Genomic DNA, 71,106 nt, shown 5'->3' with positions numbered 1-71,106 from the left:
AGTGTTGGGCGCTGTAAGCAAAGGGATTAGTTGGCGGCGGTGCCGGGCCGGCTCCCTAAGGCTCTGGGGTGAGGGTAGGTAGGAAAAACAGACTTATTTCTCCCCCTCTCCCCCCCAATGTAGCAGAATTCAAAACACAGCACGTCTTGCGGAAAGCTTGAGATGACGTGAAAGGCCGGTGGTGACTTCTTTTCCGTTTAAAGGTTTTTATTGACAGAATCTCTGGTCCGGTTACTGCCTTTCCCCACCAGCCGGGACATGTCGGGTAGTGGTTTCTGATCGAGACTTTCAGGAAAGAACCGAACCCCCCCGCGGCTCCAGCCCGGGGGGCGGGCCCGTCTCCTCTCGTTTCCGGGCCCGACGCGACCCGCGGCTGAGTTGTTTGCCCCTCTGTTTGCAGACGAAGGGGACGTCCTCGTTCGGCAAGCGCCGCAACAAGACGCACACGCTGTGCCGCCGCTGCGGCTCCAAGGCCTACCACCTGCAGAAGTCCACGTGCGGCAAGTGCGGCTACCCCGCCAAGCGCAAGCGGAAGTGTGAGCGCGGGGCCGGGGCCGGCTGGGGGGCTGGGGGCCGGGGCGGCCTGGAGCCCGGGGCCGGCGGGGGGCGGGGGGGCCGGGGCGGCCTGGAGCTGGGCGAAGGTGAACGCCAATGGCGAGCCCGGGGCCGGGGGGAGCCCGCAGGCGCCTGACCCGCGTCTGTGTTGCAGATAACTGGAGTGCCAAGGCCAAGCGACGGAACACCACCGGGACGGGTCGCATGCGGCACCTGAAAATCGTGTACCGCAGGTTCAGGTACAGCTTCGTGGGCGGTGTGAGCGTGGAGGGGCCCGTCTCGTTCACGTCGGGGTGTAAAATAGGGGTGCTGTCCCGACGAGGGGGGAGGGGGTGTTGGAAGGTGTTTCCTGCCACTGTCGCCCTCGGACCCATTACATCCAGGTTTTATTAATCTTTCGGTGAACTGTAGTGTGAGTTGTAAATGTCTAGGGCCGTGGTTGGCAAACTGCGGCTCGCGAGCCACATGCGGCTCTTTGGCCCCTTGAGTGTGGCTCTTCCTAAGCCTTAGGAGTACCCTAAGTTAATAACAATGTACCTACCTATATAGTTTAAGTTTAAAAAAATTTGGCTCTCAAAAGAAATTTCCGTCGTTGTACTGTTGATATTTGGCTCTGTTGCCTAATGAGTTTGCCGACCACTGGTCTAGGGCGTGATTTGAGCTACAGTCTCAAAATGTGATGGTAGTTATTAGTGATGGCTACCTCTCACATTCTTGCCCAGACTCGTCATGGCAGTGGGTGTGTGAGTGAGGTCTGGGGTCCGGCCTGGGGTTTTGTGGCTTTGGGCACGTCCACTGCAGAGAACTTGTCAGTTGCTATTGCAGTTGTACAGAGAGAAATCTTCAGTCTTGTTACTGAAAGTCAGGCTTTAAAAGTTCGTTAGAAATGCAGGGATTTCGGCCCCAGCCTAGACTCATAAACTGCATTGTAATGGTAGGTGTTTAAGCCTTAACTGATCAAAAGTCTCAACTGAGGTGATTCCTTACATGCGCAGCTGCCCTGTGCAATGTAGGGTTTTAGCAGAATCCTTGGCTTTTCTGCCCACTCCGCTCCACATTTCCTAATTTCAAAGGATCAGGAAGCAGGGGCTCTGTAAGCAGTGCCCTTAGCTGTGTCCGTCCGTGTGCTGGGGTGATGTTTGTTGTGCACAGTGGAGTGGACTTCTTGTTGAGTGTCTGCTGGTGGCCCGCGATTCAGGGCTTAGAGCACGAACTGAACCAGACGTGACCCTTTCTGAGCCTCGATTCACAGTCTTCAAGGCAGTAACAGCACTGTCCTTAGAGGAGGTGCGAATAGTGAAGGAGTTAGAATGTGAAGCATTGTCCAGCGGTTTAGAAAATACCTGCATTTAATGTGCTCATTGCGCTTCCTTCACTAAGGAAAGGTGGTTAAAACTTCCTCTGCCTCAGCATAGGGATCCGCTTTCCCAAGTACCTTGGGTCTCTTAACAGGTGGTGGGGAAATACTAGTCCAGAGCTCAGCACAACCCAGTGCAGTGATGGCGAACCTTTTGAGCTCGGCGTGTCAGCATTTTGAAAAACCCTAACTTAACTCTGGTGCCGTGTCACATGTAGAAATTTTTTGATCTTTGCAATTATAGTAAAACAAAGGTTTATATTTTTGATATTTATTTTATATATTTAAATGCCATTTAACAAAGAAAAATCAACCAAAAAAATGAGTGTCATAGGTTCGCCATCACAGACCTAGCACATTGTTGAGTTTACTTTTCAAGTGTAGTTACCTATATCCCTGAAATAGATACCTGGAAGCAGAAGGACACAAATAAACTGTTGGAGCTTATCGGTGATGCTGTACAAATAAATGTCTGAACATATGAATTCAATATTGATTTCAACATATAACTGAGATAAGCTCATTAAAATCTGTTTTAGCAAAAAATAAGATGTATGTGTGGCGTTGCTGAGGTAACAGTTCTTGTTTTTAACTTGGTGCAGGCATGGATTCCGTGAAGGAACAACTCCTAAACCCAAGAGGGCAGCTGTTGCCGCATCCAGTTCATCTTAAGGATTTCAGTGATTAGTCGAGCAATAAATCTCGGTTTTCAAAAATATCTTGTGTGCTAAGGTATTTTTAATAGGCTTGTAGTGTTAACGAACTATATTTGGTGTGGGACAACTTACTATCAGATGTACTTGTTCAGTGGTGGCATGGGAGTGATAACTTTTGTGCTGGGTTTCGATGCTGCTTAAGAGGATGAGAGAGCCAAGTGGAATTCCAGGTTCCTTCAAGCAGACAACACTGGAAGATGTAAAGAATATAGTAAGCCCTAGCTGGATTGGCTCAGTGGATAGAGCGTGTGGACTGAAGGGTCCTGGGTTCAATTCCAGGTCGGGGCACATACAAAGAATAAAAAGAATGTAGTAAGCGGTCTGGCTGGCTTGTCACAGTGGTTGAGCATCGACCTATGAACCAGGAGGTCATGGTTGGATTACTGGTCAGGGCACATGGGTAGGTTTTGGGCTGGATCCCCACTGTGGGGCGTGCAGGAGGCAGCCAATCGATGAGACTCATGATAGATGTTCTATCTCTCCCTCTCTGAAATCAATAGAAATACATTTTTTTAAAAATAGTAAGGTAAAGTTATACAGTTTATGTGGCTTATGGATATTTAACATGTTAAGAGTAAATTAAAACAAATTTCTTTTGGCAACATTCATTTGCTATAGAGCAGTGGTTCTCAACCTTGGCTGCACATTAATTAGAGTGTGATTCCCAGGTGATTCTAATGTGCAGCCAAGGTTGAGAACCACTGCTATAGGGTAATGACTTTGGGGAGTGGTTGTCAATCTTATACAGTAGGGTTTAGAGCAGTGATGGTGAACCTTTTGAGCTTGGTGTGTCAGCATTCTGAAAAACCCTAACTTAACTCTGGTGCCGTGTCACATGTAGAAATTTTTTGATATTTGCAGCCATGGTAAAACAGATATTTTTGATATTTATTTTACATATTTAAATGCCATTTAACAAAGAAAAATCAACAAAAAAAAAATGAGTTCGTGTGTCACCTGACACACATGTCATAGGTTCGCCATCACTGGCTTAGAGTACCAGTGAGATATGAAGGTTAGGGGTCAAATGAATTTTTTAAATATGTTGTGGGTTTTTGGTTTGTTTTTAAAGAGTAAGGGAGAGGGGGAGAGATGACAGTATCCATGAGAGGAACATCATTGATCCACTGCCTCCTGCATGACCCTACTGGGGATTGGAGCCTGCACCCTGGGCATGTTCCCTGACCAAGAATAGAACCGGCTACCTCTTGTTTGCTAGGTCATTGCTCAACTGCTGAGCCACACCAGCCCGGCTAGGGGTCAAATGAATTCTATTTGAACTCATTCCAGTATCCAAAATGCTTTAACTCAATCCAGTACCTAACATTGTCAATGGGGTTTAAGTGAAAAACTAAAGCAACCTGCTAGGTGTGTGGAATTGGCCAGGGACATATGCAAATGCACTGGATTGAGTAGGAAAGGAACGCCAAGTATAAACTTACTGTAGACTAAAGGCAATGGTAGATTGATCCCTGGTAGAACTTTGTTAACCTTCAGCTGTGGGTGATCAAGGGTTTTTCTGTGTTAAAGTGCCCTGGGATATTGTGCCATGCTTCCCAGTTTGGTGGCTTATTGCCAGAGTTCGGAAATGAGACAGCTTTGTTGGACTGCTGAGTGAGGGCAGATTACACAGCACAAGGGTTGTTGGAACAGTCACCATAAAATAGTAAAGTGCTGAGCTGCTGTCTAACTTGTAGCTTCTCATTTTAGGGTAGCATCCGTAACCTGGCCTTCAATGGGTTCTGGCGATCTTCATTGCCTCACCAGTTTGGTCTTCACGGTGCTCTAGAATGGTGCTTTCCCGAGATACTAATTACTGCCCTCGCCCTGCTTTTCCCTCGGCTTATATTCACTTGTATAGAAGCCCCTGCTGATGGGAATCTCCACTGGGCTGCCTCCCAAATATATGAAATAGTATTGTGGCTTGCTGAACTGAAATCTGACTTGCTCTCCAGACCTTTCTGAAATTTCAGTATTACTAATGGCTGATGACTGAGTGCTAGAGGGCCATTAAGATAGGTAGCACTCAGCATGGAGTACATGATGGTAGTTCCCCCAGGCAAGAAAAGCCCTGTTCTAATAGTGTTAGACTTACATGGCTTTGCAAATAGATACCGAGCAAATGTAAAAAGTATTTGCTCTCCAAAATGTCTAGTGATTTGAACTCCTGAGTTATTATGTAGAGAAAATAAGTCCTTTAAGGGAAAGATCTTTAAAAAACTGATAAAACAGGGTATTGGAGAAAGGTCTAGCTTCCTCAAGTTGGGGCAGGTGGTAGAAGTGACTGAGGAGGTAGCAAATATACCAGGTGACAAATGGTATTTCAGAAACAGCCACCTTGGGCAAACTGGAGGAAGAAAGAGTTGGCTGTATATGGTTCAGCCCCCTCAGTAGAGAAGGTGAAGTCCCCGAAAACTGATTATGGTCCCTGTGTCCCAGGGGAGCAGCCCTCAGAAGTAAGCAGCTTCTCCAGGGAGGACAGGCAGGAAGCAGGAGGCCTCAGGGAAGTGCTGTCCAATTAGGGGTGGCTCTGGAGAGCTCTGGGAACAGCTCAAGAGGCGCAGCATGGCCCAGTGCTTATAGGGCTCAAGGGACTCCTGGTGGTGGAAGCAAACTCCTTTCCTTTGGAGAGGAGACAGCCAAGGCACAGGGTACCTGTTAAAGGTGTACATTTGCTGATAATAAAGATTCAGACAACAGTGAATGTTGTTGGAATGCATTCCTTTAATTAGGACCGTATGGTACAATGAAGAATTAGTTTCGTAGCAAATTTGTCTTCATAATAGAATCCTTACTCATCTATGGCCTGGACATGGAACCTTAGTGCTAATCATACCTTGCAATATATAGAGGTCAAGATACCACTCAAGCCCTAACCGGTTTGGCTCAGTGGATAGAGCGTCGGCCTGTGGACTGAAGGGTCCCAGGTTCAAGTCCGGTCAAGGGCATGTGCCTTCGTTGCGGGCACATCCCCAGTAGGGGGTGTGTGGGAGGCAGCTGATCGATGTTTCTCTCTCATCGATGATTCTGACTCTCTGTCCCTCTCCCTTCCTCTCTGTAAAAAATCAATAAAATATATTAAAAAAGATACTCAAATAATTTTATCACTGGATTAAATTTTTATGAGGTAATAGCAAGCCATTTTCCAGTCATATTGACCAGAGCAAATTTGCCCTTTCCTGATATCCTCCCTCAAAAAAAATCTATATGAGGACATATTATGGAATAAAGTCTTCAATAGTTTTACATTTTGAGAACAGTTTTAAATTTTGAATGAATTTTTTCATCAAAGAGACAACTCTTAGACTCTAAATAGATGAACTAATAGACTTAAAGGCAGTATCACATGCTGTCTCATGTTATTTATCATTGTCTTGAGTTTAGACCAGGGGTGGGGAAAGTCCGGCCCATTGGCTGTATAAGGCCTATAAAATCATTTGGTCTGGCCCTGCCTAGGCATTAGGGGGGAGTGAAACTCAAACTGCATAAATCTGACCTGGCCAATACAAGTTTCTGTAAAATGTGCCATACGAGCATTGTTTAACAAATACGTGAGCCACAAATGCAAACTGCTTATGTAGTTCTAAATATTCCAGTAGCCACATTTAAAAATGTAAAAAAGTGAAGCTAATTTTAATGTGCTATTTCAACAGTATTTCCAACATATCATTTACTGTGTAATCAGTATAAAGAAATTACTGAGATCTTTTACATTCTCTTTCATATCAGGTCTTCAATACACTGTATATTATACACTCAACACATCTCCATTCAAACTAGTCATACTTCAAATGCTCAGTAGCTATATGTGGCTAGTGGTTACTCTCCTGGCTAGCACAAGCCTACACAGGAACAAGTTTATTTTGGGGTTGAGTGGTCATATGGTAAAGTTGTCTTCATCACAAATAATGGTGAATTCACTAAGAATATAGGTACAATCAAAACACAAAAGTTACTAGCTTTTAGGTCAGTTATTGAAACCCAGTGTTTTACTTAAGAAATGGTTGTATCTACCTCAATGTTGATTGTGAAATGTTGCCCTGAGAACCAAATAAGATGGTGCATACAAAGTGCTCAGCATGGTTCCGGGCACTTGGTAAGAGTTTGATAAATATTAGCAATTATTATCCTATCTAATAAAAGAGAAACATGGTAATTAGCTGTACCTCTGCTACCCTTCCCATTGGCTAATCAGGGTGATATGCAAATTAACTGCCAGCCAAGATGGCGGATGGCAGCCAGGCAGCTTGAAGCGAACATGAGGCTTGCTTGCTTCAGTGACGGAGCCTGCTGCTGCCAGCCTCTGAGCTTGCAGTTTGAAACATTGTTACAAATATAGAAGCTAAATAAAACCCCAGAAACCTGCTTTCAGCCAGCCGGGATCTCAGAGCTGGAGTTGAAACAGTGTTTAAATTATAGAACCCAAACAAACCAGATACCTGGAGCCAAGCCTCAGAGCTAAAGCTGGCCCAGAAAAAAAAAAAAAAAAAAAAGGAGCAGTTGGGAGCTTCAGTCACCCACCAGCCTGAAAACAGCCCTCAGCCCCTCACCCAGACTGGCCAGGCACCCCAGTGGGGACCCCCACCCTGAAGGGTGTGTGACCAGCTGCAAACAGCCATCATCCCCTTACCCAGGCTGGCCAGGCACCCCAGTGGGGACCCCCACCCTGAAGGGTGTGTGACCAGCTGCAAACAGCCATCATCCCCTTACCCAGGCTGGCCAGGCACCCCAGTGGGGACCCCCACCCTGATCCAGGACACCCTTAAGGGCAAACCAGCCAGCACCCACCCGTGCACCAGGCCTCTATCCTATATAGTAAAAGTGTAATATGCCTCCCAGCAGCGGGATCAGTGGAGCCGCGAGGCCTCCCGTCACCGGAATCAGCGTGACAGAGGGCAGTACCCAAACCCCCTGATCGCCCTGCAGCTCTGTGTGTGACAGGGTGGGACCACAACCTCCCTATCCACCCTGCTCTGTTCGTGACGGGGGAAGGCGCCCCAACCCCCTGATCGGCCCTGCTCCATGCCTGATAGGGGGGAGCTCCCCAACCCCCTGATCGCCCTGCAGCTCTTGTGTGTGATGGTGTGGCGCCCCAACCCCCTGATCGGCCCTGCTCTGTGTGTGACAGGGTAGAGCCATAATCTCCCCATTGGCCCTGCCCTGAGTGTGACAGTCGTGGCGCCCCAACCCCGTGATCGGCCCTGCTCTGTGGCTGATAGAGGGTGGTGCCACAACCGCCCCCCCCCCCCCCACAGGCCCTGCTCTGTGTGTGATGGGGTAGAGCCATAACCTCCCCATCGGCCCTGCCCTGAGTGTGACAGGGTGCGGCGCCCCAACCCCCTGATCGCCCTGCTCTGGGTGTGACGGGGCGGTGCCCCAACTCCCCTATCGGCCCTACTCTGTGAGTGACAGGGGAGAGCTCCTCAACCCCTGATCGGCCCTGCTCTGTGCGTGACGGGGGGAGCTCCCCAACCCCCTGATCGACCCTGCTCTGTGCGTGACAGGGTACGGAGCCCCAACCCCCCTGATAGGCCCTGCTCTGTGCGTGACAGGGGGCAGCGCCCCAACCCCCTGATTTGCCCTGCTCTGTGCGTGACAGGGCGTGGCGCCGCAACCTCCCCATCGACCCTGCCTTGAGTGTGAGGGGGCGGTGCCCCAACCCCCCAGTCGGCCCTACCCTGAGCGTGACTGAGGGTGGCATCACAACCTCCCGATCCGCCCTGCTCTGTGCATGACAGGGGGCGGCGCCCCAACTCCCCAATCAGCCCTGCTCTGAGCCCGACCAGGGGCTGCAACTAGGGATTGGGCCTGCCCTCTGCCACCCGGGAGCAGGCCTAAGCCAGCAGGTCGTTATCTCCCGAGGGGTCCCAGACGGTGAGAGGGCACAGGCCGGGCTGAGGGACCCCCCCTCCCCGCACAGTGCATAAATCTTTGTGCACCGGGCCTCTAGTCTTATATAATAAAAGCCTAGTATGCAAATTGTCCCCTCGGGTGGTCATTCGACCAGTTCAGCTGCTCGCTAGGATGTGTGCTGACCAGCAGGGTGGCAGCAGAGGCACTGCCGGTCTCAGTGTGCCCCATGAGAGTGGACCAGCCGCGGAAGGAAGGCCTACTGTGTGAATCTTCGTGTAGCGGGCCTCTAGTGAAAAATAAGAATCGACATAAATCTGTGGGACATGATCGCATCCTGAAATAAACCCAAACACATACGATAGAGTGATTTTTAACAAAGATGCCAAGGTAATTCCATGGAGAGAGAAGTCTTTTCAACAAACGGTCCTGAAACAATTAGATAATAGTGTGGGCGTGTGTGTAGGAGGGTAGTGGGTGGTGGTAGTGGGGACCCCCACACACCAGTAAGCAATTCTCAGACATCAGCAGGGTGTCCTTTCATTCCCGTCAATTCCCCACTACCTGGAGACAGCATCAAACCCCACAGGTTCAGTTTACAAGATTGCCCTTACGCCCACATCACTTCAGAACCCGCTGCAAACCCACTAGTTATGACCCACTAGTTAAAAACAGAAGTTCTCACAATCCCCCTCCTGGGGGCTCTTTCCATGAACTTGATAGAATGGTTCACAGAACTCAGACCAAGATTTAGGAGTCACCTACACTAGTTAACAAGGGACAGTTACCCACAAACTAATTTTAATCACTGTCATTTCCTAGGGAGATTCTAATATAAATTGACTAAAGATATTCTCTAAGTCAGGGGTCCTCAAACTTTTTAAACAGGGGGCCAGTTCACTGTCCCTCAGACTGTTGGAGGGCCGGGCTATAGTTCAAAAAAAAAACTATGAACAAATTCCTATGCACACTGCACATATCTTATTTTGAAGTAAAAAAACAAATGTTTTCAGCGGGCCGCATGTGGCCCGCGGGCCGTAGTTTGAGGACCCCTGCTCTAAGTGTTCGGTCCTTGGAACCCTTAACTCTGCAAACTGGGGAAATGTCATCCATTATCATTGATCCACTTGTTTGGTGAGGATGCCCAATCTTTGGAGCAATAGACCTGTGTTACAGGCATATTCCTGGCTATCTTTACCTGAATGTCTCTTAGGTACCCCTTTTAGGGTATCTATCACAATCTAGCAAAGTGCCTAATACCTACCTAGTTATGTTTAATAAATATTGGGTATTATCATGTAAGTACGGCTCAGCTAAGGGAATATTAGGCTGCATTAACAGCAGTGGAGTGCTCAGAATGTGTAGTTCTGGTTGCCATGTTTAGAGGTGGACATTGAGGAGGTGTAATGTCCACCGGTCAGTGTCAGGTGCACTAACACCGAGACGTCCTTAGGAAGAAAAGGCTGAGTGCTCAGCTCCCTAGGAACCTCTGAGGGGCTACAGAGGAAGCAGCTGACAGTGCCTGCTGAGACCCGAGGTCTCCGCCAGCGTTGGGTCACTGGTATGTCTTCATCAGCGCCGATAATTTGCTTTGCTAGGGGCAGAGTTACAACTGAAGCGTCTGGAAACGGTAGAAGCCACAGTCTACCTTATCTTTGTCTCTACACCAGAAGATGCTGAACATGAGTATTATCTATTCTGGGGGGAGAGGGGGTTCAGAGAACTGCCATCCGAGATTAGGAGCTCCTCCAGAGCAGGGAACATGACCCTCATTCCCTGTCTATCCACAGTGTCTGTGGGCAGGTGTCAGGTGCCTGAAGAAAAGAGGAGAGCGAAGGTTTGGGGAACAGATCAATGGGAGAATGAAAGGAAGGGAGAGTAGAAGAAAACGTGACAATTTTTTTACAAAAAGGAATGAAGGAAAGAGAAAAGTAAATAAGGCTTATTACTTTCTTAGAAACTATAAATTGGATTCAGTTTTTAATGGGACAAAATAAAACAGCAGTAAAAGCTGCTTAGGCTAGACTGGGAGACTGGACAGGATGACTTCTAATCAATTCAATTATTTGATCTATGATTTTAGGTTTAATTTCTCCAACAATGCTTTTGAGTGCATAGTGGCATTTAATAAATACTTATTAAGTAGAATTATAGACCAAAATAACGCCAAAGGGCCCAGCCAGTGTGGCTCAGTGGATTGATCACTGTCCCATGCACGGAAAGGTTGCTGGTTCGATTCCCGGTCAGTGCACAAGCCAGGATTTTGAATTTCAGGGCTCAACCCCAGCCAGGGGCATGCATCGATGTTCCTTTCCTCTCTCCCTCTCCTCTCTCTCTAAAATAAATAAAAACATATTTTAAAATAACACCAAAGTGGAAGCAAACTGTTTCCACTAAAAATAAGTTTGTATTACTTTCCTTTTCCCCCCTGTAATTTTGTAACATACTTTAAAAAAAATAATTCTTTATTGTTGAAAGTATTACATATGTCCCCCTTTCCCCTCTTACTTTCTTAATTGGGTCTTTATAGTTTCAAGAAGAGACTGGCAGTGGGTTTGCAAAATTCCGCTTCGGTTTGTTCCCTGGTAAGATGCTCTGTGGCTTAGTTGGCACTGTACACAGCTGAGGTAACTTGTGATTTTTTTTTTTCTTTTAAAGAAATAAACTTGCTGGGCTAAATTCTAGACATGATACACATTTAAAGTATTTTAAGATGCTATTTCGGGGGTGGGGAGATTAAAGTGTTTTTCGTTTGTTCGTTTTTCCTCTAAGAGAATCTAGAGAGCTCTTTTTACTTAGTGGAGATCCAAAAAGCTTTGAGCTGCAGAAACAAGGCAAACCACGGAAGGTGAAGAAATCAGCAAAAATCACAACAGTAACCACTGCCCCGCCCCCCAATATCTCAGTAATCAAAGATTTCTCAACTTTTTGGCCCTTTAAAATAGGAGCAGTCCATAATAAAGCGGGAATGGGTGATCTCTCCAAGGCTAGCTGTACCTGCGCTCCGCTTAGCCGATGTAATTCTAAGCTCAAAGGCTTTTGTGCCCCCGCCGCTACCTTGCTGGAAACAAAACAGTGCTCCGCGCGTGCCACTCTGCTTTCCTAAACAAGGAGCATAGAAAAATCAGGACAGTTTGGTAACTTTCACCCAAAGAAAATAACATTTTTAGTCTTTTCCTTTTTAAATATTATTTTCATGAAGAGTCCAACTCTTTGCCCATTGACACTGGCCCAAATGCTATGACACTGCAAAACTGAGATCATATAAACAGTGTTGTTTTTTACACTTGATTTTGCCCAAGTTGGAGAAACATAGTTGAGTACTAGACGCACTTACCATTTTTTTTTTACAAATAATGTGTATTTATTAAAAATGAGTATACTTCCTCTACTTCCCCTGTGATATGGCATGATCCCATTTGTATAGGAAATAGTCTACATCTTACTCAAGTACAATAAATATCTGTCCGTCCCTGTTCTGCTTCCTGCTGGGACCTCTGAAGAGGACAGTCACCAGGCTGGTGGCCAGGATGTTGCACTCAGTGGTTCAGAGGCCCCCAGGCAGGCTACATACTGTGGCCAAAGGTGTGGGGTGTCTCTTCTGATCAGATAGGACCTGTCATAAAGTTACCAAGAATTCCAGAAAAAGTGTTCCACCCTTCACCTGCAGACCATGACACATATGGTGGGATCCTCTAAACTGCATAGCGTGGCCAGAATAAAAAGTACAAAAAGACGTCCATGTTGGGGAAAAGATGTAATAAAGATGCCTGGATTAGAAAGACTGCCTACTCCTCAGTTCCCAGGAACATCCCTCTGGCGAAGGCAACAGTGAAAGAGGTTACACATGAAGCACCAAGCCCCCCAGGTGGTCGCAAGGGGCAGGTCACGGCTCACCTGTCCCCCAGCACTGGGGAGTGAGTGCAGTGGCATGTGAGCCCCCCGGGCCAGGAAGCAATGCAGTCCTAACGCCACAGCTGTTTCCGACTAAAACGTGCACATCGTTTTTTGTTTAAGATGGTGAGAAAGTGTTCTCACTAAAACAGCATATTTTTTTAAAAATATATTTTATTGATTTTTTACAGAGAGGAAGGGAGAGAGATAGAGAGCTAAAAACATCGATGAGAGAGAAACATCGATCAGTTGCCTCCTGCACACTCCCCACTGGGGATGTGCCCGCAATCCAGGTACATGCCCTTGACCGGAACCGAACCTGGGACCCTTCAGTCCGCAGGCCGAGGCTCTATCCACTGAGCCAAACCGGTTTCGGCTAAAACAGCATATTTTAAATGCTAGTCATTTCTACTGACTGAAAACAAATTGTCGACTGATCTGATGCACGCCACCCTAAGTCTTGTTTTCCGTTCAGTGAAAGCCTACATTTGACGGGTCATCTAAAACATGAATTCCTAGACCTCAGAACGTCGGGGTGATAAACACCCAGGCCTGGAACACAAATAGAGCCCCTCATCCCCCTCCCCGCCTGGCCCTTCCCGCAGAGCGGCTTGCAGGAGGGACTGTCTGGAAGGGGCCCGGGGGGAGGCCGACCCACACGCTGCTCCCCGGGCTGTCGCGGTGCCCAGGCGCACTCCCTGGCCCAAAGTCAAACCCGAGCGGCGGGGGCGGGGGTGGAGTAACTCCCTCCGGGCAGCAAGTGACAAGCCCCGGGGGGCTCCGGGCTCCACCCGCGCGGGGAGCGTGCGAGGTGAGGAGGCGGCGTCCCAGCCGCGTTTCAGTTCAGACGGCGCTCCGACCGCGCGCGTGTGTGCGCTCCCGGGCGCGCTCGCACCGGACCGCCGTCCCCGCCGCCGGCGATCGCCCGGGGGCCCCGCGGCGGGCGCGGGCTCAGGCTCGGCGGGAGGGGGCCGCCCGCGAGAGGCCGCCCTGCCCCGCGGCCGGCGAGCCCTCCCGCGCGCAGGTGGGCGGCGCGGGCGGAGGGCGCGGGGCGCGGGGCGCGGGGCGCGGGGACGGCCCGGCCCGCCAGGGGGAGCGTCGGCGCCGACGGCGGCGGGGCGGCGGCGGGCGGCGCTGGGCGGTGGCTGCGGCGGGCTCCCTCCCGCGTCCCCACCCTCCTCCCGTCCGCCCGGGCTGCCCGCCCCCTCCGCCCCCTGCCGGCGCCATGCGCAGGCTCAGTTCCTGGAGAAAGATGGCGACAGCCGAGAAGCAGAAACACGACGGGAGGGTGAAGATCGGCCACTACATCCTGGGGGACACGCTGGGCGTGGGCACCTTCGGCAAAGTGAAGGGTGAGGACCCGGGGCGAGGCGGGGCCCGGGGCGGGACGGGCCGCCGGGCTGCTGGCTCCGCTGCATCCCCCGCCCCGCGATACCCGTCTCCGGCTCGCCGTGCGTCCGGCGGGCGCGGGGCCCGAGGCGGCGGGACTGCGGCGCGGCCAGCGGGCCGGGCGGGGCGGGTGGGGCCGGTCGCCATGGCGACGGCGCCGCGGCCGGGCGGGTGCGCGCGGGTGGCGGCGGTGCCCGGGTCCCCAGGGGGGCGCGGCCGCGGCGCGGGGTCCCGGCGCGGAGCCCGGGGAGGCGGCCCCGCTCTCCGGCCGCGCTCCCTGGGCTCGGGGCCAGCCCATCGCGCCGCGGGCAGCCCTCGGCATTGTCCGCATTTCCGTCCTCTCCGGGCGGCTGGCGACCTACCTGCTCTGGCCGGTTCCCAAGTGTGAGGCGTGTTCCTGCCTAAGTCGGGGTGCGTTGGGGGTGGCTTCCAGAATTGAGACAGACAGACAGGCCATCTGGTCGGAAAGGACGAGGAGCCAATGAATAATGAACTGGCCCTGCATTTGCGATGCACGGTTTCTGTTCTGAGTGCAGACTCCGTGCCTCCAGGGTTCCCGCAGGACCAGGTCCGCAGTCTCTGTGCCAAACCTGGTAGGTGGTGCGGGTGTGGCGTCCAGATCGGACTTGCTAGCTCATTCATGCAGCTCCTTTCCATTCATTTGCACGGCGCCTTGACATTTTAATAAGCAATTTAGTGCGCATCCTTAGAAAACAGTTTTTAAAGTGATAAGTGTGGACTCTCTTTCCCATGTCTTTCAGCACAGTGTTCTGGAAATAGGAACTTGCTCTCCAGCCCACCAGTTCTGGCACAAGAAGTTTAATTGCAAACTTTGTGAGGCAGAATTTCTTTCTTTTTTTTTTTTTTTCATTAAGACATTTGACTGTGTTATGAGGGATGCAGAGGGAAATAGTTTGAAACGGATACTAATTCCTGCATTGGCTTTGGATAAGTAATAGCCTATGACTTGCATATCAAGATTTGACTTGAAAGAAAGAAAAAGTTTGTGAAAGTCTGTAGAGCACATGAACTAACCACGTCTTGCTCTCCCAGAGCTAAATAAACATTTTCTGATTTTATCTAGGGATGGAAGAGGAGAACCCTTCCTTCTCTTGCCCTTTCTGAGTCATAGAACTGGAAAAGTGCTGTGTAGCCCACAGGGAACCAGCTGCCTAAACCTTCTTATGAGAATCAGCAAGGCCAACCATGTAAGAAAGTAAGAAGCAAATGCCAGGCTAGGGTGATAGCGGCCGGTAGGGTGGGTCTGCGTTCTGTCAGTGAGGCGGTTCTGTGCCCTTGACGTTATCTATATATTTTGGCTGTGCTGTCTCTTGTTAGCAATTGTAAACTGACTGGAGTTTACAAGTATGGCTCAGAAATGCTCATTAGTGACCCCCAAGTAGTGATGACAATAGGGTTGTCCTCACCTCCCCCACGTCCTGCTTGGGATGCTCATCATTCTCTTAATATACACCCGAGCAGTCAGGTGTCTCTCTCTCTCTCTCTCTCTCTCTCTCTCTCTCTCTCTCTCTCTCTCTCTGTTAATTTGCTAGGAGGCTTTGGCATGGCAGACAGGAAAGCCAGAGGAAATCTTTCGTTTTCCGGATTTGTTCTGTGATGTGGTTGTGTGCCATGAGCAACAGTGGCTGCTGTTCCTTAACCTTCACCCCTCCCCATGTGCCTCACACTGTCAAAGTCAACAGCATCCAATAAGTCAACAACGTCACCAAACATAGAAAGGCCACTATTAGCCAAGGGCACGTAGGTTTTAGAGGTATGGTTCAGTTTGTTCATAAATACAGTAGTCGATGTTGGTCAGAATCCTCAACCAGTGCATTTTTTTTTTTTTTTTTTAATCCTCACCAGAGGACATGTTTACTGATTTTATAGGGAGAGGAGGGGTGAGAGAGCGAGAGAAAGGAAAACAAACATTGGAGTGAGAAACATTCATCAGTTGCCTTTCGTAGGGCCCCCAATGGGGACCGAAACCACAACCTAGGTATGTACCCTGACCTGGAATTGAACCCATGACAGTGTTCTAACCAACTGAGCCCCCTCCCTGGCCAGGACTCAGCCGGTACATTTTAAAGTTGTTAAACAGTTGGGATGCTTTTTATCCCAAGTCATGGAAACTCCAACTCCACTTAGCCAAGGACATCTTTGCCTGTCGTGCTCTCTCCAGAGAAAGTGCTAGCATACCTGTCATGAATCTCGTTGGCTCATCCAGTCCCTCAGGCCAGGAATGCCATGTGCCAACTGGCTTAGGCTGTGTTCCTGAGTAGGCACTAGCAGGGGAGATGGAATTACCCTTGGAGGGAGATGGCCACTCTTGGATGTGTGTGTGTGTGTGTGTGTGTGTAGGGGTGGGGAGGGGAATCTTATGAAGTGCTTGGATAGTGTCGGGGAACAGGGAGATAGCTACACAGAAGTGGGTATTGGGAGAAAATGGGATATAGCTGCTCAGTGGGCAGGCAAAGATAGCTACTATAGAGGTGATGTTGGTAACTTACACCAGCTTTAATTTGGCAAGAATTCTTAGGAATAATATTAGCCATACATAGGGTGTCCCAAAAAATGTACACACACTCATTTCTGTAGATTCTTTTAAATTTTGAAAATGAACAGTATGTTAATAAACACTGACTTATAATCATTCAAAGTATATACATTTTTGGGGGACATCTTGTATTTCAGTGGAGACAATTTGGAGTAGATAGAGCTTTTATTTTTTTATTTTTTTTTTTAAATATATTTTATTGATTTTTTACAGAGAGGAAGAGAGAGAGATAGAGAGTCAGAAACATCGATGAGAGAGAAACATCGACCAGCCGCCTCCTGCACATCCCCCACTGGGGATGTGCCCGCAACCCAGGTACATGCCCTTGACCGGAATCGAACCTGGGACCTTTCAGTCCGCAGGCCGACGCTCTATCCACTGAGCCAAACCGGTTTCGGCTAGATAGAGCTTTTAAAGTTAGTTAAACACATTGGTAAATTTAACCTAGGAAAGGAACCTAATTTTTCTGATATGCAGAAAAATTTCCAATATCATATTCCATGCTTAGATGAAATTTAATTTTTGGGGAGGAGGGGACTGTAAATTTATAGTGATTATTTTGTTTCCTAATACAAGATAAAAAACTTCATGGTAACATTTTGAGGGGACAATTTAAACAGACAACAGGGTTAATTTGGAAGTATGCTTGAATTATCTTTTATTACTTCCAAGGTTTTTCTTTTTTTCCTGGCTGTTAAGGTGTTAGTCTAAGGTGTTAGTCTCCACTCCCTTGTTGGTCCACTCCCCTTCCCTCCCAGGTAGAATAATTATGAAAGCATGAATGAACGAAGAGTCATGTGACTGTTGCTTAATTAAACGGGCAGTTTTTGTTAGTTTTCCAAGAGAAGGCTGCCTTTTTAGTGGGCTGGGTGTGTCTTTGGCAAATGAGTTGTTTATACATAGAATCTATTAAGTTGGCAAGTATTTCTACATAAAACTGCAATTTCAGGTTAATAGGTGACTATTCTCTTTGTGAATGAATCATAGTGGAACTTATTTAAACATTTCTTTAAGTGAAAAATCTTATGTATGAACAAGAGCTATATATATTAGCATGGATGAGTCACAAATATGTAAGACTAGGTCACTAAAGCAGAAGTAGAAGGAGATGTGCACTCATTTATATAAACTTTAAAATTAAATTCTAGAAATTTATCCTATAGTTGCACTCATGTGTGAAATAATGAGTTATTTACTGCCATATTTTTTGTAAATGCAAAAGATTGGAAGTAAGTTCTAATAGGACAAAAGTTATGGTTTATCCATACAGTGATATGCCTTGCAAACATGAAAAAAAAAAAAGCAAGAGCTTTTTTTATGCAATTTAGGGAACAATTTTCAAGGTGCAGTTTTAAGAGGAAAAATAAGGGGATAGTAGAACAATGTGTATAATATACCTACCATCTATCTATCTATATAAAAGCCTAAGCAACCGTCTGACTGGTAGCTATGACACGCAGTGACCACCAGGGAGCAGATGCTCAACGCAGGAGCTGCTGAACTACAGTGACTTGGCAGCTGCAGTTCTCGGGTGACGCACCCGGAATCAGAGAGGAGGGAGCCCAATTCTGGGGTGTGTCACCCAAGAACCACCCTTTTGCAATCCAGGATCCCTCAGGGGATGTCGAAGAGCCCGTTTCGGCCCCATCCCTGCAGGCCAGGCCTAGGGACCCCACCGGTGCCTGAATCTGTGCACTGGGCCTCTACTCCTAATGTATAAAGAGCCAGGGTCCATCATGACCTAAACGTCCGGATGGACAACCAAACACCAGGCCAGGGTCTTGGCCTGTGCAGTGGAAGTCAGTCCTGGGTCCTGGCCACTCGCGGCGTGGTGGCGGGAGGGAGCTGTGGGAACAGAGCCATGCTGTGATCAGACTGGCCTCTTGGTCCCTCCCCCGCAGCCCGCAGATGCTGGGGAACCAGAGCCATGCTGCAATGGGGTCCCGGATTGTGAGAGCATGCAGGCTGAGCTGAGAGAACACACCCCCCCCCCCGCCCCCCGCCCCTGAGTGCACGAATTTTTATGCACCGGGCCTCTAGTTTATATATGGGTGTCCGAAAATTCACACAAGATTTGAATTTTGCGTGAGCATTAACAACAATAACAACAAAAAATAAAAGCCTAATTTTACTTGGTTTATTGAATCAGATTCTAATATCTGTTGCCCTTTGATTTCAATCCCTTCAATTTGATAAGCATTACCAAGTAGCAATTATGGCCCAGGAGCAGGGACAATGAAGACCACGGCTTTGCGTATGTGCCAGCAAAGCCGTGGAGGCCATTTACCTGATGTGCTATTCCATACATAACCCTATACTGTATACTTTATGAATCAATAAAAAATTTACACTTTTTAACTATAAACCTGTATTTTCTATCAAAATTATTCCTTGCGTGAATTTTGGGACACCCTATATGAAAAGCAGGGCAAGTATTTGCTTATGTATAAAGTATCTTTTAAAGATGCACATGAAACTGCTACATTAGTTACCCAGGGAGGGGAACTAGGTGGTAGCAGACATTTCACGGTGTATCCTTTTGTACTTTTGAATTGTGCGCTGTAGGTGTTGTGTGTTCAAAACATTATTCAAAATTAAATTTGCAAGGTAAGCATAGGAAGACAATGCTGCTATATTGTCTATGGATTCATACTTGTGGGAAAGACAAACACCACATTCAAGATAGTGGTTATCTCTGGGGAGAGAGGAAGGAGAAAGATCTGTGAGGAGTCGTACTGGACTTCACTGGCACTGTTGTACTGCTTAAGCTTGTGGTGGGTGAGACATGGATATGTGGTATGCCTCTTGGGATGTCTGAAGTGTTTTATTAAAAGGTAGCTTTCTCACCCTGGCTGGGTGGCTCAGTTGGTTAGAACATCAACCATACACCAAGAAGGCTGCGGGTTCGAGGTTGGGGCACATACGGGAGGCAACTAATCAACGTTTCTCACATCGGTGTTTCTCTCTCTCTCTCTTTCCCTCTCTCTCTTTCTCTCTCTCTCTCTCTCTCTCTCTCTCAAATCAGTGAACATATCCTCAGGTGAGTATTGAAAAAATAAAGGTAGCTACCCTGGCTGGTTTGGCTCAGTGGATAGAGCGTCGGCCTGTGGACTGAAGGGTCCCAGGTTCGATTCCGCCCAAGGGCACATGCCTGAGTTGCGGGCTCGATCCCCAGTAGGGGGCGTGCAGGAGGCAGCCGATCAGTGATTCTCTCTCATCATTGATGTTTCTATCTCTCCTCCCTTCCTCTCTGAAATCAATAACGAAATATATTTTTAAAAAGTTAAAAAAAAATAAAGATAGCTTTCTGAAATTTTCACCTATAGCTTTTAAAGTTTACCCCTCTCCAGGATTTTTATTTTTTGATAATATTTTTAGAAGTGAGATTTTTTATTCTTTTAATTTTAGAGTGGGGATGAAATCGTTAGGTGATTAGAATATCTTCAGTAGATATTTCTAACTTTGTGGGTGGTATCTCTTTCCTAGTTAAAATCCTCTCTTTCAAAGTATGATCCTGTGTCACTTCAGAATTACATATCTGATTAGAAGAGCATTTGTTGCAATGCTCCACAGTTAGACAAAGTTCCCTTAGAGAGCAAGAACAGGTTGTTAGCTCATATTTAGTTGACTAATCTCCTGTTCTGTGAGGAAGATGTGAATTCTGGTAACGTTAGCTGTGAATGATATGCAAGTCTTCCATTTTTTTCAAAAGCAACACCTCAGCGCTACTGCAAAACGGTGAGAGTCTGAAGAGTAGCATTTTGCGCTTTGGAAAAGGAGGACATCTCTTAGTAACACATACCCCGACGAGGCCCATGTATGACATTCATCGATTTTGGAGCAGCAGTTAAGCAACTGAGCTTAGTCAGTGGAGAATCTTTAGACGACTCTGGAGAAAACTAGGTTTCTTGTGAGGCTAAATGTGACAATGTGTGTTTCCTAAGCTATAGGACACTCTAGTTTTAGAAGTATTATGCTACTGGCATTCTAATATTGAAGTATTTTGGTAACTGGGTTCAAGGCAAATACTTCTGTTCCTATATGTAAGGAAAATACACAGGTAGTCATCTCACGGCCTTAAATTGCCAAGATTTGCTGGGAGGAGAAGGATGGTTAGTGGGGACACTGCCTTCTCTGATAGAGGAAATACTTTAGAGTCATAAGTGTTGGGACATTATTTGAAAACCTCGGAAGGAAAAACCCATGTCCAGTTAAGACTGGGAAATGCCAAGTTAAACACACTTCATAGGTTTCTTTACTAAAGGGCTTTTCAGAGCCTTTGCATTGTTAATATGCATAATGAGTTTCTTTTTTAAAAAATTCTTTATTAGTTAAGGTATTACAAATGTGTCCTCATCTCCCCCATTAAACCCCCCGTCCCCCACACTCATGCTCTCACCCCCCTGTTGTCCATGTCCATTGGTTAGGCTTATAGACATGCATACAAGTCCTTTGGTTGATCTCTTCCCCTTGCCCCCTCCCTCCCCTACTTTCCCTCTGGGGGAGTTTCTTTTTTTTTTTAAAATCATATGAGAACATCTGATTTTTAAAAAAAGATTTATTGATTGATTTTAGAGAGAGAGAGAGGGCGGGAGGGAAAGAGAACATCAATTGGTTGTTCCACTTACTTGTGCATTCATTGGTTGCTGCTTGAATGTGCCCTGACCAGAGACTGAACCTGCAACCTTGGCATATCGAGATGATGTGCTAACCACCTGAGCTACCGGAGAGAGTTTTGAAAAGGGAGAATAGACTTCCTGGAGTATGAAATCTTTTTCTGTGGAGAGTTTCCAGTCCTAGTGTTTTGTAGAGCATATTTTATAACATCTGTTATACTGATTTTAGTTTTATGATTTTTCCAGTCCATAGAAAATTAGAATCCCTTAATTAGAGCATTGGAAGGGGGCTGTAAGAGCTGGCTCTTGATAGTCTGTGAAGGATGAGACACGACTTCAAAAAGCAGAAAACCTCAGGAGCTGGAACATCCAGTCTAGGAGTAAGAAGGCCTGTCCTTTGAACAGCATGGAGGGACCTGGAGAGCATTGTGCTAAGTGAAATAAGCCAGTCAGAGGACGACAGGTACCCTATGATTTCACTCAGATGTGGAATCTAATGAACACACTGAACTACCAAGCTAAATAGAGACAGACTCATAGATAGAGGGCAGGCAGACGGCTCTGGTTGGGGGTGTTGAGGGTGTCGGAGGGACTGAGAAAAAAAAAAAAGAGAGAGAGAGCTCATGGACATGGACAACAGGGTGGTGAGTGTGGGGTGGAGGGGGCTGGGTGAGGTGGTAGAGGGCATAGAGGGGATAAAAGGTGATGGGGAAAAAAGTCCTATCTGGCCAGGTAACTCCTGCGGACGTCACTGAGGGCGCAGGGAGTGGCTGATGTCCTCACACGCCGACTGTCTGTCTGGTTCCTAGACCTGTACAGGGCGCTCCACTGAAGAGTACGGAAGCACGTGCAGTAGCTCAGGAAACCTGTTTTCAAAAGAGATTACTTCTGTTAGCTTGTTCATGTTATTGGTGAATATCATTCTAGAAAATTGACTTATAAACTGATAAACTTATTGTATCAGTTTCCCAGGGCTGTAGTGACAACGTGCCACAAACCGGGCAGCTTAAAACAACAAAGGTATAAGGTATTCTTCACAGTTCCTGAGGCCAGAAGCCCAGAAGCAAGGGGTAGGAGGGCCACAGCTCTTTTGAAAGTGGGGTGGGGGGCGGGGGTGGGAGGGTGAAGGGGGGGCTTGTCCCTTGCCTCCTCCAGCTTCTGGTGGCTGCTGGCCTTCCTCGGCAGCAAGGCTACAATCGCTGCCTCACATGGCCGCCACCTGTATGTGTGAGTTGGTGTGTTGTTTCTTTCTGAGTCCTTTTCTTATAAGGACACCAGATACTAGATCTAGAGTTCATTAATTACATCTGCAAAGACTCTATTTCCAAATAAGATGACTTGCTGAGGTTCCAGGTGGACTTGAATTTGGGGAGGAGGAATACTGTTTAACCCACTACAACTACACTTGCATTATATTTTATGTGCCTATAGTTTTATGCCCTTCATTTGTCCTTAATGATACCGTAATTTTTTTTAATGACTTTTAAATTGGTGTGATAGAATAAATAAAATATCTTCTTGGCATCTTGTCTTAAAACATTGAAATTGACATAAGACAGGTTTTTGGTAGACTGGATTCATTTTTCTATACAGGAAAAGGTCACAGTAGCAGTGCCTGGCATATGGTAGTTGCAGGCATTCATTAACTATTTTTTTTTCTTTTTTTTTAATATATAGTTTATTGATTTTTTACAGAGAGGAAGGGAGAGGGATAGAGAGTTAGAAACTTCGATGGGAGAGAAACATCGATCAGCTGCCTCCTGCACACCTCCTACTGGGGATGTGCCCGCAACCAAGGTACATGCCCTTGACCGGAATCGAACCTGGGACCCTCCAGTCCGCAGGCCAATGCTCTATCCACTGAGCCAAACCGGTTAGGGCTCATTAACTGTTTCTTAAATGAACAAATGAATGTTTAGAATAATTATTACTCAGTCTATTCTTTTTAAAACTATAAGACTATAAATTAAGGAGTCCTCTGATATCTTAATTTCTACTATTTGTGTTTTATTAAAAGGGTATGTATATATTATTATACCAAGTAATGTCCATTTGAGGATTTTTTTTAAAATTTATCACTTTTCACTTAGCATTTTTGGAAAACGCACAACATTTTGATACACACCTGGGTTCATGCTTTGGTTTTGCAAGCCAGTAGCTGTGTCATATCATCTTCCTGTGCTGCGTTAGCTGTGAAGTGTTGCTAATAACACAGATTGTCCAGGGTTGGTGAAGTGTCAGTATATCCGGGTACAAAGTGGGGATGCCATGAATATTAGCTAGTAAATTGTATACCTAAATTACTTTACATATTAAGTCGATTTATATTTTTAAACATAGTGTCCATTTACAGAATCCGATTTACCCTGAAGCCAGATGAGCCTGTTTTTTTGCCTCCGTGCTCTTCTGTGACGGAGCCAGGGTTCCTGTCGTTTTCAGGTGGTGGGCGAAGTCCCCGTTAGGGACATGGTGCTATGCGAATACAGTAAACCCTCAACTTAATGGACAAAATTTCCGGTCCATATGTCATATGTGAAAATTAACACCCTCTTAATTTTAAAACGCTTTTAACCAAGATTTGCTTCCAATTAAATTAACAGGTGCAGTGATACTCCCCAGTTACTCATGAGTTGAATTTTACTTGGTTCCCTAGTCCCTTCCCTCTAATTATTGCTAATTTCTTTCTTATTTTCTGGTGTGTGTTACATAAATGTTTCTGTTAACATTTCTGCTACAACTTACTGCTTTCGAAATGTTTTTTTTTTCCTGTGGCAAGAGCCGTCTTGCTCTGCTCTTATTTCATAACGTCTGCATTCTCTTAACTATCGCTCTGAAATAGTTAATGATTTGTCCATTTCTGGGGTGATCTTCATGTGTATTCTCCTCTCCCCCCACCCTTTATCCTTTTGCACTCTAATTTTTTTAATTTATTTCTTTACCTTGCCGTTACTTTGGTCGCCTTCAGCGGCGAGGACGGTCCCAGGAGCCCAGGTCGCTTTGGGTCAGGACTTTTCCCTGGCGCACTGGCTGGCACCGGTGGCTGCTCCGTGCGTGATGCCAGCGGAAGGAGTTTGAGGTGCTTTGGATGTCCTCTTGCAGCGCCTTGTTTACTGACAGAAACCTGAGTGTGGGTTTGGGATAAGCCCGGCTGTTTCCTTAAGCGACATTGAGCAGGGGGTGATGTAAGAGACGGGTTGACTTGTGATCAGGGTCAGACTGAAGCGGATTCTGCTTTAATGTCCTTCCCAGCTCGCAGTCGGCCAGTATTCCCAGCGTTGTGCCTGTTCCCAGTCTGTGTCAGCTGTGCAGTTACTGGAGAAGGTTCCTGGTCAGCAGGGGAGGGGGGTGGGGAGTCTGTAGCTGAGACAGATGAGATTCCTTCTTCAGGTATCAATTGAACGCTTCCCGAGAGCCGTATCAGAAATGAGAATGTGCTGGACTTGGGGGTTCCTTTCAGCTGTGACTGTCGGGTTTCTTCCTCGCTCACTCGGCATGTTTTCATGAGGTTTTGGTGGAAGCATAGCCAGTGCGGCCTGTGACCGCCGTCTTTCAGGAGCTGCTGTCACTCCATAGCCAGGGGTGGCTCTGAGATTAGTTGGGCTATATAAAGGGTGGTTAAATTTAGAGATTCCTTTTGCATTGTGGTGATTCTAAAATGGCATTTTACCTCCTGATCCCGTGCTAATCCTCTGGGTGACAGTGGGCTGCGCTCCTCGCACGGCGGCTCCTTGCTGGGAGGGTTTCACTGTAGAGGTTTTGTGAAGGCTACAGGGTCGGGCAGCATGGAAGTTGAACTCGGGTGGGCTTTTTCTCCCTTGTGAAATATCAGTATAACCTGACCTGCGTTTTATATTAGTAATGAAAACATTTAAGCAGACAGCTTTAACATTTCAATACACTGAGGACTGCCCATCCCTTGTTCTGGCCTCCCAATTGCAGGGGCTGTGGGGGCGGTCTGGGTTAGCCTGGTGGGGACGATGCCGACCTGTAGAAAACCATTGGACCCCGTGATCTGTAAGGTTCTCACTCGTGGGTTTGTTTGTTTTTTAATCCTCACCCGAGGAGATGTTTCATTGATTTGAGAGAGAGGAAGGGAGAGAGAGAGACAGACAGACAGACAGACATCGATGTGAGAGAGAAACATTGGTTGCCTTCTCATAAGAGCCCAACCAGGGATCAAACCCGAAACCTTTCGGTGTGTCGGACGAGAGGACGGTCCAACCAACTGATCCGCACCAACAGGCTCCCTCTTGTTTCTATACATGTGTATGTACAGTTGGTTTCAGAGGGGAAGGGAAGGGGAGAAAGAGAAAACATCAGTGATGAAAGTCATTGCTTGGCTACTTCCTGCACACCCCCTACTGGGGATCGAGCCCCAAACTGGGCATGTGCCCTGGCTGGGAATTGAACTGTGGCTTCCTGGTTCATAGGTGGGCCCTTGGGGGTTTTTAAAGGATAATGAGGCTCAGCTTTATCCCAGATCCCATTGTATTAATCTGCTTGGGCTGCCATAACAAAATACTGCTGACTGGTCTGGCTTTAACAACAGAAATTTGTTTTCTTGCTGCCTGGAAGCTAGCGCCTGAGGGCAAGGTTTCCGAAGGTTTCTTCTGAGGCCTCTCTCCCAGATGGCTGCCTTCTCCCCTGTGCTCACGCGGCTTCCTGTGTGTGCCCTGCGGTCTCTGTGTCCACATTTCCTCTCATAGGGACACCAGTCAGGTGGGATGAGGGCCAACCTGTACTGTCTCTTTTTAACGTAGTCACCTCTCTGAAGGCCCTGTCCCCAAGTTTACTGTCATATTCTAGGGGACTAGGGGTTAGGGCAGCCATGGGCAAACTACGGCCCGCGGGCCAGATTCGGCCCGTTTGAAATGAATAAAACTAAAAAAAAAAAAGACCGTACCCTTTTATGTAATGATGTTTACTTTGAATTTATATTAGTTCACACAAACACTCCATCCATGCTTTTGTTCCGGCCCTCCGGTCCAGTTTAAGAACCCATTGTGGCCCTCGAGTCAAAAAGTTTGCCCACCCCTGGGTTAGGGCCTCAATATATAAAATTTTGGGGGACATAATTCAGCCCATAGCAAGTACCAACAACTTAGAAGGGATTTCCTGTTACCATGAGCCTTGATTTCAGCTGCTGACGATCACTGTCGGCAGGGACAGCTCTCTGATAGCGTCTTACAAACTGTTGAGAGGAGACCGTTTTCCTCCTGTAAAGCTAAAACCTAAATTACTTACTTAACATTTTTTTGGGGTAAAGTAATACATGTATATTTTAAAAGGTCCCCACTAGTGGTCAGAGGTATATTTATAAAACAGAATTCCCCATCTCCACTTCCGACTCTTATCTGTTTCTTTTTGTATTTATCTTTTTTTAAAACCTCCACATGTCTAGTGGATAGATGCATGCATGTAAGCGTTCTTTTACTTCCTGTGGACAGGCTTCTTTGGCTGACTGTCTATTATGGTAGATGAGGGTATGAGTTCTCTTGTACCTTTTCCTCTATACCTTCATTCTCCTAATAAAATTATATGCTCTTTAAAAATTCATATGTGGTGTTTTCATAATTGTGACTGTATAAAAACTCTTTGGTAAGTCAATACTGTGACAGAATTGTCTTACTTTTAATTTTCCTTGAGTTTTTAACTCATTTTTTTTCATTTGCTTTGTTCTCTTTGGACCTAAGTTTAAATTCTCCACATCTTCAAATGTCTTTGTAAAATATGTTAGTACAATATTCTATTCTCTCAAACCTGGAAGACAATTTACTGTCTTTCTTTCCCCACAGAAATAACCCTCTTGGATCCCGTGTAGCACTTCTGTCGGGAGTTGTTGCCTTCTGGGCCTCCACACACCTGTTACGTAGGGCTGTCCTTCATTCTCTGTCGGGGTCACCCTTAGCTTTCTCCTGTATTGGATGCCATCTTCTTGGTTTCCCTGCTGATTTTGATGGACTGTGTATTCTCCAGTAGATTCTTGAGAAAGGGTGGACATTTTGGAGATTTTGTCTCTATAAACATGTCTAAATTCTGTCGCCATTGAATATCAGGGCATTGCATTCAAAACTAAAAACAGTCACTTAATTTTTTTCTTATTTTTAAAAATAGATATGACATTCTCATGAACCAAATTTTATTTTATTTTTATTTATTTTTTTTAAAATATATTTTATTGATTTTTTACAGAGAGGAAGGGAGAGAGATAGAGAGTTAGAAACATCGATGAGAGAGAAACATCGATCAGCTGCCTCCAGCACATCTCCTACTGGGGATGTGCCCGCAACCCAGGTACATGCCCTTGACCGGAATCGAACCCGGGACCCTTCAGTTCGCAGGCTGACGCTCTATCCACTGAGCCAAACCGGTTTTGGCATGAACCAAATTTTAAAAGATTCTGGGAGTTACAGAGAGGGGGAGTTTGTAGCATGAGGGAGTTCTTGGGGATGGTGAAAACTGTTCTGCATCTGATTATGATGGTGGTTACACCAGTTTCTACCCATGTTAAAACCTGTAGAGCTGTGCACCAAAAGAAAACGTTCAGTTTGAATGTCTGGTAGTTTAATAAAATGAATAACAAATGAAGAGAATTTAAAAGTGCAAAAAGGAAGTCTCTTTTCTTTCTCTTTCCCTAGCCTTCCAGCCTTCCTTTGTGGAAGGAACCACTGTTATCATTCAATTATGTATTCTCCCACTTAGTCACTCATACAGACATTCACGGGTAAATCAGGCAGAATGGCAGGAAGTTAAATTTGCTCAAGTATTTCCTGAGACTGCTAAGATTAGTGCTCTTAGAATATGTGTAAGTATGTAGTTAATCAAGCCAGGCACTAATCCATTGCAATGGTTTCTCCTACAGTTGGCAAACACGAATTGACTGGGCATAAAGTTGCTGTGAAGATACTCAATCGACAGAAGATTCGAAGCCTTGATGTGGTAGGAAAAATCCGCCGAGAAATTCAGAACCTCAAGCTTTTCAGGCATCCTCACATTATTAAACTGTAAGATCTGCTTCTGTTCCTAATATAATCCTGCCACTGTTTCGTCATTGTTGTTAACCTGATTAACACGCGGAGGGAGAAAGATGACTGACATTTCTTTGGTCTGTTCCTGAGGGGTTTGAAGTGTCTTCCTGTTCCTACGTTAACCTAGCCTCATTCAAGGTCACTTAAGCCTGTGTTCCTCTATTGCCCTTGTGCTTATCAGCAGTTACCTTCCTCATTCTTTCTTGTCTTCTGGATCAGTGCCCTTCGGATAGAATGTTCAGGGCCCTACTTGCTGCAGGACCAGCAATGAAATAATTTGCTAGTCCAAAACCTTAACCCCCAAATTTCCACGTGTCAGCCTCACTAGAGACATGCAGCAAATAGGGCTTCCCCCCCAATGCTGCTTACTTCTGATAAAACAAATGACAGAGAATAGAATATCAGGAACCCACTATTGCGAAAGGGCAGTAATGTGACCGCTGTTTTACAGTTGCCACTTGTAGGGGTGTTGGATCATTTGTTTACTGCTCAGCTCCATCCTACAGGCTGTAAGTTAAAGCTGCTTAGGCTTTTGTACTGAACTAGCTGACTCCAAATTGGTTTCCCTCTCACCTCTTCTCATTTGATGAGGCGCCCTGGGGTTCAGTGCTGTGCATATGCTGATGACCCCTAAACATCCCGTTCTGAAGCCTCTCCCAGACTCATGCCCACTGCCTGCTCTCCATCTCCATGTGGATATCCGAGCAGCCTGCGACACTCCCCGCGGCTGAAACAGAACTCGCTATCACTCTCCCCAACTTGTTCTTCCCACAGTTGTCCCCATCTCAGTGAATACCCAGTTCCTCCCGGTAGGAACTGTGGAGGTATCCTTCACCTCCCCCTTGCTCTCACTTCCTCCCATCCATCCCATTGCTTCCTTCCCAGCTCCTTCATCGCCATCAACCTGGGCTGTGCGCCCTTCATCTCGCTCATGGTCTGTGGCAGCAGCTCCTGCCTCCATTTCTACTGCGCACGGTCACTTCTTCACGTTGCTGCCACTGGTAACCTGTGAATAGGCCAGATCACATGACTACTCTGCTTGAAACTTTTGTCTTGGAGTAAATACCAAAGCTCTATCACGGCTTGTAAGGTTCTGTGTCCTCGGGCTTCCACTCACCTCTGTGACTCCATCCCATTTCTCTCTCCCAGCTCACTGTGCTCTCCTCCTGAGACATACTCCATCACCATCCTTGAACATGCCAGGCAGACTTCCACATAGGGGCCCTTTGCACTTGTTGCCCCCTCTGCCTGGTTCACCTCCTTCCTAGACAGTGGCACACTTCATCCCTCACTTCCATTAGGCTCTGCTCACATACTGCTTTCTCAGAGAGGCCTTCCTTGAACACTCCATATGAAAGGGTCCCCTCAGTTCGTTTTTTTCTTTCTCTTCAGAGCCTGTTCCACCACCTGAGATAATTAATGCTCATTTAGTTCATGCTTGTTGCCTGACTCCTAGGACATGAACCCCCCAGGAGGGCAGAGAAGTTTCGTTCCCTATAGTTTTCTCAGCTCCTAGCACAGTACCTGGACTATTATAGGTGCTTAATAACTATTGATTGAATGAATGAATATACATGTTTTAATATTGGTAGATAATGTTTTCTCTCACCAGGTACCAGGTCATCAGTACACCATCTGATATTTTCATGGTGATGGAGTATGTCTCAGGAGGAGAGCTATTTGATTATATCTGTAAAAATGGAAGGGTAAGCAGTTCTGATTTAATCATGTACCTGTTTGTAACTCTCCTTACCCCTTACCAGCTTCAGGACACTGTGTGGGAAGCGATTTTGTTAAGAGGTCTGTTTAATACCCATTTCCCTTAGTCATTTGTTTGTCCAGAATCAGATAGTGTTTAGAGCTAGTAAGGACCTTACGGACGGGTTTCTCAGCCTACTTACACAGATGTGGAAACTGAGACTCAGTTTATGTATTTGCTCAAGGTCACATGACTTATTAATGACAGAACTGGAAGGAGACCACAGAACTCATGATTCTCAGACAATGCTTTGGGGGCATACAGATACTTTTAATATATGTCGTAAAGTATTAATCCTTACAAAATATATTATTAAATCTAGGCCTTGCTAGTAAACCTAGCCATATTTAAATTGCATTCACTTTTCTGTTTCCGAAATCTGATGTGCCTGAAGTAGTAAGAACAGCTGCATGAAGGACTTAAGTAGACTTAGAGAATTTAGAGTTGGAAGGAGCTCCAGAAGACATTTTGAATAGTATCTTCAGTTACAGTTACAAAAACTGAACTCTGACCCCCTGCCCATACTTTTTCTCACATCCAGGTTGTTGGCATGCAAAAGTCTCTACTATAGGAGCCATATCTAGCACCGAGCATCCATTCCCCCCTCCTAATCTAAAGTTCTTTATGTCATTCACTTGTTCTCTATAGCACATGTTTATTTTCATCACACTCAACTCATTAACCAAGTTAATTTTCATTTGCCATTTCTTAACATGGTTCATGTAAATTTGAGGCATTCCACTTCTCTGTTCACTGTATCTCCCCACACCCCCTTTTCTGCCTACAATTATGGAAGTTGAATTGGCATCTTGTTTGCTTTTCTATTTCTTTGTCAGTTTGCTTAACATTATCGGAGTTTTCTTCTGTGTTTATCTGTTGCATATTAACATTTCAGTTGTCATCGTTTCTATTTCAAAGGTATTCCTTGTTTTCTGCAATTTTCTTTTCTATGAGTAGCCTTTTTCTTTCTCCACAGATGTAATACTCTTATCTGAAGATGACAAGTAGTTAAATTTTTTTCTTGTGTTCCCTGCATTGTTTCTGGACAGTCTGTGCGCCCTGCTCCCTGGTTTTTTAAAATTCACTTTATTGGTCTTTCTTTGTCTCTTGTGCATTGGCCCTTCCTTACTGGATGTCCACTCACTGAGAGTGAGGTACTAAAGGCCTGGCTTATGTGGGTGGAACTGACTGATGGGTGGGCCTCCGCACAGGTTGGTTAGGTAGGGACTTACCATTTTATTGGGGTTCACCAAAGGTCAGTAACAGCAAACAGCTTTCTTTGGATCAGATAGTCGCTCCAGAAAAACCTGCCCGTTTTCCCGAGGGCATCAGCTCAGCTGCCAGCACCTGGAAGCTGAAAGGGGAAGAGGCTGCAGGTGACACGAGTCAGTGTGTTGACTTTCACGTACTCCCCATGTTTTCCGTCTGGGGCCTCCGCCCTGCCTTGCTGTCCTTGAGGACAGAGCTGGGTCAGCCGTACTGAGAAGCAAATGGTGGGTCTGACTCCCTAGCAGAGGAGTTTAGGACTCCATTCTTCAGCCAATTGCTCTGTTTTTAGCCCACCTCTCACCTCCACCTTCAAAATTTCCCAGGACTCCCCGTTTCTGAGCCTTTCAGAGTCCTCTGTACAGACAAGTTATTGCTGGCTGCCGTGCCTACAGGCGTGGTTTCGGCCTCCTCTGGCTGGCGAAGCCTTTCTCACTTTCATCCACTCTCCAGCTGGGTGGCGCCTCTCCATTCCTGCTGTCTCTCCTCTGGTTCTCTTTGTCTTTATATGCAAATGTCCTTTCAGTAATATCTCAGGGAGCGGAGACCGAAGGTTCAGGCTGCCATGTGTGACTGGAAATATGCTTTGACCTTTCTGATCTTCCTTTGTAAATTTCCCCTCCTTCATCCTTTGTGCTGTATTTATTATTAATATAGTGTAATCTTCATTTTTTTGTAGCCTATCTAGTTATTTTACCTCTTATATTTTGTTTAATCAATTAAGTTTTCTTCTCTTTCACATTTAGAACACATTCTTTTTTCATTTAGTATATTTGATATGATTGCTTAAAAAAAACAAACCTACATTTCTTCTAGAAATAAAGGTGTTAGATGGCTAAACCATTAGCATTGTTTTTAGAGGGAAGGGTATCTCATAGTACTTTGAGAACTTCTTTAAAAAATATTTTTTTATTGATTTTAGAGGAATGGAGAGGGATAGAGAGATGGATGAGAGAGAAACATTGACTAGCTGTCTCCTGTATGCCCCACACTGGGGATTGAGCCCCAAACCTGGGCATTTACCCTGACCAGGAATCGAACCCTGACCTCCTGGTTCATAGGTCAACAATCAAGGACTGAGCCACACAGTCCAGTCATACTTGATAGTTTTAATTTTGCTTTCAAAAATATTATTATTTCATCTTTTCTCCCAGATAATCTATGCCATTTAAGGTATAAAAATCTCATTTTTAGAATGCTAATTTGTGACCTGTGTTAGAGAATTGCATATTAGAGTGCTTCACCTTAAGTATTAATAGCTTATTAGTTAAATACCCCATCTTGGGAGCAAGCATGTCAAAGTAATGATTATGAAAAAAAAACCAAAATAAGAAAATATGGAAAAATGGAAAGAGAATCTTTAAAAGAATATTTAAAAAAACATAGTTGCAGCAAAAGATAATCTTTTCAGTAAGTAAAGATAAATGCTTTTATATTTTATAAAATAAATGGAATTAAAGGTTTTCTTCTGTTAAAACGAAAACGTCTTTTATTTCAGGACATAAAGTGAGGTGATTGCTGGTTAATTCATTGACAATGCTGTAAATGTCACTCCCTCACATAGTCTGACATAGTATCCCCGTCACAGCATAACTGTGTCCTTGTCCTGCTTCATTTTTCTTCAAAGCACTATCACTCGTTTATTTTACTGTCTATTTTCTCAACTGTATTAGTCCCTCTGTTGCTACATAGCATTCAACAGTCATGAGGTTTTCAATAAATATTTGTTAAAGGAATGAAAGATGAAACGTTTTGAATTTATAGGAGAAAACATATCTAGTTTTTTTTTTTTTTAAATATATTTTATTGATTTTTTACAGAGAGGAAGGGAGAGAGAGAGTTAGAAACATCGATGAGAGAGAAACATCGATCAGCTCCCTCCTGCACATCTCCTACTGGGGATGTGCCCGCAACCCAGGTACATGCCCTTGACCGGAATCGAACCTGGGACCTTTCAGTCTGCAGGCCGACGCTCTATCCACTGAGCCAAACCGGTTTCGGCAAAACATATCTAGTTTTAGGCAGAAGTTGAAACTGTCTGAAATAGCTCATGAGATATAAAGGAAAGCAAGCTATAGCAATGGAGTTTTGAAAGTGGTCACTTTAGAAAGTTGAGTTATTGATTTGGGTTCCAAGATCCTCCTCGAATTTTTGTTTGTGCTGCATAGCTCTCCTCTGCATTTCAAAAGTATCTTATAAGTGAGGTCCATGCATTCATACAGTTATATAGATTGGAGAATTAATTTCTGTTGAAAGACACACCTTTAAGATGCCTCTCTACTCTTCTTAGCTGGATGAAAAAGAAAGCCGACGTCTGTTCCAACAAATCCTTTCTGGAGTGGACTATTGCCACAGGCACATGGTGGTCCACAGAGACCTGAAACCGGAAAACGTCCTGCTGGATGCACACATGAATGCCAAGATAGCTGATTTTGGTAAGGAGATTTTTACAGTTTCACGTTCATCACGTTCAATGAACATGGGTAGCATTCTTCAGATAACTCTTACTTTTATGTCCTCGACTGAGTATTCCAAAGTCATATATCTTCACCATTTTGTTCATGAGTATGCAAAAAGGAGGAGAGATCTAGGAATTTTCTTTTCTTAGCTTTATGTCTTTAAAATTGAGTTTTGTGACAGTAGGTAAGCAGTGGTAGTAGAGACATCATTTGAAGGAACCCATTATGTGTAAAGGAGAAGTTAGTGACATATTTCCCGTGTATTCCTTTAACCAATTATGGAGCAAGAGGTCGGAGACCGGGATGCAGTTGTTTAAACTTTGGAAGCCAGAAGATGGACTATATGAACAAAATTATTTAGGGGAAAAAAAGAGAAGATGTTTTAAATGACAGAAAAACAGTTTCAACTTGAGAAAAATGTAATTTCAGCCAGAAAATACAAATTTTGACAGATTATCAAAAATGAATTTAAGTTTCTTTTATTTCCTATAGAAATTGCTATTACCATTGTTAAGTCTAACAGAAAAATGAATCGAATACATTTTTGAGAAGATAGAGGGTCTTTCTGTAGTAAAACTATGAGGGAACTTCGATTTTCAAAATTATTATATTTTATTAAAGAATCAGAACAGGGATTAAAAGAAACTTTCAATTTTAATTCTTCTCTGTTCTACATTTTTTCTAGTAATTTCTGTACTAATAAAATTTAAACATGCCAAGTTTATTTTAGTAAGCACAGTGACTAATAGCTTAATACATGCTCATTAAATTGAAAAAATGCACTAACTTTAAATGTTAAAATAGATCACAAATTTTAGGGCATAGTGGCAAAATATTTGGGAATAGTAAAGACTAGGATTTTGTTGGAGTAAAGAATAAAATGGTGTATTACTTTAATGCAAACTCAATGGTATTGTTTAATGGAGTTTAGCTTTTATTTTTATCCTTGGGAAATCTTGAGTAGTGGATTTTGTGCATTTTCAGGTCTTTCAAACATGATGTCAGATGGTGAATTCTTAAGAACAAGTTGTGGCTCACCCAACTATGCTGCACCAGAAGTAATTTCAGGAAGGTAGTATTTGACGCTCCCTGCCCTCACTACATCTGTAATTGTCTTTTTCTCCTAGATTTTGTTAGTCTGTACGTAGTGCCTATAGTGTTTAATTTAGTGAAAGGATCGGAACTTAAGGCTTACTCTTTTCTTATCCAGAAAGTGTTCTGTTTTAAGAATAAAACATTGTAATTAAGGCCTCCATTTATAGAGGAGAATGTTGGTATGCAAAGTCAATGTTACATTAAAGTAATTAGATGAGAGTACTTAACATTTTTACTTCCTGGTGGTAGAAATTGGAGGTTTAAAACTAGTGAGTTTTAAAGGTAGGTAAGACCTTAAAAACTTGCTTAATACACAAATATCTAGTAGTTACAAGTGGCTTACTGTTTACTTAGATCAGGGGTGGGGAACCGTTTTTCTGCCAATGGCCATTTGGATAGTTATGATTCACATAATAGAAATTTATGTTGCTATGAAAAAAGCTCCTAGATTTATTGAACTTCAAGTCCGCCTGCAGTTGCCCTGGCAGGGGCAGCCCAAATGATTTCATGGGCCTTATAAGGTCTGTGGGCTGGATGTTTCCCACCCCTGATTTAGATGAAGAATTAAAATTGTAATGTGTAGCTTTAATTTTCCAAATAGATAGTATTTTGTAGTAGCTTAAGGTTTTATGATAAAGTGTCTTGGAGAATTGGACTCAAGTATTAATAAAATCTTCAGATTTCATTTATTTTGAATTGTCATAAAAAGTTTTTTAGAGACTGCAGTACTGTAAGAATGCTAACCTCTCAAATTACTAAGTTAATGTTTGAAACAATGGGAATCTTTGTAAGGTGCACCTTTTTGAATAGTTTAGATGACAGGGAAGTTTAATTTTTTTAAAAAGAGTAATTGTTCTTCACTGTATCACTGAAATTCAAAACAGAAGGTTGATTTTGTTTACTAGTTTTTATAGTTAACTTTTAAAAAATATATTTTTTTATTGATTTCAGAAAGGAAGGGAGAGAGAGAGAAACATCAGTGATGAGAAAGAATCATTGACTGGCTGCCTCCTGCATGCCCCACACTGGGGATTGAGCCTGCAGCCAGGGCACATGCCCTGACCAGGAATTGAACTGTGACCTCCTAGTTCATAGGTTGATACTCAATCACTGAGCCATGCTGGCTGGGCTATAGTTAACTTTTAAGAACTTTTATTCAAACCACTTGTCTTTGTTTGAATGTTTCAGATCCTGATTAATTTGTAATGCAGAAATATTGTAGTACTTTCTTCCTATTTTCATAGGATTGCTTGCCTAACCTGTTCAGAGAAATTATTTCTATAAAGTCATGGCTATGAATAAGGCATAAGTATCCTAATTTTAGATTTAGCAAGTTTTATCATTTTATATTAACTTAGTGTCCAAAATTCTTTAAAAAATTTCATTTGTGCTATCTAAATTCTTTTGGGAAGAAAATTTAGCATCTAGATACTGGGGGCAGGGTTAAATAAATACAAATAAATGTATTGTAATTATGCATATATGCAATGGGCCATGACTGAAGTCTGATTTTCCTAGTTTGCATAAGGGCTTTCTGTGAGATCTGGATGAATGGAAACTTTTACTTTCAAAACAGTGTTTATAGTGGGAAGAGATCAACCAAAGAACTTGTATGCATATATGCATAACCCATGAACACAGACAATAGGGTGGTGAAGGCCTGGGGTAGGGGCGTAGGGGCGGCTAGGAGAGGTCAGTGGGGGGGGGGGGGGGGGGGAAGGGGACATATGTAATACTTTCAACAATAAAGATTTAAAAAACAAAAACAGTGTTTACTGATCAGTTCAACAATTTCTTTGACCGATTTAAAGAAATCCTTTCTCCGAAGCCAGACTTTGCATGGGGCATCTGACCAGTCTGCAGCGAGGCTGGTCAGCTGGCCACAGTGCACTGCAAACAGAATCGTCTGTGAACCAGTTAGCGTGGCTTCCTTCCAGGCTCAGGCCCCTTTACCTTGAGGAGGTCTTGGGTTACTGGGGAGACTGGATGTAGAGTCCGTCACTAGAGAATATTCTCAGTTGATGCAAGATCATTTCCTCTTTCCTCTGTAACCAATTAACAGTGGTTTTAAATTCACTGATGATATATTTGCTCAAGGTTTGGGACTATTGGTTGAATCTCATGAGGGCCATAGATGGTAGTAAGAACAGAATTTTAGCTCTAGTCTGTAAATTAAAAAACAAACTTCTGACTTTTGTTTTCAAAGAAAGTATGGATAGAATTAGTACAAAATCTTAATATGTAGTATACAGCACTGATTACACAAACTATAATAATAAAAGCATAATATGCTAATTAGACCGGACAGCCAAACGACTTTCCCGACAACCTTCTGGATGAAGCTGGGGCTGCAAGGGCCAAACCCCTTGTGCGAATTTCGTGCGTTGGGCCTCTAGTCTATAATAATAAAAGCGTAATATGCTAATTAAACTGGACAGCCAAACGACCTGGACGAAGCTGTAGTGGTGGGGGCCTCGGCAAAGGAGGTTAGGGGCAAATAGGCCGGCAGGCAGTTAGGGGTGATTAGGCAGGCAGGCAGGCAGAATAGTTAGGAGCGATTAGGCAATTGGTTAGGGGTGATCAGGCAGGCAGGCAGGCAGAGTGGTTAGGGGCAATCAGGCAGGCAGGTGAGTGGTTAGGGGCATCAGACAGGCAGGAGAGTGGTTTGGGGTGATCAGGCAGGCAGGCGAGTGGTTAGGGGCGATGAGGCAGGGAGGTAGAGTAGTTAGGGGTGATCAGGCAAGCAGGCAGGTGAGTGGTTAGGGGCGAAGAGGCAGGAAGGCAGAGTAGTTAGGGGCGATCAGACAAGCAGGCAGGTGAGTGGTTAGGAGTCAGCGGTCCCGGATTGCGAGAGGGATGTCCAACTGCCAGTTTAAACCAGCAGTCAGACATCCCCTGAGGGGTCCTGAATTATGAGAGGGTGCAGGCTGGGCTTAGGGACCCCCTTCCTTCCTGCCCCCCCTGCACAAATTTCACGCACCAGGCCTCTAGTATTCTAATAATTATTTATGAACTATCCATACTTAACATTTTAAAAATATATATATATATTTTTATTGATTTCAGAGAGGAAGGGAGAGGGAGATAGAAACATCAACGATGAGAGAGAATCACTGATAGGCTGCCTCCTGCCCGCCTCATACTGGGGATCGAACTGTGATATCCTGGTTCATAGGTGGACACTCAACCACTGAGCCACGCCAGCTGGGCCGTACTTAACATTTTTGGTTAAATGACTGACTCTTAAGTTACTAACCCAGTGGGTGTTTCCTGTTGCAGACTGTATGCAGGTCCGGAGGTAGACATATGGAGCAGTGGGGTTATTCTCTATGCTTTGTTATGTGGAACCCTTCCATTCGACGATGACCACGTGCCAACCCTTTTTAAGAAGATATGTGATGGAATCTTTTATACCCCTCAGTATTTAAATCCTTCTGTGATCAGCCTATTGAAACATATGCTGCAGGTGGATCCCATGAAGAGGGCCACAATCAAAGATATCAGGTAATAAAGCAACTTGCACATTATCAGGTCTAATAGTGTCAATGATGTAAGGTAAGTGAAAGGAAAAGTTGCAGGACAATATTTACTGTTTTTATGTTAAAAAATAGCATATAGACACATTAATTTATTGTGTTACTTAAAAATACTGTGAGATTGGTAAGAGGGAGGATTTTCACTTTTTTAAAAATATATTTTTTATTGATATTTTACAGATAGGAAGGGAGAGGGATAGAGAGCTAGAAACATCGAAGAGAGAGAAACATTGATCAGCTGCCTCCTGCACATCCCCCACTGGGGATGTGCCCGCAACCAAGGTACATGCCCTCGGTTGGAATCGAACCTGGGACCCTTCAGTCCACAGGCTGATGCTCTATCCACTGAGCCAAACCAGTCAGGGCTATATTACTTTTTAAATAAAAAAAATAGCTAATGAAAAATAAAAGGACCCTAATAGGGTCCTTTTTGTAGTGCTTCTATGAGATTTTTCTATAGTATGCTTCATATTTGACATTTAAGTATTCTTATTAGGATTAAAACTTTTTAGTAGTTAATTTATGTGTAGTTATTTGAGTTCTGATCTCATGAATTATTCTTTTTCCTTTTGTTCATCTCAAGGAATAGAAACATTTTAGTATAATCCATGACATACTTTTTGAAGTGGTAGGTATTGAATCACATATGAAGTTACTATTTTGTAAGCACATAATCCATCAATATTGCCAGTTTCTTACAGTTTAACCTAATAGTTTAAGTAAGACAAAGGTGATGAGAGAGAAACATCCATGAGCTGCCTTCTGCACACCCCCTACTGGGGCTGTGCCTACAATGAAGGTACATGCCCTTGACTGGAATCGAACCTGGGACCCTTCAGTTCGACGCTCTATCCACTGAGCCAAACCAGTTAGGGCAATTTTCCTTGATAGATAGAATGAAAGGTGAGCCAGAAGAGGAAAATCTCAGTTTAAAAAAAAAAATGCTACAGTATAATATATATAAATGAATTTATATCCTAAATTCCCCAACTGTTACTTTCAGTCTCATCTCTACTAAAAATCCCTTCTCCTGGCCCTGCCTTTTTTCTCTCAGGGAACATGAATGGTTTAAACAGGACCTTCCAAAATATCTCTTTCCCGAGGATCCGTCATATAGTTCAACCATGATTGATGATGAAGCCCTGAAAGAAGTATGTGAGAAATTCGAATGCTCCGAAGAGGAGGTTCTCAGCTGCCTTTACAGCAGAAACCACCAGGACCCGCTGGCAGTCGCCTACCACCTCATCATCGATAACAGGAGGATAATGAATGAGGCCAAAGATTTCTACCTGGCGACGAGCCCACCAGACTCCTTTCTCGACGACCACCATCTGAGTCGGCCCCACCCTGAGAGAGTGCCCTTCTTGGTTGCTGAAACTCCAAGGGCACGCCACACCCTCGATGAATTAAACCCACAGAAATCCAAACACCAAGGTGTAAGGAAAGCAAAATGGCACTTGGGAATTAGAAGTCAAAGTCGGCCAAGTGACATCATGGCAGAAGTTTGTAGAGCAATTAAACAGCTGGATTATGAATGGAAGGTAGGAAAGGAAGAGCATTCTGATTATTGGCACATTTGGCAAACCTGTAGTGTTTCATAGACGAACTGCTTGTGACTTTGTTTTTGTCCATACCGTACGCCAGGTTGTGAACCCATATTATTTGCGCGTTCGAAGGAAGAATCCTGTGACAAGTACATACTCCAAAATGAGTCTACAGTTATACCAAGTGGATAGTAGAACGTATTTATTGGATTTCCGAAGTATTGATGGTATGTACATCCCAAAACACCATAGATGAAGTATTAGACCTATTACCTAACTTGGCTTTTTTGTCTTTGATTCTTTTGATGCGTCTTGAATTGTTCCTCGTAACTCAATAGAAAAAAAAAGTAATATGAGATTTTGTGCTTTTGTGATGTCAACATTTGTAAATCTTGGTATTCTTGTAGTCTTAGACTATATTGTCCTTTTAAGATTATGTTGTAGAATTCTTAAAGCCAGACGCAGTCTCATCCTAAAGCAATAGCTTCTGCCACATTTCTGTTTTTTGAAGTGGCTCATTTTGGTAAGATATTTTATTTAGAAATAATTGTTGACTTTTCTGTAAGTTTTATTAAATAATTTCTTACCTGATACTTAATAAAATTTTTACTTTTCACTTGAAGATTAGATAGTTCGTAGCTTTTAGAGTTGAGTGACAAGGCACTGTGAATAGATTTGATGAGTAGCTCCAGAGAACAAGGCATTATTGGCTGGGTCAGGTTTCTTGCAGGGCCCTTTAGAAATGTTTTGTAGGGATTTCTGGTTATTTTTCTCCTCGGAACCAGCCTTTTCCTCCATGCTTGACGCTACAGACATAATCAGAGATAGGCATCTTTTGTCATTTTTGTGAGAGTTACATGTTTCCAGTATCATTTACTTTTCAATAAGTGTGCTTAAATAATAGGTCACTTTTGTGTGAAATGCACTGTAGACGGATTCCTGAGACTAAAGCATTTTATGTCCATGGTAACTATCACAGTTAGCGAACAGTGACATTAACCTTCTACCTAGACTGTTGAACATTTCTAGTTACCAGCTATTATAAACAGTCACTGACAACCTGATAATCAAATCACTGAAATATTTAGAATTTTAGATTAGGTCTTTTAGTCGGTCATTAAATTAATGATCCTATTGCCCTGTAAGATCTTAAAGTACCTTCTTTAATTTTATTAAAGAAACGTTAATTATGTTGAGTATTGTTTTACTGTTTTAATAGTTTGAAAATGAAAATCTCTACTTAGAAAACACATCTCTGATTACCATTATGTATGGTTTGCCAGAATATCTCCTTTTCAAATATTTAGATTAGTTAACTTGAAGAAAATTGCAGAAAGCACATACTTGTTTTTTGTTGTTGGTTTTATTTTTAAATGGGAAAAAAATGTCTTAAATGCCAAGGTATATCTATGATGACTATAATACTATAGTAAATGTACAATAATCTTGACGTTGTTTGAAATTTACATTAACTCATATTTCCCAAGTGTATATGCTATTAAAACTAATTTACCTTATCTATTAAAAAACCTGTTGGAACACATTTGACTCATAATTCAGGTAAATATTCTTTCTCTACTCCATCATTATAAAATGGTATAGCTGTATATATAAAAATTCTCTCATAAACAAAGCCTATAATTAGGTAAATGTTTATGGCAATTCTTTATTTGCCAAATTAATTAAGATGTGTTGCTATTTTTCTTCATCTAAGATTGTATGGAATATAGTCAGGTGAGACAACTCACCTCTGAATTCTTTTGTCTTTAAACACTCATAGAGATAGTGTCTACATAGTATCAGAAAGACACAGATTTGAGCTGTGATATGCTGTCCAAGCTTTTCTGCTTATCTTTATGTCCAAAGAGTGCTTATCTGTTAACACTAAATCAGTCAGAGATATGGAGTGGGTTTTACTTTTCTCACTGTTTTTGGATCAAATTCTCAACTTTTGCACCTGGTTTACCAATGCACTGACCATTTATTGTTTTTGTATTGTGTTCCCAACTTCGTTTTTTTCCTGCTTTTGTTCATTGTTGCTCTTTTATGAGATCTTAGATCAGATATGAAGAGAAAATGGGTGAGTGGAAAACACTGAGATGAGAGTTAGGAGACCTGGATTCTAGATTTACTTCCCTGTTCATTGGTTACCAGTGGCAAGTCAGTTAACTTCTGGGGGTTTGTTTTCATATTGATGAAACAAAGAGTTGGATGAGATATCTTCCAAAAGTACATTATTCTATGATTTCATTATGGAGGGATTAAGTTCTGTTGCTAAGGAATGATATTCATTAAGCCTCAAGTTATTAGTTTATTGGGCTCTTATTCTTGGATTGCAAGATTTGATGAGTAGCTACATACTGTACCTAATCTTTTTTTTCTTTCATTTTATTTAATTTTTTTTATTTATTTACTTACTTACTTATTTTGTGCCCAATCTTGATGAGCCATCAGGAGAATGCATGCTATGTGTAAAAAAGGTGAGTAATTTAATACGGATGCTTTGCTTCTGTTTGAGAAGGGATTCAAAATAGACATGCTCTTGATAGCTGGTCAATGATTGCACTCAAAAAAGAGAGTGAAATACTATTGAAATGTGGGTGTGTGCAATGGATTCTAATAAGTTGAATTGTATTTTGCCCAGATGAAATTATGGAAGCCAAATCAGGGACTGCGACGCCACAGAGATCGGGGTCAGTTAGCAACTATCGATCTTGCCAAAGGAGTGATTCGGATGCGGAGGCTCAAGGAAAATGCGCAGAAGCTTCTCTTACCTCATCTGTGACCTCACTTGACTCTTCTCCTGTTGACTTAACTCCAAGACCTGGAAGTCACACAATAGAATTTTTTGAGATGTGTGCGAATTTAATTAAAATTCTTGCACAATAAACCTAAAACTTTGCTTATTTCTCTGATAGCAATAAGCATGCATAATAAATTATAGCCAAATGCTTCCATTTATAATCAAGTTATACATAATTATAACTGAGGATTAGCCTTTTGGAATGCATTTTGCACAGGGATTGGAACCTGATTTAGTTTAAAAGCCTAATGTGCAAAATTGAATTAAGGTAATTTTGTTCCCTGTTTCAGTAGGCATATAGCATCATAAAATATACACAATGAATTATAGGTCTCTCAGGCTCACTTGATTTTTGGCTCTTTTATATTTAGTGTACACAGGGCTTTGTAGAATATTAATTTACCATAAAGGCCTTCATTTGTTATTACATGTTGTGTTATATATTTGCTTCATAAATTTATTCAATAAATACTTGCCTAGAATCCCCAGAGAACTTTATGGGTGATTTTGTTTTCTGGGCTCCTGAACTTCTTAGGTAGCAAGTATCTTCCAACAGTAGGGAGAGCATGGAGGACTCTTCCATATTCCCGCCCCCCCCCCCCCCTTAATATTCTATAGTATTTGGTGAGTCACATCAAAGATTAGACACATGCAAGTTTTCTCTTTAGTTTGGTTAAGTCCAGAAACACATACAGAACTAACATTTAAATTTCTAGGCACCGAGTTTAATTTTAACAATTTGTCCCTATATTCTGTACATAAATTGCTCTTTTTGTCGCAAGAGCTGAGTTGCATATACTGTGAATACATCATGTTGTTTTTGCCAATCTTACCTGTTCCTTTGCTCCTCCTGTCAGTATTGAATGTATGCAAACACTTCTTGTTGTTCGATCATATATCTTTTAAATTGATTCACTGCACAGAAAGAACACCTCTTACAAACTATTTAAAGGTTCAGATGTGACTTTTGCTTCCAGATTGCATTATAAACATTTATACATGTGTGTCTACCACTTGGATTCAACACTTGTTAACATGTTGCCATATTTGCTTTATACTTGTGTACATGGATATAGTTATACATATATTTTTGTATATATGATATGCTCTTCCCTGAACCATTTGGATATTGTAGACCTACCCATTACCCCTCAACACTTCAAGCATGTTCTAAAAATATTTAAAAAATATTTTAAACCATAATCCTGTTACAAAAACAATTCCCTAATGTAATTTAATCATGCATATTTAGATTTTCCCAGTTCTCCAAATTTCTTTTATAGCTGGTTATTTCAAACCAGATCCAATTAAAGTTTACACATTGCATTTGGTAATGTCCTCTTAGGTATAACACTATTTTAGTAAAATACGGAAATAATTGGATACTTCTAAATGGTCACATTTGATTTGCTTTTTAATTACTTTTAAAAAGGTAGTATTATGGGAACCGCCTAAAGATGCTTAATCTTCCTAAGATTTCTGATTTATAGTCTTTTTCTTGCTCTTAGCAATAGCTTTACATTACAAGTATAAATGAAGATTTAAAGTCACCTCAGATAAAATTGCTATCATGTGTATGCTAATAAAAAATAAAAGTATTACTCATATTCGCCTTATACAATTTTAACTTCAAGAAATGGATATTTTTTTGCTGTTAATCATTTTTCCATTGTAAAAGCTCTCCCCCCACCCCCTCGTTTAAGACTGTTAATGTAGGGTTTGTTGTTTTGTGTGTGTGTGTTTTTTTGCAAATACAGTGAGCACCTGTGTAATTGGACAGTAACGTACTCAGATGTCATGGTAGCTTGCATAGTACTGTCGTTGATTTGCCTCCAGCACCCCTAGAAACATGCACTGAATCCAAAAGAAAAATCTGGGCTTCTTCTTGTCCAGGGCTTGTTCTATTCAATTTAGAATCTGAAAGCTGTATAAAATAGTAGGAGTTCCATTTAGGTATAAGTTCAAAACTATATTTTAAATTGTACGTGGCCCTCTGTTTAGAAGATACTGATTTACTATGTAGGCTCTCTAAATGCAGCATTGTTCCTGATGTTAAGAACAGAGACTATTTTTAAAGTTACACATCTGTATATAGAACTAAGACATTGCTGTAATGTCTCTGTAAGCTGTTATGGGGCAGGGGAGGTGGGGGAAACAAAAGGAGGAACCAATTAAATAGGACCTTCTAAAAGTTGTTACTTTTGTAAACTTTGCTTCTTTTTAAGTTATTGTGATTCCTTTTAGTTACTGAGTTTTATTTTGAAGATATTTAAATCTTGCACTTGTACAAATAGTATGATAAATGCATAGACTATTGCAGTAAGTTCTTTTTTAAGCTGGGACATTTGAAATGACAGCTTTTCGTTGAGTATGTAAAGGTTGCATCAGAATTTTCACGAATTTATTGTAGTTTGCAAATTCTTACTAATTGAAAATGTAAAAGAGTCAATGCAAATTATTTTTTATCTTTTTTTATCTTCAGCAATTTATATTTTTTTGTGATTTTATGCAACCATATTTTTACTTTGTTTTGACAACTGAAAGATGTATAAGGTTTTTTGCCAGAAATGTACTATATACATAGTTTTAAATATAACAGATTTTACTGATATGTAAAAATTTTGCCATTAAAATAAATGATTTCTCACCGAGAGGAACTTTTCTACCACGTCGGGGGATATGGGAGCTTAATGTATCATATCTAATTTAAAATAATTTCACTGAAATAAAATTCATTGCTTTTACTTTGATTATATATTCTCTTGAGATGCTTTTATAGTTTTTTTCACAGTTTTAAATGATTTTATACAAAAAGTCCTGCCCTCTCTTACCCCTGCCCCACCCTTTTGGACCTTGTAGTGATAACATTCACATTGAATACCTGCTTGCTGGACTGTGGCCATGCGTAGAACTTTATGCATTTATGCTGACTGGCACCTCTGGAATGAAAGAAAAATATGCATTATTTAAATTTTTTCCCCTTAAACTCCTATTGCCCACCTCCACAGTAGAAATCTCTTTTTCATTGTGAGTTCTGGCCAGGTGAATGAAATTCCACACACAACATAATAGTAGTACAGTATACATCAGTCTTCATGGTGCAATATTCTGAGACACGTTCATGTTTGTTTTGAATGGAGTATATTTAAGTATAAAATTTAAAATGCTTTGATTTAGAAATGGGTAATAAAAACCCATCGTTTTTCATGTTTTACAATGTGTTTAACTTTTATAGCCTCTGGGAAAACGAAATGGGGAAAAACCCACTTTTTTTTTTTTTATATAGCTGACCATCTGCACCTCCCTTTTAAAAACAATGTACCTAAATATAATTGCAGTGCTTGGACAAACATTAACTTTTGTCTCAACTCTAGAGAGATGTCAGGGCATAAGTCCAGGCGGGTTTGAGAGAACATTGATTAAAGCCGGGAACGGTGACACAGGAAGGAATTAGGGTAGAAGCAGCAACAGGGGGAAAGTTACAGGGAAGAAGCTAGCCGAGAGGGGCTGCTGTGAGCTCTCCAGGAAGTGGGAGAAAAAGGGGGCATTGGAGACAGCACCAGGGGGTGAGCTTGGAATGAGCTTCCGCTGCCCACTGCTCCCCTGGTTGCAAGTCTCCTGGGGACCCCTAGAGTTTCTCTCTAGAAAGAAATTAAAAGTTCATGCCCTGGGAGGGGCGGGGGTGTGCTTCTATAGCGAGTGAGCCCTCACTGAGCCTTTGTCCCGAGGGCTTTTATTCCCCCCCCCCCTTTTCTTTTCTGCAGGTGAAAATCTCAGGGGAGGGTTTCAGTAAAATAGTCATCCGGCTTCCAGGTGCGTTTTAAATATGATGATGGATCAAAATGAGTGTGCACTGGAGTTATTCTTTGGTCTGTCTTACTTTTACCTTAGGTCTGTCTGGCTTTAACGGGGTTTTTGTTCTGTGTTCCCTGACTTCACCTGTCTCTGGGGTAGGGGGTCCAGATGGCGTGAATCGGGTCTTTGTTCTCCATTTCCCAGGCAGGGTGACTTCCAGTCCCCTGGTTAGGGGGGGAGGTGTGAACGCCTGCTCTCAGGTGTTCTTGGCTGGGAAGATAAGGTCTTGCGATTCCCCAGCTGGCTGTAACTGTCCAAACTGCTTGGCCCTGTTGAATTTTCTTGTGTGTTCTGCTCCGTTTGCCGGGGAATCTTCCCAGCTTCTTACTGTCCTGCACCCGGAGGCTCACCCTGCAGGAGCACTGGCGGGCACCGGTGGCCTTCATCGGGGCCGCGGTTGCAGAGCGACCTTTTTTCCGGGGATGTTGGGCCTCCGGAGGCGATTCCATTGGTGTCCACAGCGGGTGGGGATGCCCAGGGCGCCTGTGGGCGGGGCCGGGGCTGCGCACAGGGGAGCCCCCGCGCACCGGGGAGCCCACCGCGCACCGGGGAGCCCCCGCGCACCGGGGAGCCCCCGCGCACCGGGGAGCCCACCGCGCACCGGGGAGCCCCCGCGCACCGGGGAGCCCCCGCGCACCGGTGAGGCCCGCGCACCGGCGAGCCCACCGCGCACCGGGGAGCCCACCGCGCACCGGGGAGCCCCCGCGCACAGGGGAGCCCCTCCCCACCCGGTCACAGCGCTGAGCCCACGGAAGCCGGGTCCACAGCAATGGCCTGCCTTCACACAGCACAGCTGCAGTGACGACAACCTCAAGTTCCCAGGTGCCCGAACACCCCGCACTTATTTTCAAGTCGGGAACCACAGCTTGTTTAGGCCGTAATTCCCCCTCCTCTGTCAAACGTGTGTCTTCCGAAGTCCACAGCGGACGCTCCCCGGCCTGCTTCCCTGGCCCTTTTTCAGTGAGTCCGCCTCTGGCCCCTGCGTGGGGCCGGCCTCCACAGCGAGAGCGGACACTCTTCAGAGCAGGGCCATACCTTCCTGCAATAAAGCGCCCACACCACTCTCCCCGCGCCTCCGGGCTTCACCGCGGGCCGGCTGGGTCGCGCAGCCGCAGTTTCCCACGCCCTCCCGCCGGCGCCTGCGCACTCGATACTTCCGCCTGCTGCTAGAGGGCGCGCCCAGCTCAGGTGGCTGGACTACAAATCCCAGAGGGTAAAGGAGTGGGGGGGGGGGCGGCCGCCATGACTTCTGGGATTCTTGGTCCAGGGGAAGGATTGGCGGATGAGAAAAGCTTTGAGAAGCGTCTTTTCCCTGCAGGTTTCTCTGGACGCTTCCGACGCCGCGGGTCGGCCAATCCCGTATCTTGGATTTTAAAAAGTAGGCAGGTCGGAGGTCGGGCCTGGTGATTTCCGCTTCCTGTGGGCAAAGGGCAAGCGGAATGTAAACACGGGAGCCGGGCAGTGGTGCTCAAGTAACTGGCTCCCTCGTCGGTGCTGGGAACCGGAGGAAGAGCAGCAAAAGCAGGCGAGTGGGTCCGTGGTTGCGCGAGAAGGGAGCTTCCGAAGGGGGAGCTGAGGCTCCACGGGCTGTGGCGAAGCCGGGACGCCGAGGCTGGTGCCCAGGGGCGGGCAGGGCTGGGAGTCGGGCCCTCCCCTGCAGCGGCGCCGGGGCGGCCCTCGCCCGCCGGCCGGTGTGCGTGGCCTTGACCTTCCCCGAGCGGCGGGAGGAGCGGGACCCGAGGCCGGTGCCCGCGGCTGAGGGCGGGGCTGGGAGCTCGCGGGGACGTGCCGGGCAGCTTCGATGAATTTCTCACATTTAAATGGTGAAGAAGGAAGGGAAGCCGCTAATGCCGGTTTCAGCCTCGCGGTGACATTTTCGGGCACCTGGTTTCTGGACCGCCTCATCGCCGGGTGCATCCCGGTACGGGAAGCGTCTGTTTCCAGTTCCTGCCGGTGTTCCTGCGGTTCTGGCCTGGGGTGTCGCATCCCCGACGGGGCAGGGACCGGCCTCCCCAGCGCGGGCTGGGGTCTGCCCGGCCCCGGGGGAACCCAGGGCGGCCGCAGGGACCTGCGCCAGCGAAAGAGCTCGGAACACAGCGTTGCTGTTTAGAATTTTCATGGCATCAATCCTATATAATAAAAGCCTAATATGCAAATCGACCAGCAGAAGACAGGTGGAACGATTGGTCGCTATGACACACACTGACCACCAGGGGAAAGATGCTCAACACAGGAGCTGCCCCCAGCCCGCAGGCCCCAGGCCAGCCAAGGCAGGCGCCAGCAAGGCCCCTCTTCCGCACCCCTCCCCCCCCCGCCCCCCCATCGCCCTGTGTGTCACCCCACAGATTGGCCCTGATTGCCAGCCAGGCCTAAGGACCCTAACCGTGCATGAATTTTGTGCACCGGGCCTCTAGTTAAGTATAATTCTGCATAAAATGAATTTATGTGGTTTCATGAGTTTAACAGAAACCCACTTGATCATGATGTACCTACTGTGTGATGTGTTTTGTTTTGTTTTTTTATCCTGGTGGAAAATGTAACTACAGATTTAAGAAAGCTTTCTGTATAGTAAGTTTTAATTTAATGTTCAGATAGCCTTAGAACGGGAAACTCGTACTCTTTAAAATACCCATATCAACTTGGAGGGTTACATTTTCCAAGGCAGACAGTGTGTTGTATCCGTCCTGGGACTCACCCTTCTTTTAAACCTGCCTATTCATATTCTCCTCTGACATCATGGCATCCTTTGTCTGCTCTCTTCTAGCACTTTTCCTGTATTGTAATTAACTTTATCTTGGGTGTCCAGACAATTGTGGAGAAAATACAAAGCTTACCATGGTGTTGGTAAGAGATCTGCACTTTTTAACCTCTGGGCACCCTTGATGCTTTGTGGCGTCTTTACTCAGCCCTTATTGTTGCTGTGTCTGTTCTTCCTAGTTGCTGTTTCAGGTCTTTTTTGTTCTCCTGGCTCAGGTTCATCTCTTTTCCTTTTGCTTGGAGCAGAGGACCAGCCTTCTGTTTCTCTGAAAAAAAATGTGAAGCTTGGGGGTATGAAATTTGTCATTTCCTTTTCCCTCTACTTCTGAACTTGCCTAAACTTTTCATTCAATACTAGTTCTTGTCTGAGAGGAATGTATTCTTGTCCCCCTCTGCAAGGCTAAACTTGTCAGTTGATAAGGGTCATCAGGCTGTTGATACGCCTAAAACCGCATTGTGTCCTGACCTCCCTAGCTTCTGGTCTGTTGGGATCTTACAGGATTTATGGAGGAGAATGGCAGAAACACCTGAGGCAGCAGGGTGTGTGGCTTCTTTATTCCTGGTTGAGAACCACCATTGGGGCCTTGACCAATACCTGTCTTCAGTAGGAGGATGGGGGTGGGGGGTGGTAATGGGAGTCTAAGTGAAGTATTAACTTTTAAAAAATATATATTTATTGATTTTTATAGAGAGGAATGGAGAGGGATAGAGAGAAACATTGATGAGAGAGAAGCATCATTGATTGGCTGCCTACTGCATGCCCCCTACTGGAGATGGAGCCCACAAAGCCAGGCATGTGCCCTGACTGGGAATTGATCTGGTGACCTCTTGGTTCATGGGTTGACGCTCCACCACTGAGCCACACCAGCTCGGCTGAAGAATTAATTAAAAAAAAAATAACATATAGGTCTGTCCTTTTTTCCTTTCCTCCCACTCTAAACCCTGCTCCCAGTAATCTACAGATCTGACCAATGAATTATAATGTAATTTGCCTTTAGTAACCACAGCAGATATCCATCAGTATTAATAAGGTTCCCACCCATTAAAAGAATGCCTCACAAAGTTGCATTTGGAAACTTGAAACCAGAAAACTAAGTCATCCTCATTCTAGTCACCTTTAGAGACAGTCATACACACGAGACTTCTTTCTTTCTTTTTTTAAAAAAGTATATTTTTATTGATTTCATAGAGGGAGAGAGAGATAGAAACATCGATGATGATGAGAAAATAATTGATCGGCTGCCTCCTGCATGCCCCCTACTGGAGATTGAGCCTACAACCCGGGCATTTGGTTAACCCTTATCAACCTGTACATTTCTTTAAAAAAAAAAAAATCTGCTAAACTCAGTCAATATTTATTGAACTGTGAACTGTTGCAAACATAGCTGAAACCTGATTCTACACATTTCTTGATTGCTATAACTTATTGGCACTGACTCATATTCATTAAGAACTTAGGCATGTAACACAGTTCTCTTACCTCTTCAATTTCTGCCAATATCTTGGGCCTTTCCATGTAAAGGGCCTCACTTTTTCTATCCCTTTCCTTCTAGTGACTACTTATACTTTACTTCAGCCATGTGCCTCAGATGTGAAGACCGTGGTATCTTCTAGAACTTACTATTTCATTTCTTATTCCCACAATGCCCATTCTTGGATAGTTTTATGAAGACTTCTGGTTCATCGCTTTTCCTATCTCTCAAGTTGATCATAATCTCTTTGGGGTCATAGATTCCTTTAAGAATGCACACACAAATAGGCACATAAAAATTGATATGAAAAATTTAGAGGTTTCTCAGTATTTTTAAGCACATCCATATAATTAGTAAAGAGTTCTTGGATCCCTCAGTAAATCCCTTCTCTAAATAAATATTCGTTTAATTCTTCTGGGCTTTCCTTTAACTTTGTTTCATCAGTTATCCTTTTATTCTTTCTTATCCTTTATTTTTATATATCCTTGCAGATTTACAAAAAAACTTAACATATGTTATCTTTTTGATTCACCCACTGTGAATTTGCCAAATGAATCTTTGAAAAACTTTTTACTATGGAAAATTTCAAACATTTATGAAAGGAGAGAAAAGTATAAAGGATCTTATGTTCTCATCACCTAACTTCCTCAACTGTCAGCTCAGCAATCTTTTCATCTGTATTTCTCCTCTACTGCACCCCTACCCTCACTGGCTACATTGAAACAGTTCCTAGGTAGCTTATAATTTCATGTGAAATAGTTTATTATGTATGCCTAAAAGACAAGGGTTTTTTAATAAATGTAATCATAATACTATTTATCATACCTAAAAAAATAATTAGTTATTTCTTAATGTCATCAAATACCAAATCAGTGTTCTGATTTCCCCTCTTCCCTCCCCATTGCCTTGTTTGAACCTAGAGCTAACAAGATCCACAAATTCTATTTGGTTAGTATGTCTTTTAGTCTCTCTTAATCTAGAGGTTACCTCCCACCTTTCTCTCCTCCTTTCACCCCTGGCAGTTTTTAAAAAAATATATATTTTATTGATTTTTCATAGAGAAGAAGGGAGAGGGATAGAGAGTTAGAAACATCGATGAGAGAGAAACATTGATCAGCTGCCTCCTGCACACCCCCTACTGGGGATGTGCCCACAACCAAGGTACATGCCCTTGACTGGAATCGAACCTGGGACCTTGTAGTCCTCAGGCCGACGCTCTATCCACTGAGCCAAACCAGTTAGGGCACCCCTGGCAGTTTATTTCTTGAAGAAATTAGCTTTATTTTTATGTTTTTGCTGTCTGCATCTCTGTCATGTTATTGTGCATGCTCATCCAGATCCCATGTTTTTTATAAACTATAGGCTGATATGATTTAGGATTAATTTTAGTTAAGAATATATCATGGCTGGTGTGTCCCTTCCATCAGGCGATGCATAATGTCCACTTGTCTTTCCTGATGTTACTTGATGATTATTTCCGAGGACCACTGTTTAATTAGGAGTTAAGAAATGGTGATAGTCGCCCAGCCGGTGTGGCTCAGTGGTTGAGCATCAACTCATGAACCAGGAGGTTACAGTTCTATTCCCAGTCAGGGCCTGTCTGGGTTGTGGGCTCGGTCCCCAGTGGGACATGCAGAAGGCAGCGAGTCAGCGACTCTCTCTCTCATCGTTGATATTTCTATCTCTTGCTCCCTCTCCCTTCCTCTCTGAAATTAAAAAATTAAGAAAATGATGATAGTCTGATTCTGCTATTCCTTTATTCCTTCTTCACTTATTTGGCATATGTCTATAAAGGGCCAAGTTTGACATTTAAAGCTGTTTTTTGTGATTTTCCAGAATGGCTTCCTTCGGATGGAAGAGGAAAATTGGTGAGAAGGTCTCAAAGGTCACTTCCCAGCAGTTTGAAGCTGAAGCTGCCGATGAAAAGGATGCAGTTGAGAGTGATGAAGGGAACGGGCTTCATGCCACCAAACGCAGGAAAGAAAGTCTCCTGGAAGGCTGTGCCAGGAAAAGCAAGCAGCTGAAGGATGAAGGAGCCAGCCTGGCTGAAAATAAAAGGTATGTTTTAGGGCAGTGGTCGGCAAACTCATCAGTCAACAGAGCCAAATATCAACAGTACGATTGAAATTTCTTTTGAGAGCCAAATTTTTTAAACTTAAACTATGTAGGTAGGTACATTCAACTTTAAATTTACGGTTTTCGTCTTTTGTTTTTCTTTGCTTCTTCTTTGTAGCCATCTCAAACAGGGCACCTAAAAAATGTTTCATTTTATAATAATAAAGCCACCAACACAAAAGAATTACAATTCTTAAATTGATGACAAAAATACCTGTAGGATTTGCAGCTGGTTGAAAAAAACACAGGTAACTTTATGCTTGAGTAGGTACTTCTGTCACCCACGCGCGACTTGCGGACTCGACTAGCACTAACCACTGCACAGAGTGGCTGGCTGACTGGCTCACTCACCTCGTGCATGAATCGCGCGCCTCCTCGGCGCTGCGTCTCCCGCGGCCACCTGCACTGCGTCTCCCGTCGCCCGACCAACCGACACCCCTCACTTCTAACGCCACTTCTTCAAAATAGACTTGCCCAGGCCGAAAACCGACTTCTTCGCATGGGCCACGAAGTTTCAGTCACACTGTACGTGCGTGCCCGCACGTGGTATTTTGTGGAAGAGCCACACTCAAGGGGCCAAAGAGCCGCATGTGGCTCGCGAGCCTGTTTGCCAACCACTGTTTTCGGGTTTTCCTTTAGAACAGCGGTTCTCAATCTGTGGGTCGTGAACCCTTTGGCTGCCGAACCAAACCTTTCATAGGGGTCACCTAAGACCATTCTGCATATCAGATATTTACATTACGATTCATAACAGCAGCAACATTATAGTTATGAAGTAGCAACGAAATAATTTTATGGTTGGGTCACAACATGAGGAACTGTATTCAAAGGGCCAGAAGGTTGAGAACCACTGCTTTAGAACATTTACGTTTTCCAATCTGCTGTCAGTAGTGGGATGAAGAGTTATGAATTCTATAAGTTTATGTTTTATTTTTTAAAATATATTTTATTGATTTTCCACAGAGAGGAAGGGAGAGGGATAGAGAGTTAGAAACATGGATGAGAGAGAAACATCGATCAGCTGCCTCCTGCACTCCCCCTACTGGGGATGTGCCTGCAACCAAGGTACATGCCCTTGACCAGAATCGAGATTGGGACCCTTCAGTCCATAGGCCAATGCTCTGTCCACTAAGCCAAACCGATTAGGGCTAAGTTTATGTTTTAAAATCTGATCTAGGTGCTAAATTAAAGAAATAGGTTTTAAAGTCACCTTGAAACACTTCCCATGGAATCTGAAAGTTTGTAAAAAAGCCTTCAAGATTCTTAAAATGTCTCTGCTCTGCCAGCCTTTCTGTTCTGTCTAAAGTAGAGTAAAGGCTCTGGTCGTGGCTCAGTGGGTGAGCATTGACTTATGAACCAGGAGGTCACGGTCCGATCCCAGGCACATTCCTGGGTAGGGGCTGTGTCGGGGGCAGCTGATTGATGATTCTGTCTCTCTCCTTTTCTTTTCTCCGAAATCAATAAAAATATTTTTTTTTTAAAAAAATATATATATTAAAAAAATATAGAGTAAAAACTCAATAAAATGTAATCCAACTTACTGGTTGGTAGCAGATGGTGTAATTCCTGGAAATGTTCTCTCTGATACGGTGGACCAGATAAATTAGACGTTTTCCTGAATAACTTTGAGGGTGTGTGTGTGTGTGTGTGTGTGTGTGTGCGTGTGTGTATAAATATGTAATAGGTGCTCAGTTATTTTTTCCGACGGACTTCTTACATACTTTAGTAAATATGGAGTTTGATAATAGTTTCATTTATTCTTAGCCCTTCCTCATCTAAACTCTTATACTTTACTTATATGCACCTTTTTTTCTTTCCCCTTTGCTGTTTCTCCTACTTTTCTTATTCCTTTCCCCCTTCTTCTGCTTAGCTCTTTCAGTGGAACCAAAATTCATTCTTCCACAGATCAGTGGGGAAAGGACACATTGTTTAGTAGGTTGTGTAGAGAAAGCTGGAACTTTGTATAGAAGAAGAAAAAAGGATCTATATCTCATACCACATACAGAATGAACTCCAGAGGAATCAAAAATTTTAGTGTGAATAAAAGAAAATATACAAAGGTATCTCTATAACCTAGGAGTGCAGAAGGACTTTTTTATTTTTAAAAATTTCAAATCTATGTTAAAGTTGAAAGAATAGTTGAATCTCCCATATTGCTCTGACTAGACTCAAAATGTTTTTTTTTTTAAATTTAATTTTAAAAAATATATTTTTATTGATTTCAGAGAGGAAGGGAGAGGGAGAGAGGTAGAAACATCACTGATGAGAGAGAATCATTGATCTTTCTCATGCCCCGTACTGGGGATTGAGCCCACAACCCTGGCATATGACCTGACTGGGAATTGAACTGTGACCTTCTGGTTCATAGATTGACACTCAACCACTGAGCCACACCGGCCAAGCTTAATTTAATTTTTAAATTAAATTTTACATTCAGTATTTCTTGAATTAGTTTCAGGTGCATAGCATAGTGGCTAGAGCAGTGGTCGGCAAACCCATTAGTCAGCAGAGCCAAATATCAACAGTACAATGATTGAAATTTCTTTTGAGAGCCAAATTTTTTAAACTTAAACTATATAGGTAGGTACATTGTTGTTAACTTAATTAGGGTACTTCTAAGGCTTAGGAAGAGCCACACTCATGGGGCCAAAGAGTCTCATGTGGCTCGTGAGCCGCAGTTTACCGACCACAGGGCTAGACTATCATATACTTTACAAAGTGATCCCCCCAATACTGCAAGTACCCAGCTGGCACCATTCATAGTTATTACAATACTAGAGGCCCGGTGCACGAAATTCATGCACGGGGCAGGGGATGTCCCTCAGCCAGCCTGCATCCTCTCTAATCTGGGACCCCTCTCACAATCTGGGACTGCTGGCTCCTAACTGCTCACCTGCCTGCCTGCCTGCCTACCTACCTGCCTGCCAACCTGATTGCCCCTAACCACTTCTGTCTGCCAGCCTGATTGCCCTCTAACCGCTCCCCTGCTGGTCTGATCACCACAACTGCCCTCCCCTGCCGGCCTGATTGCCCACAACTGCCCTCCCCTGCCGAGACCCGCCTCCTCTGCCGGAACCCACCGCCTCCCCGTGCGAGGCGGCGGAGATGGAGACGCAGGACTGGTCCCCTCCGTGCCGTATATAGCTGTGGGACTCAGCGGCCACCAGGCACCGCCTCTGCTGTGTGTGCAGCGATGTCACGTGAGGCTGTCGCGCCAGGGTGTCGCGCGAGGGCATGATGCCACCTAGGCTTTTATTATATAAAATTATTGACTGTATTTTCTAAGTACTTTACATTAGATTAAAAAACTCTTAATAATTGCTTTATTTATCTTCCTATGCACATATATACACTTAACTGTTTATCAGAATTTTTTTGCTGATTTATTTGAAAGTAAGTTGCAGGCATTATGACCCCTGGGTCCTAATTCAGCATGCTTCTCCTAAGTGTAAGGATGGTCTTTCACCAAACACAAGAGCTGTCAAACCTATGAAAATGAACTGTAATCTGATACCTAGTCCACATTTAGATTTCTCCAACTTTCACCTAATTCAACTTTAAATAATTTTTTGTAAATTAGGATCCAAACAAAGTCCACAGCTTGCATTTGGTTATTGTATCTCTTTAGTGTCTCCTTGGCCCCCTACTTTTATCCCCCATATGACACTGACATTTTGAAGAGTCCAGACCAATTTTCTGTTTGATTGTTTCCTTACCATGTTCCTATCTCATGCATTTCTTGTAAACGGAAAGTTGGGTTGAGGTTTGATTTAGATTCTGATTAAACATTTTAGGTAAGAAAACTTCATGTAACGTTTATGCTCTCCACTGCCGCATATTGGAGGTAAATGACATCAGGTTATTAGTGCAGCCTCTGAAAGATATGCCTGTGCCGGTCTGTTTGCTGTGTGTAATATTTGCTGAAAGCCATATTTTTATAAAAATCTTGAAACATTTATCTTTGGTGAAGGAAATATACTAGGAAAAGTACACTTGACATCATGAGGACTGTTGGTTTATTTGCCCTTAAGATACAATTTTTTGAAGACATATGTGTGATGAGCAGGAATAGTCTCCGAGCAGGTTATTGGTCGGACAGACTACTCCCAGACCATCCAGAGATCTAAAACTAGGCCCTGTGCTTGTGACTGCTGTCTGCTATGTGGTAATGAAGAGTCCGAGAAATTAAAGCAGTAGTGCTGAACAAGTACTAGGTCTTTTCTTTGTTTTTCTGTTCTTTTTTATTTTCCCTAATTGTTAAGGGTGGTTAGAAGATTTGTTTATCATTTTTGTCATAAATGAGTCAAAGTTCAAAAAGCAAACAGTTTAGTTTCTAGGTCTGTTGCTATTTTTCATTCTGGGTGTAATCTTGTATTAATATAAAACATAAAATGTTGCTTAAGCTCTAATATATCAGTACCTCAAATTGGGAAAGAATGGTAGAAAATAAATAGCAATCAAGGACAGTTAGCAGCTTAACAGCCTAATGTTAGATTGTGAATTCTCATTTGTGGTATTTTAGGCACAAAGATTTTTTATCTTTTATAACTTGGTGAGATTGATCACTCTGTACTTAGTCAGAAGAAAATGAAGTGTAAATTTCCCACACTTATGAAATCACTTCCAGAACACCCATAAAACATCTTTAGAAATGCCTGCAAATGTCTGTTCAAAGTTCATTAACGTTGTTGTTTTTGCCTTTTTCTCTGGACCACACTAATGAGTGGAAGGGAAAAGCTCTTAAGTTATTGCCATGGTTTTCCCTCTGAGTTTCCTGTGCCGAGGAGGGATATCAACTTTGTCGATAAACAAAATAACTCTTGTTTTTTGCTTGCGTGTCAAAACATTGAGTCATTTCATTAAAATCAGCTGGATTAGATGCTCTATTTGAATGAAGGACAATGAGATCAGTAAGTTTCTTTGCTCATTGGTATTTGTTTTAGAATAGTGTACACACAGCTTTAGGAAATAACTAAACAGAATTAAAGGCATCTAGGGGAATCGAGCAGTTTGGTGATTCTATGCCAAAAATAAGTAGAAATAATCGTTTAAAATATCTAAAAGAATATTAAACTTGGTTGAAAATAAGTAGAAAATAATAGAAGCAGAAATAGTGAAGTTAAATTTTACAAATAAAGCTCAGCCCCTGCTAGTACTTGCATGTGGATTGTGAGGTTATTTTACCTCTGTTCCGATCCTAGCTTTAGCATTTCTACCTGCACAAACTTGGCAGGTTACTGGCTTTTTACGTTTTGGTTTCCAGGTTCCTCAGCTGCACAATGGAGAGATTTATCTCCTAGCCCCTGGGGGATTAAAGAGCAAGTGCATACAAAAGCCGAGCATGCACCTGGCACCCAGCACCCTCAGTACCTGTACTTCAGATATTATATTTTAGGATGTTGTGCATGATTGGTATATTTCATGTAGTGTTAACGTTTTTTGTAAGATGTTGTTCAGACATTTTTTTTCTAGAATTATTACTAACTAGGATATACCTTCTCAGTAGTTACAGTGTGTCCTAACTTCGATATGTTGGATTTTATGGTTTCAACCACTAGATGGTGATATTTGATTGTGTAGCTAAGTAGTCTATTTTTTCTTCGAGAATTAGTGCGTATGTGTGTGAAGCAGGACTAGAATTAGAATTTATCATGAACTTGTCTCGTCTAGAAAAGTATACCCATCAGAGGGAACTCGAGGGTGACTTGGCCATGTAACCCACACGGTCTTGAGTGCCAGCGTGGCTGTATCTCATGACAGTGATCTTCATCTTGATGCCATTTGTTCCTCTCTCTTGGCTCCTTCTCACTGGGACACAAGCATAATCTAACAGCATCCATTTAAAAGCTTTGGTTTTCTCAGTGCTTAGAGCACCACCTCCCCACTCCCACCCCCACCCCAACTCCTGCCCGGACTGAGGGTCTCAGGTTCCATTCTGGTCAAGGGCATGTACCGCGGTTGCAGTTTTGATCCCTGGCTCTGGTTAGGGCATGTGTGGGAGGCAAACTGTTGATGTGTCACTTTCACATCCATGTTTCTCTTTCTCCCTCTCCCTCTCCCTCATCCCTCCCTTTCACTCTCTAAAGATCAATGGAAAAAAATATCCTCTGGTGAGGATTAAAATAAAGAACAAAAGCTTCCCTTGACTCATATGCCCTACACTTTCTCCGCTTTCCTTCTCCACAAACTCCATTGCTTGATGGATTATTCTTTCAGTCCATTCCACTCAGATTTCTGTCCCCACTCATCCGCTGACCCACTCTTACAGAGAGATATCTCTGTTCTCATTTACTGTGCCTCGCACGCCCAGCACAGCTGACCCCTCCCTTCCTAAACACACTGCTCCCGAACCACAGCACTGTCGTGCCTGTCCTTGTTTCAGCGTCCACACCTTCATTTTCTTTGCTTGGTCTTTTCTTTTGCTCATTTTCTAAATATTGGTGGGCAACAGTGTTTAGAAAGTGCTTCTTGTCCTTTCCAAATACAGTCTTTGCCTTCTTAAACTTCCATGGCCTCCTGCTCTCAGCACCACCTCTAGTCTTCCCACCTGAGTCCTGGACTTTCTAATGTTTGATGCTTGCTTTATACCCACTTGGGTGTCTAGTCAGTATCTGAAACATAACATGTACAGAGCAGAACTCTTGATTTTTCTCCCAAACATCTGCTCCTTTCTAGTCTTCGCTATGTCAGTGAAAGGCCCCACCCTGTACCTAGTAACGGAAGCCCAAACGCCAGCAGTCAACTCTGCTGGCTTCTGTGCTGACCAGAGCTCATCTTCCCCAGTCACCCCAGCTCCCTGCCTTTGAGACCATCAGGCCCCGGCAGCTGCTGTCCTCACACACCAAAGAGCCCCACGTGTGGTGCTAACTGACAATGAAAGACCTCGATGCTGGCCAGCTGGACCTGTGGATCCTCTGGGGGGACGGATCGCACACCAGGACTAGGTGGGTTAAAGCTTGTGGGGAAGACTTCGACGATGGGAGGCAGGCAAAGCTTTTCCTTCTTCCACCACCGGGCTGCTTCCAAGACGCACGGTTCATCCAGTCTCTCCGAGGAAGTTCTACAGGAAAAGCGATCATCAGGGTTGGTTTTTGAAGCCTTTGCCAGCTTAACATACACCTTGTATTTATTCTCCCGCTTTCCTGCCTCACGTCTCTCTTTCTCCCTCACTCTGGCTGCCCTGGGATCCTGCTCCCACAGAGTCAGTTACCTTAGGCCTCAGACTCCCTTTCCCAGGCAACCCAAACTAAGACACCATCTTGGATTCCTTTCCTTTTTCTTTTTTTTCTTTCTCACTTCCAAATCCAGTCCGTGTTGAGTTGACCTGTTTTTCAACATAGTCTAACTCTCTTTTACCTTCCCTCCGTTTTCACCTTGTCTAGTCTGCGGTCATCTCTTACCTAGATGACTCCTCGTGTAGCTTCCTCACTGGTCTCCTGTGCTCATTCTCACTCCCCCACGGTCCATTCTCCCCGGGGCCCCCATCACACCCATACAGTGAAACCCGTCTCATAACCACTGGCCTGCTGCTCCCTACGTGATTGTGGCCGTGGCTGCTTTCCCTCCCCTTCCTCCTGCTATAGCCAGACTGGTGTTCTTTCTTTTCCTCAGGACACGGGTGCTTAGTCCTGCCTTGGGCTCCTTCTGTCCTTTGTCTGGAATGAACTTTCTGCAGATCTCCAGTTGGCTGAGGACTTTTTCACATTCAGATCTCGGCTCAAATGTCTGCGTACAGACCTTTCCTGACCATGCATTCTGAGTGGCCACCCGGTCACTACCTACCACATCACTCCAGTTGCTTTTCATCATGGCATTTATCAGATTCTAACTTGTGTTTGTTGTCTTTTTCTCTCCACATGCAGATGTTCTAGAATGTAAGATCTAGAAGAGTAAGGTCCATTTATATCTTTTTTAAAAATTTTAAAATTGAATTTATTGGGGTGAAATTGGTTAATAAAATTACAGGTTCGAAATGTACAATGCTCTAATACATCATCTGTATATTGTATTGTGTTCAACACTCAGAGAGTTAAGTCTCCTTCCATCACCATTTATCCTCCCTTTACCCTCTTCCACCTGTTCCACCTTCAGGCCCCTTTTTATCTTGTTGAATGCTGCATCCTCAGTTCTTAGTCTCCTACCTGGCCCAGAGGAGGTGCTCAATAAATATTTATGAAGTGAATAAGCTGATAACTATAGAGCTCATTAAACTCGAAACGATAGTAAATGAGAAATTTAATTAGGAACAAAGTAGCTAAACACTGATACTTCTATCTGGTGGGTGAGTGTGCTATCTCACTGCCTGGCCTGGTCACCAGCTGGCCCGTGCCGCATGGAGGTGTTATCTTCCCCGGCCCTGGTGCAACCCTGGGCTGCTCCTTTGCTTCCTTCCTGGTGCTGTTCAGTTGGATACTGTGAAGGTTGCCTATAAACTGGCTGAGTCAGACTTGGGTCACTTATTAACCATAGTGACTCTAAACCACGTTTTTATCTTTTAATGCCTCCTATCCAACAGCTGCAGCAGGGCTGTGCCTGCTCAGAGTGTTCCAAACTGAAGTTGAGTTAGTAGGTCCTCTGTGGAGCGTATCTGCATCATGCTCTGTGAGAGCATAATAAGGGAGACGGTTGGTGTATTAGGTGCCAAGTGTCCCATGACCTGCAAGTGGTGTTACCCTTTACTTGTAGGCCAGGAGAAGGGAAGCACCCATTGATGGTCTTGCCTGCATCTGTTAGTTCATAAATGATAGTTTTAAAAATGGTAATATCCCTGTCACATTTATCATCTGTTTTTCGCCTCTAGAGAATTTTCCCTCATAAACATTTATTTACAGTTTATTTCTAAAATTTAGAAGGAAGATTGTTCTATCTTTGTCCCTTACAAAGGTTTTGCACATAGTGGTCCCTGCAGTAGATCTGGCAGCCGTCTCTGCACATTCGGATGTGCTGCATGGACCACCAGCTGTGGTGGGGTGAGTCTTCAGCGTCGTCACCACAGTCTGCTGCTGTGAGATATCAGTGGCCGGTGAGGCAGGCTGAGCACAGCTCGCTCCGGGGCCCTCACCGCTGCTGGCCGTGGCAGACTGATTCTCAGCTGGCTGTCGCCCATTTGCATGTGCCCAGGTGGCATCAGACCCTGGAAATGGTGTTGCCCATTTGTGTTATTTCCTAATAAAGGAACTATTCTATAGCAAGGTGAATACAGAGAGAATGTACTTTTGTTTATGTTCTTCGACTTTGTATTTTCTGCCAAATTCTGCCTCTGTTTTTTTTTTGTTGTTTTTTTTCCGTTCTCTGCCCCCTGCTTACAAATCAGTATATTTTTAGTTATGTTTGGTTTGGATCTTCTCATGCTGGGTAGGGAGTTATACTCAAGAACACATACAGAGGACATGAGGGAACTGGAAAATAGGCAACAAGAACTGATTCAAGAGAAGATAGAACATGATGGGGCTTAATGTACTATGAGAGATATTAAAATCGGCTCATCCCCCCTGGTTTTTATTAGCATTAGCTGGGGACTTTGGAAAAATACAGATACCTGAGTCCTACTCTGAGAATTTCTATTTTAATTGATCTGAGGCAGGGACCAGCTTGTGTGTGTGTGTGTGTGTGTGTGTGTGTGTGTGTGTGTGTATTTTTCCTCCATAATCTCCATAGATCATTCTGTATGCAGCCAGGAATGAAAACTGGTGGACTATATATTTTCTATTTAGCTCCAGAAATCAGAACCAGTAGCATTGGGCGAAAGGTACAAGACAGAAAGGTACAATGAAAAATGTTCTGGTAATTAAAACTTTCTCCTCCTGGAAATACTCAAGTATACATGAGTTAACTTTCGTGAAGGATGCTGTGAAGATGACTGCTTTGGCTAACATGTAGGACTTGCTCATTCCTTTAGAAAGGAAGAGTGCTTCTGTGCTGCTGCAGGTTTGGCCTGGAGTGTGCAGAGGTCAGTTTTGGGCACGTGGAGTTCGAGGTGTTTTTGGGCCATCTAGATGGAGATGCTAGTTGACTACATGGCTTTGGAGCTCAACAGAGACGTGATGAAGAGAACATCAGTGAAAGGTGTGGCGGAAGTGACCTCCATACTTGCTTCATTTATTCAGCCCACATCTTATCCACGTGCCTGTGTTCATAGTGATGGACAGGACAGTGCTTCTGTGTTCATGGGCCTCACAGGCAAGGCCACTGAACACTGAAGGGTCTGTACACAATTCCCGGCAGCTTCTTGCCGTCTGTCAGCTAGGCGGCTGCAGTCTAGAGCCCAGGGCTGCACCTGGATTGTAAAGTCCTCAGAAAAGTTCTCTGTAAGACATCTAAAATGACTGACAACATGTGCCGACATTGAGGTTGATGAGAAAAAGAGAAATTCCTGTGGTGCTTGCTCAGCCCAGGGAATAAAATCTTGGAGAAAGCTTTTCAAAATCGTTTTTATTTATATTTTGCTTTTTTTTTTCTTTTGGTCACCTTTCCCTTTATCTCTTAAATTTTCCTACTTTTTGTAACATCAATGCTATCAGTTCTTGAATAGAGATATTGCTTGATAAACAATTATTCCTTAGTATCTGGTTTTTAAATTTGGTCATGTGCTCTCAAGGACTCATTAGAAATATGATATAAATGTTACTTTAACAACCACAGATATCGAGAGGCGATTCAGAAGTGGGATGAAGCACTGCAGTTAACCCCAGATGATGCTACCCTATATGAGATGAAGTCACAGGTAAGGGCTATGAAGAAGGCCACTTTCATTATGAAATTGCACTGTGTTTGTTTGATGAGCTTGATGAACCAAAATAGCATTTCCTGCTGTTTTCTTTTTACTACTAAAATATAGTTTATTTGGGGAGAGATTGTTACGATATTATTTATGACTTTTTCTTATGTATCAAATTAGAAATTTGTTTACCTTCATAATGCAGTTAACTGCTATTTCAACCTAACTATGATATGAGCAGATGGGCATCTTTTAAAAAGTCTCTGGTAATCTCGTAAATAAATGAAATGTGTTTGCTTTACTTGGAAATTAATTGTAGTGGATTTTGCAATAACTTTCTTCTAGTGGATTGGATTCTAGATGATATTTCTCTGAAAAATGGCCTACCTAGTCCTTAGCAAAACGTTAGAATAGGCTCAATTTATTAATAGTTTAAAAATACCATTTGTACTTAAAAATACATTTTTAATATTTTGTGGGAAAGTTTATAAAGAAAACCTCTGAGCACTTGGATTAAATTATCTAAGAGAACTTCAAATCTCAAAGCATTGATCATATTTTTGGCAGGAAATAGTTGCAATGCTGCCTTCATCCATGTGCCTAACATCTTTCCTGATGATGAGCTCAAACACAGGGTACATTTTTTATCAGCTGTGATTTTAGTTTATCCAGGAAAAACCCAAATTATGTCTACTAAATAAAAGTGGTATGAGGACCATCATTTGGATAAATAATTTTCTTTTTTTAAAAAGTGTTTTTATTGATTGGGGGGGAGGGGGAGGAAAAGGGAGAGGGATAGAGAGAGAGAAACATCAATGAGAGAGAAACATCAATTGGCTGTCTCCTGCACGCATGCTACTGGGGATTGAGCCTGCGACCCAGGTGGTTGTGTGCTCTTACTGGGAATCCAACCAGTGACCTCTTGGTTCATGGGTCAGTGCTCAACCACTGAGCCACTCTGGCCGGGCTAGATAAGTCATTTTCAGTCTTGAATCTATATATACATATTAAAGGCAGGATTTGTGGTGACTTGTATGAAATGAGTTGTTTAATTTGGAACTTGATAATGATGATTGTTTCACAAATTTTGTGAAATGCATGTGGTCCCAAAGATTATTGATAATATGCAGCCCTTTTTTTTTTTTTTTTTAAAGGTGAAGGGTTCAGGAATGCCCTGGTTTTTCTGGTGTGTGGTGTGGAGAACCCAGTTGTGGGGAGGCCTGTGGAATGTTTGCATGGCTTTTATAGCAGGAAGGTGTTCACTGGGGTTAGGGTGGGTGGTTGAACACCTGGGGTACCCTAAAATCCACATTGTAAGTGGAATAAATAGAAGTGGAATTGAGAGATCCAATAGTTCTGAGCTACCATGGCGAGAGTATGACTGCATGGCTTTGACTGATGGACAACAGTGTTCAATAATTGGAAAGGGAATGATTTACATTTTTATAGTTTTTCAGGAGAAGGAAGGAGAATGTGATTCCTGACCCTGAATGGCAGTGGAGGAGTCAAAACCACTGAAATACTATGTTTACCAGACTGAAAATATGTTCTTAAAAATGGAAAGAGTTACTTATGTATGGTTATCTATTAGTAGTTGCTAGTTTATGAATATTACTGACAGGTTTTGTTTCTTTGTTTGACTATAGGTCCTAATGTCACTTCATGAAATGTTCCCTGCAGTTCACGCAGCAGAAATGGCTGTGCAGAGAAATCCACATTCGTGGGAGTCTTGGCAAACTCTGGGGCGTGCTCAGCTTGGATTAGGAGAGATAGTGTTGGTAAGGAAGTCCGATATCTGATTATAATGCTAAAATTCTATTTTTTTAATACTTACTTATTTATTTTTAAAGATTTTTAAAATTGAATTTTAAAGAGAAAGGAAGGGAGAGGGAAAGATGTGATGGAGAAACATGGATCGGCTGACCGGGAATTGAACCGGCAACTTGTTGGTGCACTAGCCAACTTCCAACCGACTGAGCCACACTGGCCAGGGCTATGATGCTAAAATTTTATTTTGACATGTTTTGATCAGCTCAACCCAAATGTTAGTCATTTATCAAATCTATGCAAAAAATAAATAGACAATCAACCCTTAAAGGTATTAAACCACAAACACAGGTCAGAGTTATTACTGTTATTTACATCATAAACACCAATTCAATCAGGGTCAGAATATTTTTCAGGTAATTTGAATCATGAAAGTTAATAAAAAAATTTCACATAGCCTGAACGCATCCTGACCAGGATCGAAACCGAAACCTAGGTCTATGCCCTGACTGAAAATTGAACCTGCAACCTTTTGGTGTATGGGATGACACTCTAACCAACTGAGCCATCTAGCCAGGGCAAAATTTTAAGTTTTTTTAAATAAGAGTACTCATTGTTTAACTGTTTTATTTTTTTCTATTTATATGGTTTTGCCCATTGTGAAGTTCTTGGAGGAATTAAAACTTATTTTGTCCTCCTTTAATGTTTTTTAGGGCTCTGTTTGAAAAAATTCTAAATTTGTAATATTTATGTAAACTTAACCTGTTCTTTTGAAAGACTGGAATGGTTAAAAATTACTCAATGTTATAATGAAGGGATACTATGAAAAATATATTGAAAGCAAGCTAAAATTTCTGACATAACAATTCTTATTACAGTGGTGGGCAAAAGTAGGTTTATAGTTATTTGTATGAAAAATAATACAATAATTGATAAATAATAATACAAGAATAAACTATTTTGTGCACTCACAACTATAAATCTACTTTGCCCCACCCACATATATAAACATAAGAAAATACATAGTTAAATGGAACAAATAATAAATTAAAAGTCAATAGTTGGTAGATCTCTATAAGTAATTATTCATATTTTTATACAGAATTGGGTGTATATGTTGGAAAATGAATATAGGCTTGGTTCTTCATTTTCTAATTTTTTGAGGTGTAAAGGTAGGTGTTTTGGGGTTTTTTTTTTTTTACTTGAGATTGTTCTTTTTTAACAGGCATTTAGTGCTATAAACTTCCCTTTTCTGCTTTTGCTGCATCTCATAATTTTAGTGTATTTTTATTTTCATTTGTGTCAAGATCTTTCTTAATTTCTCTTTGATTTCTTTTTGAACTTACTGATTGTTCAAGAGTGCGTTAATGTCTGCATATTTGTGAATTTTCCCATTATCCTTTTGCTATTGATTTGTAGTTTATTCCATTTTGGTCAGAAAAGATGGTTGACATGCCTTTTTAAATTTGTTAAGACTTGTTTTGTGGTATAACATGTTTTCTGTCCTAGAAAATGTTCCATGTGTACTCGCCAAGATGTCTGTTCTGCTGCTGTTGGGTGAAAGGCTCTGTGTAGGTCTGTGTGGTCCGTTGCTCAAATCTTCTGTTTCCTTATTGATGTTCCTCCCTTCAGTTCTGTCCGTGTTGACTTTATACACACAGGTGTTCTGATGTTGGGTGCGTATGTTTTGATAAGTGTTATATAATTATGGGGAGTTGACCATTTTTCGTTATGCAGCGTCTGCCTTGATCTCCCGTGTCACTCAGTGCATGTTAGCATTACTGTGATCTAAACTCTTGGCTTCAGCGTTGTGCGTTTCTGGTACCTTCCTGACTCTGATTTAGCCCTGGAAATCACTGAATTCATGTATTAGCTGATCTGCAGAAGCTGAAATGTGTTTGCCTTGTTTTGAGCTATAATATCAATACCTCTATTTTGATGGACTTTTAATCCTCATCAGCAATTTGTCAATCCCTTTCACAGTTTTATAACCTTTGTTTTTTTCTTCATAGTCATCATCCATGGTTAGGGCACCGCCCTAACTTCCATTTTTACATCTATATACTTTATTTTATATATATATACATGCAGATATTGTGGATTATGCTAAACACATTCATTTTTTTTTTTAAAACAATGCAAGGAGAAAAACCTGGCCTTTTCTTTCCCTAGGCAATTCGAAGTTTTCAAGTAGCCCTTCATATCTATCCAATGAACCCTGAAATATGGAAAGAAGACCTTTCTTGGGCAAGAAAGCTCCAGGAGCAGCAAAAGGTAGCCCAGAGGATTAAAAAAAATGAAGCGCCAGCGGAAGTCACACATGTCTCACCCAAGTCCATTCCCGACTATGACTTTGAAAGTGATGAGATCGTTGCTGTTTGCGCAGCTATTGCTGAGAAACAAAAGCCGGTTTCAGATAATAAAACCATGGTTATTGTGTCTGCTTCTGGGACCGTGGAGACTGTAAGTGAGAAGGAAGATGGGGCCACGGCCCCCGATGGCTCTGTTTTTATCAAAGCCCGATGAAGCTTAGCAGGAGCTCCTTGAATCCACCTGTTTGATTGCCACAAAGTTTTAGGCAAACAGGCATTTACTCTGGAGAAACAGGGTCACACTCCTGTTTGTAAAATCAGTTTTTCAGATGAGGCATATACAAACTAAAGGGTAGGATTATTATAGAGTGTTTGGACTCTGCTTTGATAAGTTATGATTTAAACTTAAGATTAGAATTCTGACTACAATGGTTTTTGATGAATAAACTTAATCCAAATGTATGAGTGAATACATTTTAAAGACAGAACTTGGAAGTGAATGCTCCAGTAGTGAATAACTTGATGGCCAGTGTTATTAAAATATTGACTTTTTTATGACAAGGAAGTGGGTGATTTCTCTCCCTCCAAAAAAATATACTGCTATTACTGTTCACTCTTCTATTTTTCTTGTTTTATTAGAGTAACTTTGTCATGAAGCTTGAGTATTTTGATGTTCATGTTTCTTTCAAAATTGTCATTTGGTTATAGGTAGATTCTTTGCAAGTTCAGCTGGAAATGCATGCAACTGTGTGTGTTCCGGACATTTTCTGTAGAGACTCTTACATCGAATTTATGCTTGTTTTGACTTTAAAATTACTATCACCACGATAGTTGCCACCTTCAGTATTTTATGGATGTGGGAATTACTGATACATTGTCAGAATGATGGTTTTAATTTTTTAATTGTTAAAGTAGACAGTCCTTAACACAAGCGAGCCATTTTTGAGATGTGCATTATTTAAATGAATGGCTCTTATAGCTGTATCATAAATTGTACGGCAATGTTGTCCTAGTCAAAAGCAGTATTTCCTTTATTTTTAAAAGCTTAAAAACCTTGTCCTGGTCGGTGTGGCTGAGGTGGTTGAGTGTTCTCCCATGCACCAAGAGGTTGCTGGTTTGGTTCCCAGTCAAGCACATGCCCAGGTTGTGGGCTTGATCCCCAGAAGGGTGTGCAGGAGGCAGCCGATCAATGTTTCTATCTCTCCCTTCTCCCTTTCTTTTCCTCTCCCTCTAAAAATCAATAAAAACATTAAAAAACTAAAAAAAGAATAAAAGCTTAAAAACCTTGAAAATAACTTATCTTTTGCTTATCTGTTCAACTGATGCTTTGGAATTCTTTTTCTAGATAACTTGTTCGGAACTGCTCAGTCAAATGAGAAATAACCACAATTTTAAATAACTAAATTATATCTTTCTAAAAAGAAAACAAACATAGTGATGTTATTAGAAATCCAATGAGTTAATAACTTAGGCACAGCACACATGGAGACTGAAATGTGATTTGTGATAGGATCTCGTGAATAGAGAAAGGTATATTGAAGCAGTAGTTCATTGAAACAACACAGTTATAGCCCCAAATCAGTATTGTCATTGCTAATGTGAACTGTTATTTTTATAGCACACCCGTTGTAGTACAGTTACATAGAGCTGCTGGGCACTGTTACTTCTGACCCTCAGGAAGCTTTATTGGTGTGAAATTACGTTTATCCTTGGTGGAGATGAAAGTAAGTTACTCTGTTTGAAGAAATCTTCTGTTGGAGCATTTGTTGGATGCATGTAAGTACTGGTTTCTATTTTTCTGAGATGATTTAAGGTTTTCTTTTAGTAGAATGTTTACCTCTTTTTTTTTTTTCAGAGTCTGAGAAGTCAGCACTTGCCTTGAAAGGTATTACATTTCCCCCCAAAGTTATATTAGAAATTTATCTCTGGTTGGAGAGGTTAATTTTAGAATGATCCAAAAAACAAATATCAATTATATTTTATTTTATGAAAAATATTCTCAAAGGGTGGGTAGTTGGGTGTCTAGAGAAGTTGGTATGTTGTTTTGAGTTAATAGGTATTTGTTTATTATATAATTGGTGAATAAGTCACTTTTTTCTGTATTTTATTTATTTATTTATTTATTTATTTATTTTTTTAAATTAAATCTTTATTGTTCAGATTATTATATTTGTTCCTCTTTTTTCCCCCCATAACTCCCCTCCTCCCAGTTCCCACCCCACCCTCCGCCCTCACTCCCCACCCACTGTCCTCATCCATAGGTGCACGATTTTTGTCCAGTCTCTTCCCGCATCCCCCACACCCCTTCCCCCCCCCCCCAAGAATAGTCAGTCCATTCCCTCTCTATGTCCCTGATTCTATTATAATCACCAGTTCATTCTATTTATCAGATTATTTATTCACTTGATTCTTAGATTCACTTGTTGATAGATGCGTATTTGTTGTTCATAATTTGTATCTTTACCTTTTTCTTCTTCTTCCTCTTCTTAAAGGATACCTTTCAGCATTTCATGTAATACTGGTTTGGTGGTGATGAACTCCTTTAGCTTTTCCTTATCTGTGAAGCTCTTTATCTGACCTTCAATTCTGAATGATAGCTTTGCTGGATAAAGTAATCTTGGTTGTAGGTTCTTGGTATTCATCACTTTGAATATTTCTTGCCACTCCCTTCTGGCCTGCAAAGTGTCTGTTGAGAAATCAGCTGACAGTAGTATGGGTATTCCCTTGTAGGTAATTGAGTTTCTTTCTCTTGCTGCTTTTAAGATTCTCTCTTTGTCTTTTGCTCTTGGCATTTTAATTATGATGTGTCTTGGTGTGGTCCTCTTTGGATTCCTTTTGTTTGGGGTTCTCTGTGCTTCCTGGACTTGTAAGTCTATTTCTTTCACCAGGTGGGGGAAGTTTTCTGTCATTATTTCTTCAAATAGGTTTTCAAGATCTTGCTCTCTTCTTCTGGCACCCCTATAATTCAGATGTTGGTACGCTTGAAGCTGTCCCAGAGGCTCCTTACACTAGCTTTGTATTTTCGGATTCTTTTTTCATTTTGCTTTTCTGGTTGGGTGTTTTTTGCTTCTTCGCATTTCAAATCTTTGCCTTGATTCTTGCGCTCCTCTGGTCTCCTGTTGGGAGTCTGTATAATATTCTTTATTTCAGTCAGTGTATGCTTAATTTCTAGTTGGTCCTTTATCACAACATCGAGGGTCTCATTAGATTTCTTGAGGATCTCACTACATTTATCGGCAGTCTCACCAGTCTTTTCGAGCATCTTACTAAATTTATCGGCGGCTTCTAGACAGTTCTTGAGAGACCTTAAAAGTGTGGTTTTGAACTCTATATCCTCCATTTCTGTCATTTGTGTCCTGTTTCTTTGTCTCTGCATTTTTTATGCTTTCTTGGTGCACCCCCTTGTGGTCTTTGTGCGCAGTCTTGTTGTAGTTAAGCCTTGATTGTTGTAGGTAATACTGGGGGGGATTTGACCTCCAGGCCAACTGGCTGTGAGAATCAGCTGTGTCTGCAGTGGGAGAACTTCTGTCCTCTAGGGAGGTGCTAATCTAGCCTTTGCCTGAGGCTATCCCGCAAATGCCTCTGTGCAAGGCTTGGGCAGGGCAGGTCCCAGGGGATCTACAGGGCGGGCGGGCGGAGCGAGCAGTTATGGCTGCTCTCAGTTCCGTCCCCAGAGGCTCTGCCTCT

At 43.1% G+C, this 71,106-nt stretch overlaps 3 protein-coding genes and 1 long non-coding RNA gene across 5 annotated transcripts in view; 3 read left to right on the top strand and 1 right to left on the bottom strand.

Annotated features, from left to right (window-relative positions):
* The window catches only part of RPL37 (ribosomal protein L37), a 3,020-nt gene extending 390 nt beyond the window's left edge, over positions 1-2,630 (top strand). Inside the window, exons 2-4 of the mRNA XM_081088776.1 lie at positions 401-536; positions 710-794; positions 2,515-2,630. Coding sequence (XP_080944902.1) covers positions 401-536; positions 710-794; positions 2,515-2,584 — 291 coding nt within the window. The 3' untranslated portion in view covers positions 2,585-2,630. The remainder of the gene's footprint in view (positions 1-400; positions 537-709; positions 795-2,514) is intronic.
* Positions 2,631-13,597: 10,967 nt separating this feature from the next.
* Positions 13,598-42,906, top strand: PRKAA1 (protein kinase AMP-activated catalytic subunit alpha 1; the record flags this gene model as incomplete). 2 transcript variants are annotated; one of them, XM_081089591.1, is made up of 9 exons in its annotated part: positions 13,598-13,724; positions 27,797-27,938; positions 29,575-29,668; positions 33,278-33,422; positions 34,431-34,518; positions 37,821-38,045; positions 39,132-39,618; positions 39,722-39,848; positions 42,266-42,906. In XM_081089591.1, the coding sequence occupies 9 exons, from the start codon at positions 13,598-13,600 to the stop codon at positions 42,508-42,510; spliced, it is 1,680 nt and encodes a 559-aa protein (XP_080945717.1). In that variant the 3' UTR covers positions 42,511-42,906. The 2 variants fall into 2 exon arrangements, with proteins under 2 accessions (XP_080945717.1, XP_080945718.1); XM_081089592.1 differs by lacking the exon at positions 29,575-29,668 and having other exon boundaries at positions 13,615-13,724.
* LOC308518009 lies at positions 39,808-43,623 on the bottom strand. The gene is made up of 3 exons (XR_013995918.1): positions 43,258-43,623; positions 42,396-42,445; positions 39,808-40,427 (listed from the first exon to the last, which is right to left on the bottom strand). It is a non-coding gene; the product is annotated as an uncharacterized lncRNA (long non-coding RNA).
* A 3,928-nt stretch (positions 43,624-47,551) lies between these two features.
* TTC33 (tetratricopeptide repeat domain 33) lies at positions 47,552-68,717 on the top strand. Its single transcript, XM_081089811.1, has 5 exons — positions 47,552-47,804; positions 52,345-52,566; positions 63,265-63,346; positions 64,987-65,118; positions 67,280-68,717. Exons 2-5 carry the CDS (start codon positions 52,346-52,348, stop codon positions 67,631-67,633), a joined length of 789 nt encoding a protein of 262 aa, XP_080945937.1. The 5' UTR covers positions 47,552-47,804; position 52,345; the 3' UTR covers positions 67,634-68,717.
* The last annotated feature ends 2,389 nt before the right edge of the window (positions 68,718-71,106 follow it).

Source organism: Myotis nattereri (assembly GCF_964212035.1).
Source record: "Myotis nattereri genome assembly, chromosome: 4".
Lineage (NCBI taxonomy): Eukaryota > Metazoa > Chordata > Mammalia > Chiroptera > Vespertilionidae > Myotis > Myotis nattereri.
Note: the sequence above shows the minus strand (reverse complement) of the source record. Positions and strands in the feature narration are given on the sequence as shown.

Coding starts and splice junctions, on each gene's coding strand:
- TTC33 (XM_081089811.1), top strand. CDS start 52,346: ATGGCTTCCTTCGGATGGAAGAGGAAAATTGGTGAGAAGGTCTCAAAG. Junction 63,347..64,986: donor TATATGAGATGAAGTCACAG/GTAAGGGCTATG, acceptor GTTTGACTATAG/GTCCTAATGTCACTTCATGA. Junction 65,119..67,279: donor GATTAGGAGAGATAGTGTTG/GTAAGGAAGTCC, acceptor TTCTTTCCCTAG/GCAATTCGAAGTTTTCAAGT.